The sequence below is a fragment of the Heptranchias perlo genome, unplaced genomic scaffold (assembly GCF_035084215.1).
Source record: "Heptranchias perlo isolate sHepPer1 unplaced genomic scaffold, sHepPer1.hap1 HAP1_SCAFFOLD_85, whole genome shotgun sequence".
Lineage (NCBI taxonomy): Eukaryota > Metazoa > Chordata > Chondrichthyes > Hexanchiformes > Hexanchidae > Heptranchias > Heptranchias perlo.
In genome coordinates, this window is record NW_027139887.1 from 517,038 (window position 1) to 589,126 (window position 72,089).

A 72,089-nucleotide genomic window follows, 5' to 3' on the forward strand; every position below is an offset into this window, starting at 1 on the left:
GAATGAACTTATTTCAGTCAGCTAGATGTTTCTTCTTCAAAGCAAAAAGATTTTATCTTCAAATAAAAGAACTTTTCGTGGTTTTGATGGTTTTCAGCAAATGAACATATTTCAGCGAGCTGGAAGTTTTTTCCTTAATACAGTAAGATTTTATCTTAAAATACAAGAACTTTTCGTGGTTCTTGTCATTTTTTGTTGGTTTTCATCGAATGAACTTATTTCAGTCAGCTAGATCTTTCTTCTTCAAAGCAAAAAGATTTTATCTTCAAATACAAGAACTTTTCGTGGTTTTGATGGTTTTCAGCAAATGAACATATTTCAGCGAGCTGGGAGTTTTTTCTTTAACAGCGTAAGATTTTATCTTAAAATGCAAGAACTTTTCGTGGTTCTTGTCAATTTTTGTTGGTTTTCATCCAATGAACTTATTTCAGTCAGCTAGATCTTTCTTCTTCAAAGCAAAAAGATTTTATCTTCAAATACAAGAACTTTTCGTGGTTTTGATGGTTTTCAGCAAATGAACATATTTCAGCGAGCTGGAAGTTTTTTCTTTAATCGCCTAAGATTTTATCTTAAAATACAAGAACTTTTCATGGTTCTTGTCAATTTTTGTTGGTTTTCATCTAATGAACTTATTTCAGTCAGCTAGATCTTTCTTCTTCAAAGCAAAAAGATTTTATCTTCAAATACATGAACTTTTCGTGGTTTTGATGGTTTTCAGCAAATGAACATAATTCAGCGAACTGGAAGTTTTTTCCTTAATAGAGTAAGATTTTATCTTAAAATACAAGAACTTTTCGTGGTTCTTGTCAATTTTTGTTGGTTTTCATCTAATGAACTTATTTCAGTCAGCTGGATCTTTCTTCTTCAAAGCAAAAAGATTTTATCTTCAAATGCAACAACTTTTCGTGGTTTTGATGGTTTTCAGCAAATGAACATATTTCAGCGAGCTGGAAGTTTTTTCCTTAATAGAGTAAGATTTTATCTTAAAATACAAGAACTTTTCGTGGTTCTTGTCAATTTTTGTTGGTTTTCATCCAATGAACTTATTTCAGTCAGCTAGATCTTTCTTCTTCAAAGCAAAAAGATTTTATCTTCAAATACAAGAACTTTTCGTGGTTTTGATGGTTTTCAGCAAATGAACATATTTCAGCGAGCTGGAAGTTTTTTCCTTAATAGAGTAAGATTTTATCTTAAAATACAAGAACTTTTTGTGGTTCTTGTCAATTTTTGTTGGTTTTCATCGAATGAACTTATTTCAGTCAGCTAGATCTTTCTTCTTCAAAGCAAAAAGATTTTATCTTCAAATTCAAGAACTTTTCGTGGTTTTGATGGTTTTCAGCAAATGAACATATTTCAGCTAGCTGGAAGTTTTTTCTTTAATAGCCTAAGATTTTATCTTAAAATACAAGAAGTTTTCGTGGTTCTTGTCAATTTTTGTTGGTTTTCATCTGATGAACTTATTTCAGTCAGCTAGATCTTTCTTCTTCAAAGCAAAAAGATTTTATCTTCAAATAGAAGAACTTTTCGTGGTTTTGATAGTTTTCAGCAAATGAACATATTTCAGCGAGCTGGAAGTTTTTTCCTTAATAGAGTAAGATTTTATCTTAAAATACAAGAACTTTTCGTGGTTCTTGTCAATTTTTGTTGGTTTCATCCAATGACCTTATTTCAGTCAGCTGGATCTTTCTTCTTCAAAGCAAAAAGATTTTATCTTCAAATACAAGAACTTTTCATGGTTTTGTTGGTTTACAGCAAATGAACATATTTCAGCGAGCCAGAAGTTTTTTCTTTAATAGCGTAAGATATTACCTTAAAATACAAGAAGTTTTCGTGGTTCTTGTCAAATTTTGTTGGATTTCATCTAATGAACTTATTTCAGTCAGCTAGATCTTTCTTCTTCAAAGCAAAAAGATTTTATCTTCAAATACAAGAACTTTTCGTGGTTTTGATGGTTTTCAGCAAATGAACATATTTCAGCGAACTGGAAGTTTTTTCCTTAATAGAGTCAGATTTTATCTTAAAATACAAGAACTTTTCGTGGTTCTTGTCAATTTTTGTTGGTTTTCATCTAATGAACTTATTTCAGTCAGCTAGATCTTTCTTCTTCAAAGCAAAAAGATTTTATCTTCAAATACAAGAACTTTTTGTGGTTTTGATGGTTTTCAGCAAATGAACATATTTCAGCGAGCTGGAAGTTTTTTCCTTAATAGAGTAAGATTTTATCTTAAAATACAAGAACTTTTCGTGGTTCTTGTCAATTTTTGTTGGTTTTCATCTAATGAACTTATTTCAGTCAGCCAGATCTTTCTTCTTCAAAGAAAAAAGATTTTATCTTCAAATACAAGAACTTTTCGTGGTTTTGTTGGTTTTCAGCAAATGAACATATTTCAGCGAGCTGGGAGTTTTTTCTTTAACAGCGTAAGATTTTATCTTAAAATATAAGAACTTTTCGTGGTTCTTGTCAATTTTTGTTGGTTTTCATCTAATGAACTTATTTCAGTCAGCTGGATCTTTCTTCTTCAAAGCAAAAAGATTTTATCTTCAAATACATGAACTTTTCGTGGTTTTGATGGTTTTCAGCAAATGAACATATTTCAGCGAGCTGGAAGTTTTTTCCTGAATAGAGTAAGATTTTATCTTAAAATACAAGAACTTTTCATGGTTCTTGTCAATTTTTGTTGGTTTTCATCTAATGAACTTATTTCAGTCAGCTAGATCTTTCTTCTTCAAAGCAAAAAGATTTTATCTTCAAATACAAGAACTTTTCGAGGTTTTGATGGTTTTCAGCAAATGAACATATTTCAGCGAGCTGGAAGTTTTTTCTTCAATAGCCTAAGATTTTATCTTAAAATACAAGAACTTTTCGTGGTTCTTGTCAATTTTTGTTGGTTTTCATCTAATGAACTTATTTCAGTCAGCTGGATCTTTCTTCTTCAAAGCAAAAAGATTTTATCTTCAAATACAAGAACTTTTCGTGGTTTTGATGGTTTTCAGCAAATGAACATATTTCAGCGAGCTGGAAGATTTTTCCTTAATCGAGTAAGATTTTATCTTAAAATACAAGAACTTTTCGTGGCTCTTGTCAATTTTTGTTGGTTTTCATCCAATGAACTTATTTCAGTCAGCTAGATCTTTCTTCTTCAAAGCAAAAAGATTTTATCTTCAAATACAAGAACTTTTCGTGGTTTTGATGGTTTTCAGCAAATGAACATATTTCAGCGAGCTGGAAGTTTTTTCCTTAATAGAGTAAGATTTTATCTTAAAATACAAGAACTTTTTGTGGTTCTTGTCAATTTTTGTTGGTTTTCATCTAATGAACTTATTTCAGTCAGCTAGATCTTTCTTCTTCAAAGCAAAAAGATTTTATCTTCAAATTCAAGAACTTTTCGTGGTTTTGATGGTTTTCAGCAAATGAACATATTTCAGCGAGCTGGAAGTTTTTCCTTAATAGAGTAAGATTTTATCTTAAAATACAAGAACTTTTCGTGGTTCTTGTCAATTTTTGTTGGTTTTCATCTCATGAACTTATTTCAGTCAGCTAGATCTTTCTTCTTCAAAGAAAAAAGATTTTATCTTCAAATACAAGAACTTTTCGTGGTTTTGTTGGTTTTCAGCAAATGAACATATTTCAGCGAGCTGGGAGTTTTTTCTTTCATAGCGTAAGATTTTATCTTAAAATACAAGAACTTTTCGTGGTTCTTGTCAATTTTTGTTGGTTTTCATCCAATGAACTTATTTCAGTCAGCTGGATCTTTCTTCTTCAAAGCAAAAAGATTTTATCTTCAAATACAAGAACTTTTCGCGGTTTTGTTGTTTTTCAGCAAATGAACATATTTCAGCGAGCTGGAAATTTTTTCCTTCATGGAGTAAGATTTTATCTTAAAATACAAGAACTGTTCGTGGTTCTTGTCAATTTTTGTTGGTTTTCATCTAATGAACTTATTTCAGTCAGCTGGATCTTTCTTCTTCAAAGCAAAAAGATTTTATCTTCAAATACAAGAACTTTTCGTGGTTTTGTTGGTTTTCAGCAAATGAACATATTTCAGCGAGCTGGGAGTTTTTTCTTTAACAGCGTAAGATTTTATCTTAAAATACAAGAACTTTTCGTGGTTCTTGTCAATTTTTGTTGGTTTTCATCTAATGAACTTATTTCAGTCAGCTGGATCTTTCCTCTTCAAAGCAAAAAGATTTTATCTTCAAATACAAGAACTTTTCGCGGTTTTGTTGTTTTTCAGCAAATGAACATATTTCAGCGAGCTGGGAGTTTTTTCTTTCATAGCGTAAGATTTTATCTTAAAATACAAGAACTTTTCATGGTTCTTGTCAATTTTTGTTGGTTTTCATCCAATGAACTTATTTCAGTCAGCTGGATCTTTCTTCTTCAAAGCAAAAAGATTTTATCTTCAAATACAAGAACTTTTCGTGGTTTTGATGGTTTTCAGCAAATGAACATATTTCAGCGAGCTGGAAGTTTTTTCCTTAATAGAGTAAGATTTTATCTTAAAATACAAGAACTTTTCGTGGTTCTTGTCAATTTTTGTTGGTTTTCATCCAATGAACTTATTTCAGTCAGCTAGATCTTTCTTCTTCAAAGCAAAAAGATTTTATCTTCAAATACAAGAACTTTTCGTGGTTTTGATGGTTTTCAGCAAATGAACAGATTTCAGCGAGCTGGAAGTTTTTTCCTTAATAGAGTAAGATTTTATCTTAAAATACAAGAACTTTTTGTGGTTCTTGTCAATTTTTGTTGGTTTTCATCTAATGAACTTATTTCAGTCAGCTAGATCTTTCTTCTTCAAAGCAAAAAGATTTTATCTTCAAATTCAAGAACTTTTCGTGGTTTTGATGGTTTTCAGCAAATGAACATATTTCAGCGAGCCGGAAATTTTTTCTTTAATAGCCTAAGATTTTATCTTAAAATACAAGAACTTTTCGTGGTTCTTGTCAATTTTTGTTGGTTTTCATCGAATGAACTTATTTCAGTCAGCTAGATCTTTCTTCTTCAAAGCAAAAAGATTTCATCTTCAAATACAAGAACTTTTCGAGGTTTTGATGGTTTTCAGCAAATGAACATATTTCAGCGAGCTGGAAGTTTTTTCCTTAATAGAGTAAGATTTTATCTTAAAATACAAGAACTTTTCGTGGTTCTTGTCAATTTGTGTTGGTTGTCATCTGATGAACTTATTTCAGTCAGCTAGATCTTTCTTCTTCAAAGCAAAAAGATTTTATCTTCAAATAGAAGAACTTTTCGTGGTTTTGATAGTTTTCAGCAAATGAACATATTTCAGCGAGCTGGAAGTTTTTTCCTTAATAGAGTAAGATTTTATCTTAAAATACAAGAACTTTTCGTGGTTCTTGTCAATTTTTGTTGGTTTCATCCAATGAACTTATTTCAGTCAGCTGGATCTTTCTTCTTCAAAGCAAAAAGATTTTATCTTCAAATACAAGAACTTTTCATGGTTTTGTTGGTTTACAGCAAATGAACATATTTCAGGGAGCCAGAAGTTTTTTCTTTAATAGCGTAAGATATTACCTTAAAATACAAGAAGTTTTCGTGGTTCTTGTCAAATTTTGTTGGTTTTCATCTCATGAACTTATTTCAGTCAGCTAGATCTTTCTTCTTCAAAGCAAAAAGATTTTATCTTCAAATACAAGAACTTTTCGTGGTTTTGATGGTTTTCAGCAAATGAACATATTTCAGCGAGCTGGAAGTTTTTTCCTTAATAGAGTAAGATTTCATCTTAAAATACAAGAACTTTTCGTGGTTCTTGTCAATTTTTGTTGGTTTTCATCTAATGAACTTATTTCAGTCAGCTAGATCTTTCTTCTTCAAAGCAAAAAGATTTTATCTTCAAATACAAGAACTTTTCGTGGTTTTGATGGTTTTCAGCAAATGAACATATTTCAGCGAGCTGGAAGTTTTTTCCTTAATCGAGTCAGATTTTATCTTAAAATACAAGAACTTTTCGTGGTTCTTGTCAATTTTTGTTGGTTTTCATCTTATGAACTTATTTCAGTCAGCCAGATCTTTCTTCTTCAAAGAAAAAAGATTTTATCTTCAAATACAAGAACTTTTCGTGGTTTTGTTGGTTTTCAGCAAATGAACATATTTCAGCGAGCTGGGAGTTTTTTCTTTAACAGCGTAAGATTTTATCTTAAAATACAAGAACTTTTCGTGGTTCTTGTCAATTTTTGTTGGTTTTCATCTAATGAACTTATTTCAGTCAGCTAGATCTTTCTTCTTCAAAGCAAAAAGATTTTATCTTCAAATACAAGAACTTTTCGTGGTTTTGATGGTTTTCAGCAAATGAACATATTTCAGCGAGCTGGAAGTTTTTTCCTTCATACAGTAAGATTTTATCTTAAAATACAAGAACTTTTCGTGGTTCTTGTCATTTTTTGTTGGTTTTCATCGAATGAACTTATTTCAGTCAGCTAGATCTTTCTTCTTCAAAGCAAAAAGATTTTATCTTCAAATACAAGAACTTTTCGTGGTTTTGATGGTTTTCAGCAAATGAACATATTTCAGCGAGCTGGGAGTTTTTTCTTTAACAGCCTAAGATTTTATCTTAAAATACAAGAACTTTTCGTGGTTCTTGTCAATTTTTGTTGGTTTTCATCCAATGAACTTATTTCAGTCAGCTAGATCTTTCTTCTTCAAAGCAAAAAGATTTTATCTTCAAATACAAGAACTTTTCGTGGTTTTGATGGTTTTCAGCAAATGAACATATTTCAGCGAGCTGGAAGTTTTTTCTTTAATAGCCTAAGATTTTATCTTAAAATACAAGAACTTTTCATGGTTCTTGTCAATTTTTGTTGGTTTTCATCTAATGAACTTATTTCAGTCAGCTAGATCTTTCTTCTTCAAAGCAAAAAGATTTTATCTTCAAATACAAGAACTTTTCGTGGTTTTGATGGTTTTCAGCAAATGAACATAATTCAGCGAACTGGAAGTTTTTTCCTTAATACAGTAAGATTTTATCTTAAAATACAAGAACTTTTCGTGGTTCTTGTCAATTTTTGTTGGTTTTCATCTAATGAACTTATTTCAGTCAGCTGGATCTTTCTTCTTCAAAGCAAAAAGATTTTATCTTCAAATACAACAACTTTTCGTGGTTTTGATGGTTTTCAGCAAATCAACATATTTCAGCGAGCTGGAAGTTTTTTCCTTAATAGAGTAAGATTTTATCTTAAAATACAAGAACTTTTCGTGGTTCTTGTCAATTTTTGTTGGTTTTCATCCAATGAACTTATTTCAGTCAGCTAGATCTTTCTCCGTCAAAGCAAAAAGATTTTATCTTCAAATACAAGAACTTTTCGTGGTTTTGATGGTTTTCAGCAAATGAACATATTTCAGCGAGCTGGAAGTTTTTTCCTTAATAGAGTAAGATTTTATCTTAAAATACAAGAACTTTTTGTGGTTCTTGTCAATTTTTGTTGGTTTTCATCTAATGAACTTATTTCAGTCAGCTGGATCTTTCTTCTTCAAAGCAAAAAGATTTTATCTTCAAATTCAAGAACTTTTCGTGGTTTTGATGGTTTTCAGCAAATGAACATATTTCAGCTAGCTGGAAGTTTTTTCTTTAATAGCCTAAGATTTTATCTTAAAATACAAGAACTTTTCGTGGTTCTTGTCAATTTTTGTTGGTTTTCATCGAATGAACTTATTTCAGTCAGCTAGATCTTTCTTCTTCAAAGCAAAAAGATTTTATCTTCAAATACAAGAACTTTTCGAGGTTTTGATGGTTTTCAGCAAATGAACATATTTCAGCGAGCTGGAAGTTTTTTCCTTAATAGAGTAAGATTTTATCTTAAAATACAAGAACTTTTCGTGGTTCTTGTCAATTTGTGTTGGTTGTCATCTGATGAACTTATTTCAGTCAGCTAGATCTTTCTTCTTCAAAGCAAATAGATTTTATCTTCAAATACAAGAACTTTTCGTGGTTTTGATGGTTTTCAGCAAATGAACATATTTCAGCGAGCTGGAAGTTTTTTCTTTAATAGCCTAAGATTTTATCTTAAAATACAAGAACTTTTCGTGGTTCTTGTCAATTTTTGTTGGTTTTCATCTAATGAACTTATTTCAGTCAGCTGGATCTTTCTTCTTCAAAGCAAAAAGATTTTATCTTCAAATACAAGAACTTTTCGTGGTTTTGTTGGTTTTTAGCAAATGAACATATTTCAGCGAGCCAGAAGTTTTTTCTATATTAGCGTAAGATATTACCTTAAAATACAAGAAGTTTTCGTGGTTATTGTCAAATTTTGTTGGTTTTCATCGAATGAACTTATTTCAGTCAGCTAGATGTTTCTTCTTCAAAGCAAAAAGATTTTATCTTCAAATACAAGAACTTTTCGTGGTTTTGATGGTTTTCAGCAAATGAACATATTTCAGCGAGCTGGAAGTTTTTTCCTTAATACAGTAAGATTTTATCTTAAAATACAAGAACTTTTCGTGGTTCTTGTCATTTTTTGTTGGTTTTCATCGAATGAACTTATTTCAGTCAGCTAGATCTTTCTTCTTCAAAGCAAAAAGATTTTATCTTCAAATACAAGAACTTTTCGTGGTTTTGATGGTTTTCAGCAAATGAACATATTTCAGCGAGCTGGGAGTTTTTTCTTTAACAGCGTAAGATTTTATCTTAAAATGCAAGAACTTTTCGTGGTTCTTGTCAATTTTTGTTGGTTTTCATCCAATGAACTTATTTCAGTCAGCTAGATCTTTCTTCTTCAAAGCAAAAAGATTTTATCTTCAAATACAAGAACTTTTCGTGGTTTTGATGGTTTTCAGCAAATGAACATATTTCAGCGAGCTGGAAGTTTTTTCTTTAATCGCCTAAGATTTTATCTTAAAATACAAGAACTTTTCATGGTTCTTGTCAATTTTTGTTGGTTTTCATCTAATGAACTTATTTCAGTCAGCTAGATCTTTCTTCTTCAAAGCAAAAAGATTTTATCTTCAAATACATGAACTTTTCGTGGTTTTGATGGTTTTCAGCAAATGAACATAATTCAGCGAACTGGAAGTTTTTTCCTTAATAGAGTAAGATTTTATCTTAAAATACAAGAACTTTTCGTGGTTCTTGTCAATTTTTGTTGGTTTTCATCTAATGAACTTATTTCAGTCAGCTGGATCTTTCTTCTTCAAAGCAAAAAGATTTTATCTTCAAATGCAACAACTTTTCGTGGTTTTGATGGTTTTCAGCAAATGAACATATTTCAGCGAGCTGGAAGTTTTTTCCTTAATAGAGTAAGATTTTATCTTAAAATACAAGAACTTTTCGTGGTTCTTGTCAATTTTTGTTGGTTTTCATCCAATGAACTTATTTCAGTCAGCTAGATCTTTCTTCTTCAAAGCAAAAAGATTTTATCTTCAAATACAAGAACTTTTCGTGGTTTTGATGGTTTTCAGCAAATGAACATATTTCAGCGAGCTGGAAGTTTTTTCCTTAATAGAGTAAGATTTTATCTTAAAATACAAGAACTTTTTGTGGTTCTTGTCAATTTTTGTTGGTTTTCATCGAATGAACTTATTTCAGTCAGCTAGATCTTTCTTCTTCAAAGCAAAAAGATTTTATCTTCAAATTCAAGAACTTTTCGTGGTTTTGATGGTTTTCAGCAAATGAACATATTTCAGCTAGCTGGAAGTTTTTTCTTTAATAGCCTAAGATTTTATCTTAAAATACAAGAAGTTTTCGTGGTTCTTGTCAATTTTTGTTGGTTTTCATCTGATGAACTTATTTCAGTCAGCTGGATCTTTCTTCTTCAAAGCAAAAAGATTTTATCTTCAAATAGAAGAACTTTTCGTGGTTTTGATAGTTTTCAGCAAATGAACATATTTCAGCGAGCTGGAAGTTTTTTCCTTAATAGAGTAAGATTTTATCTTAAAATACAAGAACTTTTCGTGGTTCTTGTCAATTTTTGTTGGTTTCATCCAATGACCTTATTTCAGTCAGCTGGATCTTTCTTCTTCAAAGCAAAAAGATTTTATCTTCAAATACAAGAACTTTTCATGGTTTTGTTGGTTTACAGCAAATGAACATATTTCAGCGAGCCAGAAGTTTTTTCTTTAATAGCGTAAGATATTACCTTAAAATACAAGAAGTTTTCGTGGTTCTTGTCAAATTTTGTTGGATTTCATCTAATGAACTTATTTCAGTCAGCTAGATCTTTCTTCTTCAAAGCAAAAAGATTTTATCTTCAAATACAAGAACTTTTCGTGGTTTTGATGGTTTTCAGCAAATGAACATATTTCAGCGAACTGGAAGTTTTTTCCTTAATAGAGTCAGATTTTATCTTAAAATACAAGAACTTTTCGTGGTTCTTGTCAATTTTTGTTGGTTTTCATCTAATGAACTTATTTCAGTCAGCTAGATCTTTCTTCTTCAAAGCAAAAAGATTTTATCTTCAAATACAAGAACTTTTTGTGGTTTTGATGGTTTTCAGCAAATGAACATATTTCAGCGAGCTGGAAGTTTTTTCCTTAATAGAGTAAGATTTTATCTTAAAATACAAGAACTTTTCGTGGTTCTTGTCAATTTTTGTTGGTTTTCATCTAATGAACTTATTTCAGTCAGCCAGATCTTTCTTCTTCAAAGAAAAAAGATTTTATCTTCAAATACAAGAACTTTTCGTGGTTTTGTTGGTTTTCAGCAAATGAACATATTTCAGCGAGCTGGGAGTTTTTTCTTTAACAGCGTAAGATTTTATCTTAAAATATAAGAACTTTTCGTGGTTCTTGTCAATTTTTGTTGGTTTTCATCTAATGAACTTATTTCAGTCAGCTGGATCTTCCTTCTTCAAAGCAAAAAGATTTTATCTTCAAATACATGAACTTTTCGTGGTTTTGATGGTTTTCAGCAAATGAACATATTTCAGCGAGCTGGAAGTTTTTTCCTGAATAGAGTAAGATTTTATCTTAAAATACAAGAACTTTTCATGGTTCTTGTCAATTTTTGTTGGTTTTCATCTAATGAACTTATTTCAGTCAGCTAGATCTTTCTTCTTCAAAGCAAAAAGATTTTATCTTCAAATACAAGAACTTTTCGAGGTTTTGATGGTTTTCAGCAAATGAACATATTTCAGCGAGCTGGAAGTTTTTTCTTCAATAGCCTAAGATTTTATCTTAAAATACAAGAACTTTTCGTGGTTATTGTCAATTTTTGTTGGTTTTCATCCAATGAACTTATTTCAGTCAGCTAGATCTTTCTTCTTCAAAGCAAAAAGATTTTATCTTCAAATACAAGAACTTTTCGTGGTTTTGATGGTTTTCAGCAAATGAACATATTTCAGCGAGCTGGAAGTTTTTTCCTTAATCGAGTCAGATTTTATCTTAAAATACAAGAACTTTTCGTGGTTCTTGTCAATTTTTGTTGGTTTTCATCCAATGAACTTATTTCAGTCAGCTAGATCTTTCTTCTTCAAAGCAAAAAGATTTTATCTTCAAATACAAGAACTTTTCGTGGTTTTGATGGTTTTCAGCAAATGAACATAATTCAGCGAACTGGAAGTTTTTTCCTTAATAGAGTAAGATTTTATCTTAAAATACAAGAACTTTTCGTGGTTCTTGTCAATTTTTGTTGGTTTTCATCTAATGGACTTATTTCAGTCAGCTGGATCTTTCTTCTTCAAAGCAAAAAGATTTTATCTTCAAATACAACAACTTTTCGTGGTTTTGATGGTTTTCAGCAAATGAACATATTTCAGCGAGCTGGAAGTTTTTTCCTTAATAGAGTAAGATTTTATCTTAAAATACAAGAACTTTTCGTGGTTCTTGTCAATTTTTGTTGGTTTTCATCCAATGAACTTATTTCAGTCAGCTAGATCTTTCTTCTTCAAAGCAAAAAGATTTTATCTTCAAATACAAGAACTTTTCGTGGTTTTGATGGTTTTCAGCAAATGAACATATTTCAGCGAGCTGGAAGTTTTTTCCTTAATAGAGTAAGATTTTATCTTAAAATACAAGAACTTTTTGTGGTTCTTGTCAATTTTTGTTGGTTTTCATCCAATGAACTTATTTCAGTCAGCTAGATCTTTCTTCTTCAAAGCAAAAAGATTTTATCTTCAAATTCAAGAACTTTTCGTGGTTTTGATGGTTTTCAGCAAATGAACATATTTCAGCGAGCTGGAAGTTTTTTCTTTAATAGCCTAAGATTTTATCTTAAAATACAAGAACTTTTCGTGGTTCTTGTCAATTTTTGTTGGTTTTCATCGAATGAACTTATTTCAGTCAGCTAGATCTTTCTTCTTCAAAGCAAAAAGATTTTATCTTCAAATACAAGAACTTTTCGAGGTTTTGATGGTTTTCAGCAAATGAACATATTTCAGCGAGCTGGAAGTTTTTTCCTGAATAGAGTAAGATTTTATCTTAAAATACAAGAACTTTTCGTGGTTCTTGTCAATTTTTGTTGGTTTTCATCGAATGAACTTATTTCAGTCAGCTGGATCTTTCTTCTTCAAAGCAAAAAGATTTTATCTTCAAATACAACAACTTTTCGTGGTTTTGATGGTTTTCAGCAAATGAACATATTTCAGCGAGCTGGAAGTTTTTTCCTTAATCGAGTAAGATTTTATCTTAAAATACAAGAACTTTTCGTGGTTCTTGTCAATTTTTGTTGGTTTTCATCCAATGAACTTATTTCAGTCAGCTAGATCTTTCTTCTTCAAAGCAAAAAGATTTTAGCTTCAAATACAAGAACTTTTCGTGGTTTTGATGGTTTTCAGCAAATGAACATATTTCAGCGAGCTGGAAGTTTTTTCCTTAATAGCCTAAGATTTTATCTTAAAATACAAGAACTTTTCGTGGTTCTTGTCAATTTTTGTTGGTTTTCATCGAATGAACTTATTTCAGTCAGCTAGATCTTTCTTGTTCAAAGCAAAAAGATTTTATCTTCAAATACAAGAACTTTTCGAGGTTTTGATGGTTTTCAGCAAATGAACATATTTCAGCGAGCTGGAAGTTTTTTCCTTAATAGAGTAAGATTTTATCTTAAAATACAAGAACTTTTCGTGGTTCTTGTCAATTTGTGTTGGTTGTCATCTGATGAACTTATTTCAGTCAGCTAGATCTTTCTTCTTCAAAGCAAATAGATTTTATCTTCAAATACAAGAACTTTTCGTGGTTTTGATGGTTTTCAGCAAATGAACATATTTCAGCGAGCTGGAAGTTTTTTCTTTAATAGCCTAAGATTTTATCTTAAAATACAAGAACTTTTCGTGGTTCTTGTCAATTTTTGTTGGTTTTCATCTGATGAACTTATTTCAGTCAGCTAGATCTTTCTTCTTCAAAGCAAAAAGATTTTATCTTCAAATAGAAGAACTTTTCGTGGTTTTGATAGTTTTCAGCAAATGAACATATTTCAGCGAGCTGGAAGTTTTTTCCTTAATAGAGTAAGATTTTATCTTAAAATACAAGAACTTTTCGTGGTTCTTGTCAATTTTTGTTGGTTTCATCCAATGAACTTATTTCAGTCAGCTGGATCTTTCTTCTTCAAAGCAAAAAGATTTTATCTTCAAATACAAGAACTTTTCATGGTTTTGTTGGTTTACAGCAAATGAACATATTTCAGCGAGCCAGAAGTTTTTTCTTTAATAGCGTAAGATATTACCTTAAAATACAAGAAGTTTTCGTGGTTCTTGTCAAATTTTGTTGGATTTCATCTAATGAACTTATTTCAGTCAGCTAGATCTTTCTTCTTCAAAGCAAAAAGATTTTATCTTCAAATACAAGAACTTTTCGTGGTTTTGATGGTTTTCAGCAAATGAACATATTTCAGCGAACTGGAAGTTTTTTCCTTAATAGAGTAAGATTTTATCTTAAAATACAAGAACTTTTCGTGGTTCTTGTCAATTTTTGTTGGTTTTCATCTCATGAACTTATTTCAGTCAGCTAGATCTTTCTTCTTCAAAGCAAAAAGATTTTATCTTCAAATACAAGAACTTTTTGTGGTTTTGATGGTTTTCAGCAAATGAACATATTTCAGCGAGCTGGAAGTTTTTTCCTTAATAGAGTAAGATTTTATCTTAAAATACAAGAACTTTTCGTGGTTCTTGTCAATTTTTGTTGGTTTTCATCTAATGAACTTATTTCAGTCAGCCAGATCTTTCTTCTTCAAAGAAAAAAGATTTTATCTTCAAATACAAGAACTTTTCGTGGTTTTGTTGGTTTTCAGCAAATGAACATATTTCAGCGAGCTGGGAGTTTTTTCTTTAACAGCGTAAGATTTTATCTTAAAATACAAGAACTTTTCGTGGTTCTTGTCAATTTTTGTTGGTTTTCATCTAATGAACTTATTTCAGTCAGCTGGATCTTTCTTCTTCAAAGCAAAAAGATTTTATCTTCAAATACAAGAACTTTTCGTGGTTTTGATGGTTTTCAGCAAATGAACATATTTCAGCGAGCTGGAAGTTTTTTCCTGAATAGAGTAAGATTTTATCTTAAAATACAAGAACTTTTCATGGTTCTTGTCAATTTTTGTTGGTTTTCATCTAATGAACTTATTTCAGTCAGCTAGATCTTTCTTCTTCAAAGCAAAAAGATTTTATCTTCAAATACAAGAACTTTTCGAGGTTTTGATGGTTTTCAGCAAATGAACATATTTCAGCGAGCTGGAAGTTTTTTCTTTAATAGCCTAAGATTTTATCTTAAAATACAAGAACTTTTCGTGGTTATTGTCAATTTTTGTTGGTTTTCATCCAATGAACTTATTTCAGTCAGCTAGATCTTTCTTCTTCAAAGCAAAAAGATTTTATCTTCAAATACAAGAACTTTTCGTGGTTTTGATGGTTTTCAGCAAATGAACATATTTCAGCGAGCTGGAAGTTTTTTCCTTAATCGAGTCAGATTTTATCTTAAAATACAAGAACTTTTCGTGGTTCTTGTCAATTTTTGTTGGTTTTCATCCAATGAACTTATTTCAGTCAGCTAGATCTTTCTTCTTCAAAGCAAAAAGGTTTTATCTTCAAATACAAGAACTTTTCGTGGTTTTGATGGTTTTCATCAAATGAACATAATTCAGCGAACTGGAAGTTTTTTCCTTAATAGAGTAAGATTTTATCTTAAAATACAAGAACTTTTCGTGGTTCTTGTCAATTTTTGTTGGTTTTCATCCAATGAACTTATTTCAGTCAGCTAGATCTTTCTTCTTCAAAGCAAAAAGATTTTATCTTCAAATACAAGAACTTTTCGTGGTTTTGATGGTTTGCAGCAAATGAACATATTTCAGCGAGCTGGAAGTTTTTTCTTTAATAGCCTAAGATTTTATCTTAAAATACAAGAACTTTTCGTGGTTCTTGTCAATTTTTGTTGGTTTTCATCTGATGAACTTATTTCAGTCAGCTAGATCTTTCTTCTTCAAAGCAAAAAGATTTTATCTTCAAATAGAAGAACTTTTCGTGGTTTTGATAGTTTTCAGCAAATGAACATATTTCAGCGAGCTGGAAGTTTTTTCTTTAATAGCGTAAGATATTACCTTAAAATACAAGAAGTTTTCGTGGTTCTTGTCAAATTTTGTTGGATTTCATCTCATGAACTTATTTCAGTCAGCTCGATCTTTCTTCTTCAAAGCAAAAAGATTTTATCTTCAAATACAAGAACTTTTCGTGGTTTTGATGGTTTTCAGCAAATGAACATATTTCAGCGAACTGGAAGTTTTTTCCTTAATAGAGTAAGATTTTATCTTAAAATACAAGAACTTTTCGTGGTTCTTGTCAATTTTTGTTGGTTTTCATCTAATGAACTTATTTCAGTCAGCTAGATCTTTCTTCTTCAAAGCAAAGAGATTTTATCTTCAAATACAAGAACTTTTTGTGGTTTTGATGGTTTTCAGCAAATGAACATATTTCAGCGAGCTGGAAGTTTTTTCCTTAATAGAGTAAGATTTTATCTTAAAATACAAGAACTTTTCGTGGTTCTTGTCAATTTTTGTTGGTTTTCATCTGATGAACTTATTTCAGTCAGCCAGATCTTTCTTCTTCAAAGAAAAAAGATTTTATCTTCAAATACAAGAACTTTTCGTGGTTTTGTTGGTTTTCAGCAAATGAACATATTTCAGCGAGCTGGAAGTTTTTTCTTTAACAGCGTAAGATTTTATCTTAAAATACAAGAACTTTTCGTGGTTCTTGTCAATTTTTGTTGGTTTTCATCGAATGAACTTATTTCAGTCAGCTGGATCTTTCTTCTTCAAAGCAAAAAGATTTTATCTTCAAATACAAGAACTTTTCGTGGTTTTGATGGTTTTCAGCAAATGAACATATTTCAGCGAGCTGGAAGTTTTTTCCTGAATAGAGTAAGATTTTATCTTAAAATACAAGAACTTTTCATGGTTCTTGTCAATTTTTGTTGGTTTTCATCTAATGAACTTATTTCAGTCAGCTAGATCTTTCTTCTTCAAAGCAAAAAGATTTTATCTTCAAATACAAGAACTTTTCGAGGTTTTGATGGTTTTCAGCAAATGAACATATTTCAGCGAGCTGGAAGTTTTTTCTTTAATAGCCTAAGATTTTATCTTAAAATACAAGAACTTTTCGTGGTTATTGTCAATTTTTGTTGGTTTTCATCCAATGAACTTATTTCAGTCAGCTAGATCTTTCTTCTTCAAAGCAAAAAGATTTTATCTTCAAATACAAGAACTTTTCGTGGTTTTGATGGTTTTCAGCAAATGAACATATTTCAGCGAGCTGGAAGTTTTTTCCTTAATCGAGTCAGATTTTATCTTAAAATACAAGAACTTTTCGTGGTTCTTGTCAATTTTTGTTGGTTTTCATCCAATGAACTTATTTCAGTCAGCTAGATCTTTCTTCTTCAAAGCAAAAAGATTTTATCTTCAAATACAAGAACTTTTCGTGGTTTTGATGGTTTTCAGCAAATGAACATAATTCAGCGAACTGGAAGTTTTTTCCTTAATAGAGTAAGATTTTATCTTAAAATACAAGAACTTTTCATGGTTCTTGTCAATTTTTGTTGGTTTTCATCTAATGAACTTATTTCACTCAGCTGGATCTTTCTTCTTCAAAGCAAAAAGATTTTATCTTCAAATACAACAACTTTTCGTGGTTTTGATGGTTTTCAGCAAATGAACATATTTCAGCGAGCTGGAAGTTTTTTCCTTAATAGAGTAAGATTTTATCTTAAAATACAAGAACTTTTCGTGGTTCTTGTCAATTTTTGTTGGTTTTCATCCAATGAACTTATTTCAGTCAGCTAGATCTTTCTTCTTCAAAGCAAAAAGATTTTATCTTCAAATACAACAACTTTTCGTGGTTTTGATGGTTTTCAGCAAATGAACATATTTCAGCGAGCTGGAAGTTTTTTCCTTAATAGAGTAAGATTTTATCTTAAAATACAAGAACTTTTTGTGGTTCTTGTCAATTTTTGTTGGTTTTCATCTAATGAACTTATTTCAGTCAGCTAGATCTTTCTTCTTCAAAGCAAAAAGATTTTATCTTCAAATTCAAGAACTTTTCGTGGTTTTGATGGTTTTCAGCAAATGAACATATTTCAGCGAGCTGGAAGTTTTTTCTTTAATAGCCTAAGATTTTATCTTAAAATATAAGAACTTTTCGTGGTTCTTGTCAATTTTTGTTGGTTTTCATCGAATGAACTTATTTCAGTCAGCTAGATCTTTCTTCTTCAAAGCAAAAAGATTTTATCTTCAAATACAAGAACTTTTCGAGGTTTTGATGGTTTTCAGCAAATGAACATATTTCAGCGAGCTGGAAGTTTTTTCCTTAATAGAGTAAGATTTTATCTTAAAATACAAGAACTTTTCGTGGTTCTTGTCAATTTGTGTTGGTTGTCATCTGATGAACTTATTTCAGTCAGCTAGATCTTTCTTCTTCAAAGCAAATAGATTTTATCTTCAAATACAAGAACTTTTCGTGGTTTTGATGGTTTTCAGCAAATGAACATATTTCAGCGAGCTGGAAGTTTTTTCTTTGATAGAGTAAGATTTTATCTTAAAATACAAGAACTTTTCGTGGTTCTTGTCAATTTTTGTTGGTTTTCATCTAATGAACTTATTTCAGTCAGCCAGATCTTTCTTCTTCAAAGAAAAAAGATTTTATCTTCAAATACAAGAACTTTTCGTGGTTTTGTTGGTTTTCAGCAAATGAACATATTTCAGCGAGCTGGGAGTTTTTTCTTTAACAGCGTAAGATTTTATCTTAAAATACAAGAACTTTTCGTGGTTCTTGTCAATTATTGTTGGTTTTCATCGAATGAACTTATTTCAGTCAGCTGGATCTTTCTTCTTCAAAGCAAAAAGATTTTATCTTCAAATACAAGAACTTTTCGTGGTTTTGATGGTTTTCAGCAAATGAACATATTTCAGCGAGCTGGAAGTTTTTTCCTTAATCGAGTCAGATTTTATCTTAAAATACAAGAACTTTTCGTGGTTCTTGTCAATTTTTGTTGGTTTTCATCTATTGAACTTATTTCAGTCAGCTAGATCTTTCTTCTTCAAAGCAAAAAGATTTTATCTTCAAATACAAGAACTTTTCGTGGTTTTGATGGTTTTCAGCAAATGAACATATTTCAGCGAGCTGGAAGTTTTTTCCTTAATAGAGTAAGATTTTATCTTAAAATACAAGAACTTTTCGTGGTTCTTGTCAATTTTTGTTGGTTTTCATCTAATGAACTTATTTCAGTCAGCTGGATCTTTCTTCTTCAAAGCAAAAAGATTTTATCTTCAAATACAAGAACTTTTCGTGGTTTTGATGGTTTTCAGCAAATGAACAGATTTCAGCGAGCTGGAAGTTTTTTCCTGAATAGAGTAAGATTTTATCTTAAAATACAAGAACTTTTCATGGTTCTTGTCAATTTTTGTTGGTTTTCATCGAATGAACTTATTTCAGTCAGCTAGATCTTTCTTCTTCAAAGCAAAAAGATTTTATCTTCAAATACAAGAACTTTTCGAGGTTTTGATGGTTTTCAGCAAATGAACATATTTCAGCGAGCTGGAAGTTTTTTCTTTAATAGCCTAAGATTTTATCTTAAAATACAAGAACTTTTCGTGGTTATTGTCAATTTTTGTTGGTTTTCATCCAATGAACTTATTTCAGTCAGCTAGATCTTTCTTCTTCAAAGCAAAAAGATTTTATCTTCAAATACAAGAACTTTTCGTGGTTTTGATGGTTTTCAGCAAATGAACATATTTCAGCGAGCTGGAAGTTTTTTCCTTAATCGAGTCAGATTTTATCTTAAAATACAAGAACTTTTCGTGGTTCTTGTCAATTTTTGTTGGTTTTCATCCAATGAACTTATTTCAGTCAGCTAGATCTTTCTTCTTCAAAGCAAAAAGATTTTATCTTCAAATACAAGAACTTTTCGTGGTTTTGATGGTTTTCAGCAAATGAACATAATTCAGCGAACTGGAAGTTTTTTCCTTAATAGAGTAAGATTTTATCTTAAAATACAAGAACTTTTCGTGGTTCTTGTCAATTTTTGTTGGTTTTCATCTAATGAACTTATTTCAGTCAGCTGGATCTTTCTTCTTCAAAGCAAAAAGATTTTATCTTCAAATACAACAACTTTTCGTGGTTTTGATGGTTTTCAGCAAATGAACATATTTCAGCGAGCTGGAAGTTTTTTCCTTAATAGAGTAAGATTTTATCTTAAAATACAAGAACTTTTCGTGGTTCTTGTCAATTTTTGTTGGTTTTCATCCAATGAACTTATTTCAGTCAGCTAGATCTTTCTTCTTCAAAGCAAAAAGATTTTATCTTCAAATACAACAACTTTTCGTGGTTTTGATGGTTTTCAGCAAATGAACATATTTCAGCGAGCTGGAAGTTTTTTCCTTAATAGAGTAAGATTTTATCTTAAAATACAAGAACTTTTTGTGGTTCTTGTCAATTTTTGTTGGTTTTCATCTAATGAACTTATTTCAGTCAGCTAGATCTTTCTTCTTCAAAGCAAAAAGATTTTATCTTCAAATTCAAGAACTTTTCGTGGTTTTGATGGTTTTCAGCAAATGAACATATTTCAGCGAGCTGGAAGTTTTTTCTTTAATAGCCTAAGATATTATCTTAAAATATAAGAACTTTTCGTGGTTCTTGTCAATTTTTGTTGGTTTTCATCGAATGAACTTATTTCAGTCAGCTAGATCTTTCTTCTTCAAAGCAAAAAGATTTTATCTTCAAATACAAGAACTTTTCGAGGTTTTGATGGTTTTCAGCAAATGAACATATTTCAGCGAGCTGGAAGTTTTTTCCTTAATAGAGTAAGATTTTATCTTAAAATACAAGAACTTTTCGTGGTTCTTGTCAATTTGTGTTGGTTGTCATCTGATGAACTTATTTCAGTCAGCTAGATCTTTCTTCTTCAAAGCAAATAGATTTTATCTTCAAATACAAGAACTTTTCGTGGTTTTGATGGTTTTCAGCAAATGAACATATTTCAGCGAGCTGGAAGTTTTTTCTTTGATAGAGTAAGATTTTATCTTAAAATACAAGAACTTTTCGTGGTTCTTGTCAATTTTTGTTGGTTTTCATCTAATGAACTTATTTCAGTCAGCCAGATCTTTCTTCTTCAAAGAAAAAAGATTTTATCTTCAAATACAAGAACTTTTCGTGGTTTTGTTGGTTTTCAGCAAATGAACATATTTCAGCGAGCTGGGAGTTTTTTCTTTAACAGCGTAAGATTTTATCTTAAAATACAAGAACTTTTCGTGGTTCTTGTCAATTTTTGTTGGTTTTCATCGAATGAACTTATTTCAGTCAGCTAGATCTTTCTTCTTCAAAGCAAAAAGATTTTATCTTCAAATACAAGAACTTTTCGTGGTTTTGATGGTTTTCAGCAAATGAACATATTTCAGCGAGCTGGAAGTTTTTTCCTTAATAGAGTAAGATTTTATCTTAAAATACAAGAACTTTTTGTGGTTCTTGTCAATTTTTGTTGGTTTTCATCTAATGAACTTATTTCAGTCAGCTAGATCTTTCTTCTTCAAAGCAAAAAGATTTTATCTTCAAATTCAAGAACTTTTCGTGGTTTTGATGGTTTTCAGCAATTAAACATAATTCAGCGAACTGGAAGTTTTTTCCTTAATAGAGTGAGATTTTATCTTAAAATACAAGAACTTTTCGTGGTTCTTGTCAATTTTTGTTGGTTTTCATCTAATGAACTTATTTCAGTCAGCTGGATCTTTCTTCTTCAAAGCAAAAAGATTTTATCTTCAAATACAAGAACTTTTCGTGGTTTTGATGGTTTTCAGTAAATGAACATATTTCAGCGAGCCAGAAGTTTTTTCTTTAATAGCGTAAGATATTATGTTAAAATACAAGAAGTTTTCGTGGTTCTTGTCAAATTTTGTTGGTTTTCATCCAATGAACTTATTTCAGTCAGCTAGATCTTTCTTCTTCAAAGCAAAAAGATTTTATCTTCAAATACAAGAACTTTTCGTGGTTTTGTTGGTTTTCAGCAAATGAACATATTTCAGCGAGCTGGGAGTTTTTTCTTTAATAGCGTAAGATTTTATCTTAAAATACAAGAACTTTTCGTGGTTCTTGTCAATTTTTGTTGGTTTTCATCCAATGAACTTATTTCAGTCAGCGAGATCTTTCTTCTTCAAAGCAAAAAGATTTTATCTTCAAATACAAGAACTTTTCGTGGTTTTGATGGTTTTCAGCAAATGAACATATTTCAGCGAGCTGGAAGTTTTTTCCTTAATCGAGCAAGATTTTATCTTAAAATACAAGAACTTTTCGTGGTTCTTGTCAATTTTTGTTGGTTTTCATCTAATGAACTTATTTCAGTCAGCTGGATCTTTCTTCTTCAAAGCAAAAAGATTTTATCTTCAAATACAAGAACATTTCGTGGTTTTGATGGTTTTCAGCAAATGAACATATTTCAGCGAGCTGGAAGTTTTTTCCTTAATAGAGTAAGATTTTATCTTAAAATACAAGAACTTTTCGTGGTTCTTGTCAATTTTTGTTGGTTTTCATCGAATGAACTTATTTCAGTCAGCTGGATCTTTCTTCTTCAAAGCAAAAAGATTTTATCTTCAAATACAAGAACTTTTCGTGGTTTTGTTGGTTTTCAGTAAATGAACATATTTCAGCGAGCCAGAAGTTTTTTCTTTAATAGCGTAAGATATTATGTTAAAATACAAGAAGTTTTCGTGGTTCTTGTCAAATTTTGTTGGTTTTCATCGAATGAACTTATTTCAGTCAGCTGGATCTTTCTTCTTCAAAGAAAAAAGATTTTATCTTCAAATACAAGAACTTTTCGTGGTTTTGATGGTTTTCAGCAAATGAACATATTTCAGCGAGCTGGAAGTTTTTTCCTTAATAGAGTAAGATTTTATCTTAAAATACAAGAACTTTTCGTGGTTCTTGTCAATTTTTGTTGGTTTTCATCTCATGAACTTATTTCAGTCAGCTGGATCTTTCTTCTTCAAAGCAAAAAGATTTTATCTTCAAATACAAGAACTTTTCGTGGTTTTGTTGGTTTTCAGCAAATGAACATATTTCAGCGAGCCAGAAGTTTTTTCTTTAATAGCGTAAGATATTACCTTAAAATACAAGAAGTTTTCGTGATTCTTGTCAAATTTTGTTGGTTTTCATCGAATGAACTTATTTCAGTCAGCTAGATCTTTCTTCTTCAAAGCAAAAAGATTTTATCTTCAAATACAAGAACTTTTCGTGGTTTTGATGGTTTTCAGCAAATGAACATATTTCAGCGAGCTGGAAGTTTTTTCCTTAATAGAGTAAGATTTTATCTTAAAATACAAGAACTTTTCGTGGTTCTTGTCATTTTTTGTTGGTTTTCATCTAATGAACTTATTTCAGTCAGCTAGATCTTTCTTCTTCAAAGCAAAAAGATTTTATCTTCAAATACAAGAACTTTTCGTGGTTTTGATGGTTTTCAGCAAATGAACATATTTCAGCGAGCTGGAAGTTTTTTCCTTAATAGAGTAAGATTTTATCTTAAAATACAAGAACTTTTCGTGGTTCTTGTCAATTTTTGTTGGTTTTCATCTAATGAACTTATTTCAGTCAGCTAGATCTTTCTTCTTCAAAGAAAAAAGATTTTATCTTCAAATACAAGAACTTTTCGTGGTTTTGTTGGTTTTCAGCAAATGAACATATTTCAGCGAGCTGGGAGTTTTTTCTTTAACAGCGTAAGATTTTATCTTAAAATACAAGAACTTTTCGTGGTTCTTGTCAATTTTTGTTGGTTTTCATCTGATGAACTTATTTCAGTCAGCTAGATCTTTCTTCTTCAAAGCAAAAAGATTTTATCTTCAAATACAAGAACTTTTCGTGGTTTTGATGGTTTTCAGCAAATGAACATATTTCAGCGAGCTGGAAGTTTTTTCCTGAATAGAGTAAGATTTTATCTTAAAATACAAGAACTTTTCATGGTTCTTGTCAATTTTTGTTGGTTTTCATCTAATGAACTTATTTCAGTCAGCTAGATCTTTCTTCTTCAAAGCAAAAAGATTTTATCTTCAAATACAAGAACTTTTCGTGGTTTTGATGGTTTTCAGTAAATGAACATATTTCAGCGAGCCAGAAGTTTTTTCTTTAATAGCGTAAGATATTATGTTAAAATACAAGAAGTTTTCGTGGTTCTTGTCAAATTTTGTTGGTTTTCATCTAATGAACTTATTTCAGTCAGCTAGATCTTTCTTCTTCAAAGCAAAAAGATTTTATCTTCAAATACAAGAACTTTTCGTGGTTTTGTTGGTTTTCAGCAAATGAACATATTTCAGCGAGCTGGGAGTTTTTTCTTTAATAGCGTAAGATTTTATCTTAAAATACAAGAACTTTTCGTGGTTCTTGTCAATTTTTGTTGGTTTTCATCCAATGAACTTATTTCAGTCAGCGAGATCTTTCTTCTTCAAAGCAAAAAGATTTTATCTTCAAATACAAGAACTTTTCGTGGTTTTGATGGTTTTCAGCAAATGAACATATTTCAGCGAGCTGGAAGTTTTTTCCTTAATCGAGCAAGATTTTATCTTAAAATACAAGAACTTTTCGTGGTTCTTGTCAATTTTTGTTGGTTTTCATCTAATGAACTTATTTCAGTCAGCTGGATCTTTCTTCTTCAAAGCAAAAAGATTTTATCTTCAAATACAAGAACATTTCGTGGTTTTGATGGTTTTCAGCAAATGAACATATTTCAGCGAGCTGGAAGTTTTTTCCTTAATAGAGTAAGATTTTATCTTAAAATACAAGAACTTTTCGTGGTTCTTGTCAATTTTTGTTGGTTTTCATCGAATGAACTTATTTCAGTCAGCTGGATCTTTCTTCTTCAAAGCAAAAAGATTTTATCTTCAAATACAAGAACTTTTCGTGGTTTTGTTGGTTTTCAGTAAATGAACATATTTCAGCGAGCCAGAAGTTTTTTCTTTAATAGCGTAAGATATTATGTTAAAATACAAGAAGTTTTCGTGGTTCTTGTCAAATTTTGTTGGTTTTCATCGAATGAACTTATTTCAGTCAGCTAGATCTTTCTTCTTCAAAGAAAAAAGATTTTATCTTCAAATACAAGAACTTTTCGTGGTTTTGATGGTTTTCAGCAAATGAACATATTTCAGCGAGCTGGAAGTTTTTTCCTTAATAGAGTAAGATTTTATCTTAAAATACAAGAACTTTTCGTGGTTCTTGTCAATTTTTGTTGGTTTTCATCTCATGAACTTATTTCAGTCAGCTGGATCTTTCTTCTTCAAAGCAAAAAGATTTTATCTTCAAATACAAGAACTTTTCGTGGTTTTGTTGGTTTTCAGCAAATGAACATATTTCAGCGAGCCAGAAGTTTTTTCTTTAATAGCGTAAGATATTACCTTAAAATACAAGAAGTTTTCGTGGTTCTTGTCAAATTTTGTTGGTTTTCATCGAATGAACTTATTTCAGTCAGCTAGATCTTTCTTCTTCAAAGCAAAAAGATTTTATCTTCAAATACAAGAACTTTTCGTGTTTTTGATGGTTTTCAGCAAATGAACATATTTCAGCGAGCTGGAAGTTTTTTCCTTAATAGAGTAAGATTTTATCTTAAAATACAAGAACTTTTCGTGGTTCTTGTCATTTTTTGTTGGTTTTCATCTAATGAACTTATTTCAGTCAGCTAGATCTTTCTTCTTCAAAGAAAAAAGATTTTATCTTCAAATACAAGAACTTTTCGTGGTTTTGTTGGTTTTCAGCAAATGAACATATTTCAGCGAGCTGGAAGTTTTTTCCTGAATAGAGTAAGATTTTATCTTAAAATACAAGAACTTTTCATGGTTCTTGTCAATTTTTGTTGGTTTTCATCTAATGAACTTATTTCAGTCAGCTAGATCTTTCTTCTTCAAAGCAAAAAGATTTTATCTTCAAATACAAGAACTTTTCGTGGTTTTGATGGTTTTCAGCAAATGAACATATTTCAGCGAGCTGGAAGTTTTTTCCTTAATAGACTAAGATTTTATCTTAAAATACAAGAACTTTTCGTGGTTCTTGTCAATTTTTGTTGGTTTTCATCTCATGAACTTATTTCAGTCAGCTGGATCTTTCTTCTTCAAAGCAAAAAGATTTTATCTTCAAATACAAGAACTTTTCGTGGTTTTGTTGGTTTTCAGCAAATGAACATATTTCAGCGAGCCAGAAGTTTTTTCTTTAATAGCGTAAGATATTACCTTAAAATACAAGAAGTTTTCGTGGTTCTTGTCAAATTTTGTTGGTTTTCATCGAATGAACTTATTTCAGTCAGCTAGATCTTTCTTCTTCAAAGCAAAAAGATTTTATCTTCAAATACAAGAACTTTTCGTGGTTTTGATGGTTTTCAGCAAATGAACATATTTCAGCGAGCTGGAAGTTTTTTCCTTAATAGAGTAAGATTTTATCTTAAAATACAAGAACTTTTCGTGGTTCTTGTCATTTTTTGTTGGTTTTCATCTAATGAACTTATTTCAGTCAGCTAGATCTTTCTTCTTCAAAGCAAAAAGATTTTATCTTCAAATACAAGAACTTTTCGTGGTTTTGATGGTTTTCAGCAAATGAACATATTTCAGCGAGCTGGAAGTTTTTTCCTGAATAGAGTAAGATTTTATCTTAAAATACAAGAACTTTTCGTGGTTCTTGTCAATTTTTGTTGGTTTTCATCTGATGAACTTATTTCAGTCAGCGAGATCTTTCTTCTTCAAAGAAAAAAGATTTTATCTTCAAATACAAGAACTTTTCGTGGTTTTGTTGGTTTTCAGCAAATGAACATATTTCAGCGAGCTGGGAGTTTTTTCTTTAACAGCGTAAGATTTTATCTTAAAATACAAGAACTTTTCGTGGTTCTTGTCAATTTTTGTTGGTTTTCATCTGATGAACTTATTTCAGTCAGCTAGATCTTTCTTCTTCAAAGTAAAAAGATTTTATCTTCAAATACAAGAACTTTTCGTGGTTTTGATGGTTTTCAGCAAATGAACATATTTCAGCGAGCTGGAAGTTTTTTCCTTAATAGAGTAAGATTTTATCTTAAAATACAAGAACTTTTTGTGGTTCTTGTCAATTTTTGTTGGTTTTCATCTAATGAACTTATTTCAGTCAGCTAGATCTTTCTTCTTCAAAGCAAAAAGATTTTATCTTCAAATTCAAGAACTTTTCGTGGTTTTGATGGTTTTCAGCAAATAAACATAATTCAGCGAACTGGAAGTTTTTTCCTTAATAGAGTGAGATTTTATCTTAAAATACAAGAACTTTTCGTGGTTCTTGTCAATTTTTGTTGGTTTTCATCTAATGAACTTATTTCAGTCAGCTGGATCTTTCTTCTTCAAAGCAAAAAGATTTTATCTTCAAATACAAGAACTTTTCGTGGTTTTGATGGTTTTCAGCAAATGAACATATTTCAGCGAGCTGGAAGATTTTTCCTTAATAGAGTAAGATTTTATCTTAAAATACAAGAACTTTTCGTGGCTCTTGTCAATTTTTGTTGGTTTTCATCCAATGAACTTATTTCAGTCAGCTAGATCTTTCTTCTTCAAAGCAAAAAGATTTTATCTTCAAATACAAGAACTTTTCGTGGTTTTGATGGTTTTCAGCAAATGAACATATTTCAGCGAGCTGGAAGTTTTTTCCTTAATAGAGTAAGATTTTATCTTAAAATACAATAACTTTTTGTGGTTCTTGTCAATTTTTGTTGGTTTTCATCCAATGAACTTATTTCAGTCAGCTAGATCTTTCTTCTTCAAAGCAAAAAGATTTTATCTTCAAATTCAAGAACTTTTCGTGGTTTTGATGGTTTTCAGCAAATGAACATATTTCAGCGAGCTGGAAGTTTTTTCTTCAATAGCCTAAGATTTTATCTTAAAATACAAGAACTTTTCGTGGTTCTTGTCAATTTTTGTTGGTTTTCATCGAATGAACTTATTTCAGTCAGCTAGATCTTTCTTCTTCAAAGCAAAAAGATTTTATCTTCAAATACAAGAACTTTTCGAGGTTTTGATGGTTTTCAGCAAATGAACATATTTCAGCGAGCTGGAAGTTTTTTCCTTAATAGAGTAAGATTTTATCTTAAAATACAAGAACTTTTCGTGGTTCTTGTCAATTTGTGTTGGTTGTCATCTGATGAACTTATTTCAGTCAGCTAGATCTTTCTTCTTCAAAGCAAATAGATTTTATCTTCAAATACAAGAACTTTTCGTGGTTTTGATGGTTTTCAGCAAATGAACATATTTCAGCGAGCTGGAAGTTTTTTCTTTAATAGCCTAAGATTTTATCTTAAAATACAAGAACTTTTCGTGGTTCTTGTCAATTTTTGTTGGTTTCATCCAATGAACTTATTTCAGTCAGCTGGCTCTTTCTTCTTCAAAGCAAAAAGAATTTATCTTCAAATACAAGAACTTTTCATGGTTTTGTTGGTTTACAGCAAATGAACATATTTCAGCGAGCCAGAAGTTTTTTCTTTAATAGCGTAAGATATTACCTTAAAATACAAGAAGTTTTCGTGGTTCTTGTCAAATTTTGTTGGTTTTCATCCAATGAACTTATTTCAGTCAGCTAGATCTTTCTTCTTCAAAGCAAAAAGATTTTATCTTCAAATACAAGAACTTTTCGTGGTTTTGATGGTTTTCAGCAAATGAACATATTTCAGCGAGCTGGAAGTTTTTTCCTTAATAGAGTAAGATTTTATCTTAAAATACAAGAACTTTTCGTGGTTCTTGTCAATTTTTGTTGGTTTTCATCTCATGAACTTATTTCTGTCAGCTAGATCTTTCTTCTTCAAAGCAAAAAGATTTTATCTTCAAATACAAGAACTTTTCGTGGTTTTGATGGTTTTCAGCAAATGAACATATTTCAGCGAGCTGGAAGTTTTTTCCTGAATAGAGTAAGATTTTATCTTAAAATACAAGAACTTTTCATGGTTCTTGTCAATTTTTGTTGGTTTTCATCGAATGAACTTATTTCAGTCAGCTAGATCTTTCTTCTTCAAAGCAAAAAGATTTTATCTTCAAATACAAGAACTTTCGAGGTTTTGATGGCTTTCAGCAAATGAACATATTTCAGCGAGCTGGAAGTTTTTTCTTTAATAGCCTAAGATTTTATCTTAAAATACAAACACTTTTCATGGTTCTTGTCAATTTTTGTTGGTTTTCATCTCATGAACTTATTTCAGTCAGCTAGATCTTTCTTCTTCAAAGCAAAAAGATTTTATCTTCAAATACAAGAACTTTTCGTGGTTTTGATGGTTTTCAGCAAATAAACATAATTCAGCGAACTGGAAGTTTTTTCCTTAATAGAGTAAGATTTTATCTTAAAATACAAGAACTTTTCGTGGTTCTTGTCAATTTTTGTTGGTTTTCATCTAATGAACTTATTTCAGTCAGCTGGATCTTTCTTCTTCAAAGCAAAAAGATTTTATCTTCAAATACAAGAACTTTTCGTGGTTTTGATGGTTTTCAGCAAATGAACATATTTCAGCGAGCTGGAAGATTTTTCCTCAATAGAGTAAGATTTTATCTTAAAATACAAGAACTTTTCGTGGTTCTTGTCAATTTTTGTTGGTTTTCATCCAATGGACTTATTTCAGTCAGCTAGATCTTTCTTCTTCAAAGCAAAAAGATTTTATCTTCAAATACAAGAACTTTTCGTGGTTTTGATGGTTTTCAGCAAATGAACATATTTCAGCGAGCTGGAAGTTTTTTCCTGAATAGAGTAAGATTTTATCTTAAAATACAAGAACTTTTCATGGTTCTTGTCAATTTTTGTTGGTTTTCATCTAATGAACTTATTTCAGTCAGCTAGATCTTTCTTCTTCAAAGCAAAAAGATTTTATCTTCAAATACAAGAACTTTTCGAGGTTTTGATGGTTTTCAGCAAATGAACATATTTCAGCGAGCTGGAAGCTTTTCTTTAATAGCCTAAGATTTTATCTTAAAATACAAGAACTTTTCGTGGTTATTGTCAATTTTTGTTGGTTTTCATCGAATGAACTTATTTCAGTCAGCTAGATCTTTCTCCGTCAAAGCAAAACGATTTTATCTTCAAATACAAGAACTTTTGGTGGTTTTGTTGGTTTTCAGCAAATGAACAGATTTCAGCGAGCTGGAAGTTTTTTCCTTAATAGAGTAAGATTTTATCTTAAAACACAAGAACTTTTCGTGGTTCTTGTCAATTTTTGTTGGTTTTCATCTAATGAACTTACTTCAGTCAGCTGGATCTTTCTTCTTCAAAGCAAAAAGATTTTATCTTCAAATACAAGAACTTTTCGTGGTTTTGATGGTTTTCAGCAAATGAACAGATTTCAGCGAGCTGGAAGTTTTTTCCTTAATAGAGTAAGATTTTATCTTAAAATACAAGAACTTTTCGTGGTTCTTGTCAATTTTTGTTTTTTTTCATCCAATGAACTTATTTCAGTCAGCTAGATCTTTCTTCTTCAAAGCAAAAAGATTTTATCTTCAAATACAAGAACTTTTCGTGGTTTTGATGGTTTTCAGCAAATGAACATATTTCAGCGAGCTGGAAGTTTTTTCCTGAATAGAGTAAGATTTTATCTTAAAATACAAGAACTTTTCATGGTTCTTGTCAATTTTTGTTGGTTTTCATCTAATGAACTTATTTCAGTCAGCTAGATCTTTCTTCTTCAAAGCAAAAAGATTTTATCTTCAAATACAAGAACTTTTTGAGGTTTTGATGGTTTTCAGCAAATGAACATATTTCAGCGAGCTGGAAGTTTTTCTTTAATAGCCTAAGATTTTATCTTAAAATACAAGAACTTTTCGTGGTTATTGTCAATTTTTGTTGGTTTTCATCGAATGAACTTATTTCAGTCAGCTAGATCTTTCTCCGTCAAAGCAAAAAGATTTTATCTTCAAATACAAGAACTTTTGGTGGTTTTGTTGGTTTTCAGCAAATGAACAGATTTCAGCGAGCTGGAAGTTTTTTCCTTAATAGAGTAAGATTTTATCTTAAAATACAAGAACTTTTCGTGGTTCTTGTCAATTTTTGTTGGTTTTCATCTAATGAACTTACTTCAGTCAGCTGGATCTTTCTTCTTCAAAGCAAAAAGATTTTATCTTCAAATACAAGAACTTTTCGTGGTTTTGATGGTTTTCAGCAAATGAACAGATTTCAGCGAGCTGGAAGTTTTTTCCTTAATAGAGTAAGATTTTATCTTAAAATACAAGAACTTTTCGTGGTTCTTGTCAATTTTTGTTGGTTTTCATCAAATGAACTTATTTCAGTCAGCTAGATCTTTCTTCTTCAAAGCAAAAAGATTTTATCTTCAAACACAAGAACTTTTCGTGGTTTTGATGGTTTTCAGCAAATGAACATATTTCAGCGAGCTGGAAGTTTTTTCCTTAATAGAGTAAGATTTTATCTTAAAATACAAGAACTTTTTGTGGTTCTTGTCAATTTTTGTTGGTTTTCATCTAATGAACTTATTTCAGTCAGCTAGATCTTTCTTCTTCAAAGCAAAAAGATTTTATCTTCAAATTCAAGAACTTTTCGTGGTTTTGATGGTTTTCAGCAAATGAACATATTTCAGCGAGCTGGAAGTTTTTCCTTAATAGAGTAAGATTTTGTCTTAAAATACAAGAACTTTTCGTGGTTCTTGTCAATTTTTGTTGGTTTTCATCTCATGAACTTATTTCAGTCAGCTAGATCTTTCTTCTTCAAAGAAAAAAGATTTTATCTTCAAATACAAGAACTTTTCGTGGTTTTGTTGGTTTTCAGCAAATGAACATATTTCAGCGAGCTGGGAGTTTTTTCTTTAATAGCGTAAGATTTTATCTTAAAATACAAGAACTTTTCGTGGTTCTTGTCAATTTTTGTTGGTTTTCATCCAATGAACTTATTTCAGTCAGCGAGATCTTTCTTCTTCAAAGCAAAAAGATTTTATCTTCAAATACAAGAACTTTTCGTGGTTTTGATGGTTTTCAGCAAATGAACATATTTCAGCGAGCTGGAAGTTTTTACCTTAATCGAGCAAGATTTTATCTTAAAATACAAGAACTTTTCGTGGTTCTTGTCAATTTTTGTTGGTTTTCATCTAATGAACTTATTTCAGTCAGCTAGATCTTTCTTCTTCAAAGCAAAAAGATTTTATCTTCAAATACAAGAACATTTCGTGGTTTTGATGGTTTTCAGCAAATGAACATATTTCAGCGAGCTGGAAGTTTTTTCCTTAATAGAGTAAGATTTTATCTTAAAATACAAGAACTTTTCGTGGTTCTTGTCAATTTTTGTTGGTTTTCATCCAATGAACTTATTTCAGTCAGCTGGATCTTTCTTCTTCAAAGCAAAAAGATTTTATCTTCAAATACAAGAACTTTTCGTGGTTTTGTTGGTTTTCAGTAAATGAACATATTTCAGCGAGCCAGAAGTTTTTTCTTTAATAGCGTAAGATATTATGTTAAAATACAAGAAGTTTTCGTGGTTCTTGTCAAATTTTGTTGGTTTTCATCGAATGAACTTATTTCAGTCAGCTAGATCTTTCTTCTTCAAAGCAAAAAGATTTTATCTTCAAATACAAGAACTTTTCGTGGTTTTGATGGTTTTCAGCAAATGAACATATTTCAGCGAGCTGGAAGTTTTTTCCTTAATAGAGTAAGATTTTATCTTAAAATACAAGAACTTTTCGTGGTTCTTGTCAATTTTTGTTGGTTTTCATCTCATGAACTTATTTCAGTCAGCTGGATCTTTCTTCTTCAAAGCAAAAAGATTTTATCTTCAAATACAAGAACTTTTCGTGGTTTTGTTGGTTTTCAGCAAATGAACATATTTCAGCGAGCCAGAAGTTTTTTCTTTAATAGCGTAAGATATTACCTTAAAATACAAGAAGTTTTCGTGGTTCTTGTCAAATTTTGTTGGTTTTCATCGAATGAACTTATTTCAGTCAGCTAGATCTTTCTTCTTCAAAGCAAAAAGATTTTATCTTCAAATACAAGAACTTTTCGTGGTTTTGATGGTTTTCAGCAAATGAACATATTTCAGCGAGCTGGAAGTTTTTTCCTTAATAGAGTAAGATTTTATCTTAAAATACAAGAACTTTTCGTGGTTCTTGTCATTTTTTGTTGGTTTTCATCTAATGAACTTATTTCAGTCAGCTAGATCTTTCTTCTTCAAAGCAAAAAGATTTTATCTTCAAATACAAGAACTTTTCGTGGTTTTGTTGGTTTTCAGCAAATGAACATATTTCAGCGAGCTGGGAGTTTTTTCTTTAACAGCGTAAGATTTTATCTTAAAATACAAGAACTTTTCGTGGTTCTTGTCAATTTTTGTTGGTTTTCATCTAATGAACTTATTTCAGTCAGCTAGATCTTTCTTCTTCAAAGCAAAAAGATTTTATCTTCAAATACAAGAACTTTTCGTGGTTTTGATGGTTTTCAGCAAATGAACATATTTCAGCGAGCTGGAAGTTTTTTCCTTAATAGAGTAAGATTTTATCTTAAAATACAAGAACTTTTCGTGGTTCTTGTCAATTTTTGTTGGTTTTCATCTCATGAACTTATTTCAGTCAACTGGATCTTTCTTCTTCAAAGCAAAAAGATTTTATCTTCAAATACAAGAACTTTTCGTGGTTTTGTTGGTTTTCAGCAAATGAACATATTTCAGCGAGCCAGAAGTTTTTTCTTTAATAGCGTAAGATATTACCTTAAAATACAAGAAGTTTTCGTGGTTCTTGTCAAATTTTGTTGGTTTTCATCGAATGAACTTATTTCAGTCAGCTAGATCTTTCTTCTTCAAAGCAAAAAGATTTCATCTTCAAATACAAGAACTTTTCGTGGTTTTGATGGTTTTCAGCAAATGAACATATTTCAGCGAGCTGGAAGTTTTTTCCTTAATAGAGTAAGATTTTATCTTAAAATACAAGAACTTTTCGTGGTTCTTGTCATTTTTTGTTGGTTTTCATTGAATGAACTTATTTCAGTCAGCTAGATCTTTCTTCTTCAAAGCAAAAAGATTTTATCTTCAAATACAAGAACTTTTCGTGGTTTTGATGGTTTTCAGCAAATGAACATATTTCAGCGAGCTGGAAGTTTTTTCCTTCATCGAGTAAGATTTTATCTTAAAACACAAGAACTTTTCGTGGTTCTTGTCAATTTTTGTTGGTTTTCATCCAATGAACTTATTTCAGTCAGCTAGATCTTTCTTCTTCAAAGAAAAAAGATTTTATCTTCAAATACAAGAACTTTTCGTGGTTTTGTTGGTTTTCAGCAAATGAACATATTTCAGCGAGCTGGGAGTTTTTTCTTTAACAGCGTAAGATTTTATCTTAAAATACAAGAACTTTTCGTGGTTCTTGTCAATTTTTGTTGGTTTTCATCTGATGAACTTATTTCAGTCAGCTAGATCTTTCTTCTTCAAAGCAAAAAGATTTTATCTTCAAATACAAGAACTTTTCGTGGTTTTGATGGTTTTCAGCAAATGAACATATTTCAGCGAGCTGGAAGTTTTTTCCTGAATAGAGTAAGATTTTATCTTAAAATACAAGAACTTTTCATGGTTCTTGTCAATTTTTGTTGGTTTTCATCTAATGAACTTATTTCAGTCAGCTAGATCTTTCTTCTTCAAAGCAAAAAGATTTTATCTTCAAATACAAGAACTTTTCGTGGTTTTGATGGTTTTCAGCAAATGAACATATATATTGTATAAATGCGTAGGCTTCAAGGAGATCTTGAAACATTTGCCTGAGGAAGGAGAAAATCTCCGAAAGCTTGTGAATTTAAAATAAAATTGCTGGACTATAACTTGGTGTTGTAAAATTGTTTACAATTGTCAACCCCAGTCCATCACCGGCATCTCCACATCAGAACTTATTTCAGTCAGCTAGATCTTTCTTCTTCAAAGAAAAAAGATTTTATCTTCAAATACAAGAACTTTTCGTGGTTTTGTTGGTTTTCAGCAAATGAACATATTTCAGCGAGCTGGGAGTTTTTTCTTTAACAGCGTAAGATTTTATCTTAAAATACAAGAACTTTTCGTGGTTCTTGTCAATTTTTGTTGGTTTTCATCTGATGAACTTATTTCAGTCAGCTAGATCTTTCTTCTTCAAAGCAAAAAGATTTTATCTTCAAATACAAGAACTTTTCGTGGTTTTGATGGTTTTCAGCAAATGAACATATTTCAGCGAGCTGGAAGTTTTTTCCTTAATAGAGCAAGATTTTATCTTAAAATACAAGAACTTTTTGTGGTTCTTGTCAATTTTTGTTGGTTTTCATCTAATGAACTTATTTCAGTCAGCTAGATCTTTCTTCTTCAAAGCAAAAAGATTTTATCTTCAAATCCAAGAACTTTTCGTGGTTTTGATGGTTTTCAGCAAAAAAACATAATTCAGCGAACTGGAAGTTTTCTCCTTAATAGAGTAAGATTTTATCTTAAAATACAAGAACTTTTCGTGGTTCTTGTCAATTTTTGTTGGTTTTCATCTAATGAACTTATTTCAGTCAGCTGGATCTTTCTTCTTCAAAGCAAAAAGATTTTATCTTCAAATACAAGAACTTTTCGTGGTTTTGATGGTTTTCAGCAAATGAACATATTTCAGCGAGCTGGAAGATTTTTCCTTAATCGAGTAAGATTTTATCTTAAAATACAAGAACTTTTTGTGGTTCTTGTCAATTTTTGTTGGTTTTCATCTAATGAACTTATTTCAGTCAGCTAGATCTTTCTTCTTCAAAGCAAAAAGATTTTATCTTCAAATTCAAGAACTTTTCGTGGTTTTGATGGTTTTCAGCAAATGAACATATTTCAGCGAGCTGGAAGTTTTTTCTTCAATAGCCTAAGATTTTATCTTAAAATACAAGAACTTTTCGTGGTTCTTGTCAATTTTTGTTGGTTTTCATCGAATGAACTTATTTCAGTCAGCTAGATCTTTCTTCTTCAAAGCAAAAAGATTTTATCTTCAAATACAAGAACTTTTCGAGGTTTTGATGGTTTTCAGCAAATGAACATATTTCAGCGAGCTGGAAGTTTTTTCCTTAATAGAGTAAGATTTTATCTTAAAATACAAGAACTTTTCGTGGTTCTTGTCAATTTGTGTTGGTTGTCATCTGATGAACTTATTTCAGTCAGCGAGATCTTTCTTCTTCAAAGCAAATAGATTTTATCTTCAAATACAAGAACTTTTCGTGGTTTTGATGGTTTTCAGCAAATGAACATATTTCAGCGAGCTGGAAGTTTTTTCTTTAATAGCCTAAGATTTTATCTTAAAATACAAGAACTTTTCGTGGTTCTTGTCAATTTTTGTTGGTTTTCATCTGATGAACTTATTTCAGTCAGCTAGATCTTTCTTCTTCAAAGCAAAAAGATTTTATCTTCAAATAGAAGAACTTTTCGTGGTTTTGATAGTTTTCAGCAAATGAACATATTTCAGCGAGCTGGAAGTTTTTTCCTTAATAGAGTAAGATTTTATCTTAAAATACAAGAACTTTTCGTGGTTCTTGTCAATTTTTGTTGGTTTTCATCTGATGAACTTATTTCAGTCAGCTAGATCTTTCTTCTTCAAAGCAAAAAGATTTTATCTTCAAATACAAGAACTTTTCGTGGTTTTGATGGTTTTCAGCAAATGAACATATTTCAGCGAGCTGGAAGTTTTTTCCTGAATAGAGTAAGATTTTATCTTAAAATACAAGAACTTTTCATGGTTCTTGTCAATTTTTGTTGGTTTTCATCTAATGAACTTATTTCAGTCAGCTAGATCTTTCTTCTTCAAAGCAAAAAGATTTTATCTTCAAATACAAGAACTTTTCGTGGTTTTGATGGTTTTCAGCAAATGAACATATTTCAGCGAGCTGGAAGTTTTTTCCTTAATAGAGTAAGATTTTATCTTAAAATACAAGAACTTTTCGTGGTTCTTGTCAATTTTTGTTGGTTTTCATCTAATGAACTTATTTCAGTCAGCTAGATCTTTCTTCTTCAAAGCAAAAAGATTTTATCTTCAAATTCAAGAACTTTTCGTGGTTTTGATGGTTTTCAGCAAATAAACATAATTCAGCGAACTGGAAGTTTTTTCCTTAATAGAGTAAGATTTTATCTTAAAATACAAGAACTTTTCGTGGTTCTTGTCAATTTTTGTTGGTTTTCATCTAATGAACTTATTTCAGTCAGCTGGATCTTTCTTCTTCAAAGCAAAAAGATTTTATCTTCAAATACAAGAACTTTTCGTGGTTTTGATGGTTTTCAGCAAATGAACATATTTCAGCGAGCTGGAAGATTTTTCCTTAATCGAGTAAGATTTTATCTTAAAATACAAGAACTTTTCGTGGCTCTTGTCAATTTTTGTTGGTTTTCATCCAATGAACTTATTTCAGTCAGCTAGATCTTTCTTCTTCAAAGCAAAAAGATTTTATCTTCAAATACAAGAACTTTTCGTGGTTTTGATGGTTTTCAGCAAATGAACATATTTCAGCGAGCTGGAAGTTTTTTCCTTAATAGAGTAAGATTTTATCTTAAAATACAAGAACTTTTTGTGGTTCTTGTCAATTTTTGTTGGTTTTCATCTAATGAACTTATTTCAGTCAGCTAGATCTTTCTTCTTCAAAGCAAAAAGATTTTATCTTCAAATTCAAGAACTTTTCGTGGTTTTGATGGTTTTCAGCAAATGAACATATTTCAGCGAGCTGGAAGTTTTTTCTTCAATAGCCTAAGATTTTATCTTAAAATACAAGAACTTTTCGTGGTTCTTGTCAATTTTTGTTGGTTTTCATCGAATGAACTTATTTCAGTCAGCTAGATCTTTCTTCTTCAAAGCAAAAAGATTTTATCTTCAAATACAAGAACTTTTCGAGGTTTTGATGGTTTTCAGCAAATGAACATATTTCAGCGAGCTGGAAGTTTTTTCCTTAATAGAGTAAGATTTTATCTTAAAATACAAGAACTTTTCGTGGTTCTTGTCAATTTGTGTTGGTTGTCATCTGATGAACTTATTTCAGTCAGCTAGATCTTTCTTCTTCAAAGCAAATAGATTTTATCTTCAAATACAAGAACTTTTCGTGGTTTTGATGGTTTTCAGCAAATGAACATATTTCAGCGAGCTGGAAGTTTTTTCTTTAATAGCCTAAGATTTTATCTTAAAATACAAGAACTTTTCGTGGTTCTTGTCAATTTTTGTTGGTTTTCATCTGATGAACTTATTTCAGTCAGCTAGATCTTTCTTCTTCAAAGCAAAAAGATTTTATCTTCAAATAGAAGAACTTTTCGTGGTTTTGATAGTTTTCAGCAAATGAACATATTTCAGCGAGCTGGAAGTTTTTTCCTTAATAGAGTAAGATTTTATCTTAAAATACAAGAACTTTTCGTGGTTCTTGTCAATTTTTGTTGGTTTCATCCAATGAACTTATTTCAGTCAGCTGGATCTTTCTTCTTCAAAGCAAAAAGAATTTATCTTCAAATACAAGAACTTTTCATGGTTTTGTTGGTTTACAGCAAATGAACATATTTCAGCGAGCCAGAAGTTTTTTCTTTAATAGCGTAAGATATTACCTTAAAATACAAGAAGTTTTCGTGGTTCTTGTCAAATTTTGTTGGTTTTCATCCAATGAACTTATTTCAGTCAGCTAGATCTTTCTTCTTCAAAGCAAAAAGATTTTATCTTCAAATACAAGAACTTTTCGTGGTTTTGATGGTTTTCAGCAAATGAACATATTTCAGCGAGCTGGAAGTTTTTTCCTTAATAGAGTAAGATTTTATCTTAAAATACAAGAACTTTTCGTGGTTCTTGTCAATTTTTGTTGGTTTTCATCTCATGAACTTATTTCAGTCAGCTAGATCTTTCTTCTTCAAAGCAAAAAGATTTTATCTTCAAATACAAGAACTTTTCGTGGTTTTGATGGTTTTCAGCAAATGAACATATTTCAGCGAGCTGGAAGTTTTTTCCTGAATAGAGTAAGATTTTATCTTAAAATACAAGAACTTTTCATGGTTCTTGTCAATTTTTGTTGGTTTTCATCTAATGAACTTATTTCAGGCAGCTAGATCTTTCTTCTTCAAAGCAAAAAGATTTTATCTTCAAATACAAGAACTTTTCGAGGTTTTGATGGTTTTCAGCAAATGAACATATTTCAGCGAGCTGGAAGTTTTTTCTTTAATAGCCTAAGATTTTATCTTAAAATACAAGAACTTTTCGTGGTTATTGTCAATTTTTGTTGGTTTTCATCGAATGAACTTATTTCAGTCAGCTAGATCTTTCTCCGTCAAAGCAAAAAGATTTTATCTTCAAATACAAGAACTTTTGGTGGTTTTGTTGGTTTTCAGCAAATGAACAGATTTCAGCGAGCTGGAAGTTTTTTCCTTAATAAAGTAAGATTTTATCTTAAAATACAAGAACCTTTCGTGCTTCTTGTCAATTTTTGTTGGTTTTCATCTAATGAACTTATTTCAGTCAGCTAGATCTTTCTTCTTCAAAGCAAAAAGATTTTATCTTCAAATACAAGAAATTTTCGTGGTTTTGATGGTTTTCAGCAAATGAACATAATTCAGCGAACTGGAAGTTTTTTCCTTAATAGAGTAAGATTTTATCTTAAAATACAAGAACTTTTCGTGGTTCTTGTCAATTTTTGTTGGTTTTCATCTCATGAACTTATTTCAGTCAGCTGGATCTTTCTTCTTCAAAGCAAAAAGATTTTATCTTCAAATACAAGAACTTTTCGTGGTTTTGATGGTTTTCAGCAAATGAACATATTTCAGCGAGCTGGAAGTTTTTTCCTTAATAGAGTAAGATTTTATCTTAAAATACAAGAACTTTTCGTGGTTCTTGTCAATTTTTGTTGGTTTTCATCTAATGAACTTATTTCAGTCAGCTGGATCTTTCTTCTTCAAAGCAAAAAGATTTTATCTTCAAATACAAGAACTTTTCGTGGTTTTGTTGGTTTTCAGCAAATGAACATATTTCAGCGAGCCAGAAGTTTTTTCTTTAATAGCGTAAGATATTACCTTAAAATACAAGAAGTTTTCGTGGTTCTTGTCAAATTTTGTTGGTTTTCATCGAATGAACTTATTTCAGTCAGCTAGATCTTTCTTCTTCAAAGCAAAAAGATTTTATCTTCAAATACAAGAACTTTTCGTGGTTTTGATGGTTTTCAGCAAATGAACATATTTCAGCGAGCTGGAAGTTTTTTCCTTAATAGAGTAAGATTTTATCTTAAAATACAAGAACTTTTCGTGGTTCTTGTCATTTTTTGTTGGTTTTCATCTAATGAACTTATTTCAGTCAGCTAGATCTTTCTTCTTCAAAGCAAAAAGATTTTATCTTCAAATACAAGAACTTTTCGTGGTTTTGTTGGTTTTCAGCAAATGAACATATTTCAGCGAGCTGGGAGTTTTTTCTTTAACAGCGTAAGATTTTATCTTAAAATACAAGAACTTTTCGTGGTTCTTGTCAATTTTTGTTGGTTTTCATCTAATGAACTTATTTCAGTCAGCTAGATCTTTCTTCTTCAAAGCAAAAAGATTTTATCTTCAAATACAAGAACTTTTCGTGGTTTTGATGGTTTTCAGCAAATGAACATATTTCAGCGAGCTGGAAGTTTTTTCCTTAATAGAGTAAGATTTTATCTTAAAATACAAGAACTTTTCGTGGTTCTTGTCAATTTTTGTTGGTTTTCATCTCATGAACTTATTTCAGTCAACTGGATCTTTCTTCTTCAAAGCAAAAAGATTTTATCTTCAAATACAAGAACTTTTCGTGGTTTTGTTGGTTTTCAGCAAATGAACATATTTCAGCGAGCCAGAAGTTTTTTCTTTAATAGCGTAAGATATTACCTTAAAATACAAGAAGTTTTCGTGGTTCTTGTCAAATTTTGTTGGTTTTCATCGAATGAACTTATTTCAGTCAGCTAGATCTTTCTTCTTCAAAGCAAAAAGATTTCATCTTCAAATACAAGAACTTTTCGTGGTTTTGATGGTTTTCAGCAAATGAACATATTTCAGCGAGCTGGAAGTTTTTTCCTTAATAGAGTAAGATTTTATCTTAAAATACAAGAACTTTTCGTGGTTCTTGTCATTTTTTGTTGGTTTTCATTGAATGAACTTATTTCAGTCAGCTAGATCTTTCTTCTTCAAAGCAAAAAGATTTTATCTTCAAATACAAGAACTTTTCGTGGTTTTGATGGTTTTCAGCAAATGAACATATTTCAGCGAGCTGGAAGTTTTTTCCTTAATAGAGTAAGATTTTATCTTAAAATACAAGAACTTTTCGTGGTTCTTGTCAATTTTTGTTGGTTTTCATCCAATGAACTTATTTCAGTCAGCTAGATCTTTCTTCTTCAAAGAAAAAAGATTTTATCTTCAAATACAAGAACTTTTCGTGGTTTTGTTGGTTTTCAGCAAATGAACATATTTCAGCGAGCTGGGAGTTTTTTCTTTAACAGCGTAAGATTTTATCTTAAAATACAAGAACTTTTCGTGGTTCTTGTCAATTTTTGTTGGTTTTCATCTGATGAACTTATTTCAGTCAACTGGATCTTTCTTCTTCAAAGCAAAAAGATTTTATCTTCAAATACAAGAACTTTTCGTGGTTTTGTTGGTTTTCAGCAAATGAACATATTTCAGCGAGCCAGAAGTTTTTTCTTTAATAGCGTAAGATATTACCTTAAAATACAAGAAGTTTTCGTGGTTCTTGTCAAATTTTGTTGGTTTTCATCGAATGAACTTATTTCAGTCAGCTAGATCTTTCTTCTTCAAAGCAAAAAGATTTCATCTTCAAATACAAGAACTTTTCGTGGTTTTGATGGTTTTCAGCAAATGAACATATTTCAGCGAGCTGGAAGTTTTTTCCTTAATAGAGTAAGATTTTATCTTAAAATACAAGAACTTTTCGTGGTTCTTGTCATTTTTTGTTGGTTTTCATTGAATGAACTTATTTCAGTCAGCTAGATCTTTCTTCTTCAAAGCAAAAAGATTTTATCTTCAAATACAAGAACTTTTCGTGGTTTTGATGGTTTTCAGCAAATGAACATATTTCAGCGAGCTGGAAGTTTTTTCCTTAATAGAGTAAGATTTTATCTTAAAATACAAGAACTTTTCGTGGTTCTTGTCAATTTTTGTTGGTTTTCATCCAATGAACTTATTTCAGTCAGCTAGATCTTTCTTCTTCAAAGAAAAAAGATTTTATCTTCAAATACAAGAACTTTTCGTGGTTTTGTTGGTTTTCAGCAAATGAACATATTTCAGCGAGCTGGGAGTTTTTTCTTTAACAGCGTAAGATTTTATCTTAAAATACAAGAACTTTTCGTGGTTCTTGTCAATTTTTGTTGGTTTTCATCTGATGAACTTATTTCAGTCAGCTAGATCTTTCTTCTTCAAAGCAAAAAGATTTTATCTTCAAATACAAGAACTTTTCGTGGTTTTGATGGTTTTCAGCAAATGAACATATTTCAGCGAGCTGGAAGTTTTTTCCTGAATAGAGTAAGATTTTATCTTAAAATACAAGAACTTTTCATGGTTCTTGTCAATTTTTGTTGGTTTTCATCTAATGAACTTATTTCAGTCAGCTAGATCTTTCTTCTTCAAAGCAAAAAGATTTTATCTTCAAATACAAGAACTTTTCGTGGTTTTGATGGTTTTCAGCAAATGAACATATTTCAGCGAGCTGGAAGTTTTTTCCTTAATAGAGTAAGATTTTATCTTAAAATACAAGAACTTTTCGTGGTTCTTGTCAATTTTTGTTGGTTTTCATCTGATGAACTTATTTCAGTCAGCTAGATCTTTCTTCTTCAAAGAAAAAAGATTTTATCTTCAAATACAAGAACTTTTCGTGGTTTTGTTGGTTTTCAGCAAATGAACATATTTCAGCGAGCTGGGAGTTTTTTCTTTAACAGCGTAAGATTTTATCTTAAAATACAAGAACTTTTCGTGGTTCTTGTCAATTTTTGTTGGTTTTCATCTGATGAACTTATTTCAGTCAGCTAGATCTTTCTTCTTCAAAGCAAAAAGATTTTATCTTCAAATACAAGAACTTTTCGTGGTTTTGATGGTTTTCAGCAAATGAACATATTTCAGCGAGCTGGAAGTTTTTTCCTTAATAGAGCAAGATTTTATCTTAAAATACAAGAACTTTTTGTGGTTCTTGTCAATTTTTGTTGGTTTTCATCTAATGAACTTATTTCAGTCAGCTAGATCTTTCTTCTTCAAAGCAAAAAGATTTTATCTTCAAATCCAAGAACTTTTCGTGGTTTTGATGGTTTTCAGCAAAAAAACATAATTCAGCGAACTGGAAGTTTTCTCCTTAATAGAGTAAGATTTTATCTTAAAATACAAGAACTTTTTGTGGTTCTTGTCAATTTTTGTTGGTTTTCATCTAATGAACTTATTTCAGTCAGCTAGATCTTTCTTCTTCAAAGCAAAAAGATTTTATCTTCAAATTCAAGAACTTTTCGTGGTTTTGATGGTTTTCAGCAAATGAACATATTTCAGCGAGCTGGAAGTTTTTTCTTCAATAGCCTAAGATTTTATCTTAAAATACAAGAACTTTTCGTGGTTCTTGTCAATTTTTGTTGGTTTTCATCGAATGAACTTATTTCAGTCAGCTAGATCTTTCTTCTTCAAAGCAAAAAGATTTTATCTTCAAATACAAGAACTTTTCGAGGTTTTGATGGTTTTCAGCAAATGAACATATTTCAGCGAGCTGGAAGTTTTTTCCTTAATAGAGTAAGATTTTATCTTAAAATACAAGAACTTTTCGTGGTTCTTGTCAATTTGTGTTGGTTGTCATCTGATGAACTTATTTCAGTCAGCGAGATCTTTCTTCTTCAAAGCAAATAGATTTTATCTTCAAATACAAGAACTTTTCGTGGTTTTGATGGTTTTCAGCAAATGAACATATTTCAGCGAGCTGGAAGTTTTTTCTTTAATAGCCTAAGATTTTATCTTAAAATACAAGAACTTTTCGTGGTTCTTGTCAATTTTTGTTGGTTTTCATCTGATGAACTTATTTCAGTCAGCTAGATCTTTCTTCTTCAAAGCAAAAAGATTTTATCTTCAAATAGAAGAACTTTTCGTGGTTTTGATAGTTTTCAGCAAATGAACATATTTCAGCGAGCTGGAAGTTTTTTCCTTAATAGAGTAAGATTTTATCTTAAAATACAAGAACTTTTCGTGGTTCTTGTCAATTTTTGTTGGTTTTCATCTGATGAACTTATTTCAGTCAGCTAGATCTTTCTTCTTCAAAGCAAAAAGATTTTATCTTCAAATACAAGAACTTTTCGTGGTTTTGATGGTTTTCAGCAAATGAACATATTTCAGCGAGCTGGAAGTTTTTTCCTGAATAGAGTAAGATTTTATCTTAAAATACAAGAACTTTTCATGGTTCTTGTCAATTTTTGTTGGTTTTCATCTAATGAACTTATTTCAGTCAGCTAGATCTTTCTTCTTCAAAGCAAAAAGATTTTATCTTCAAATACAAGAACTTTTCGTGGTTTTGATGGTTTTCAGCAAATGAACATATTTCAGCGAGCTGGAAGTTTTTTCCTTAATAGAGTAAGATTTTATCTTAAAATACAAGAACTTTTCGTGGTTCTTGTCAATTTTTGTTGGTTTTCATCTAATGAACTTATTTCAGTCAGCTAGATCTTTCTTCTTCAAAGCAAAAAGATTTTATCTTCAAATTCAAGAACTTTTCGTGGTTTTGATGGTTTTCAGCAAATAAACATAATTCAGCGAACTGGAAGTTTTTTCCTTAATAGAGTAAGATTTTATCTTAAAATACAAGAACTTTTCGTGGTTCTTGTCAATTTTTGTTGGTTTTCATCTAATGAACTTATTTCAGTCAGCTGGATCTTTCTTCTTCAAAGCAAAAAGATTTTATCTTCAAATACAAGAACTTTTCGTGGTTTTGATGGTTTTCAGCAAATGAACATATTTCAGCGAGCTGGAAGATTTTTCCTTAATCGAGTAAGATTTTATCTTAAAATACAAGAACTTTTCGTGGCTCTTGTCAATTTTTGTTGGTTTTCATCCAATGAACTTATTTCAGTCAGCTAGATCTTTCTTCTTCAAAGCAAAAAGATTTTATCTTCAAATACAAGAACTTTTCGTGGTTTTGATGGTTTTCAGCAAATGAACATATTTCAGCGAGCTGGAAGTTTTTTCCTTAATAGAGTAAGATTTTATCTTAAAATACAAGAACTTTTTGTGGTTCTTGTCAATTTTTGTTGGTTTTCATCTAATGAACTTATTTCAGTCAGCTAGATCTTTCTTCTTCAAAGCAAAAAGATTTTATCTTCAAATTCAAGAACTTTTCGTGGTTTTGATGGTTTTCAGCAAATGAACATATTTCAGCGAGCTGGAAGTTTTTTCTTCAATAGCCTAAGATTTTATCTTAAAATACAAGAACTTTTCGTGGTTCTTGTCAATTTTTGTTGGTTTTCATCGAATGAACTTATTTCAGTCAGCTAGATCTTTCTTCTTCAAAGCAAAAAGATTTTATCTTCAAATACAAGAACTTTTCGAGGTTTTGATGGTTTTCAGCAAATGAACATATTTCAGCGAGCTGGAAGTTTTTTCCTTAATAGAGTAAGATTTTATCTTAAAATACAAGAACTTTTCGTGGTTCTTGTCAATTTGTGTTGGTTGTCATCTGATGAACTTATTTCAGTCAGCTAGATCTTTCTTCTTCAAAGCAAATAGATTTTATCTTCAAATACAAGAACTTTTCGTGGTTTTGATGGTTTTCAGCAAATGAACATATTTCAGCGAGCTGGAAGTTTTTTCTTTAATAGCCTAAGATTTTATCTTAAAATACAAGAACTTTTCGTGGTTCTTGTCAATTTTTGTTGGTTTTCATCTGATGAACTTATTTCAGTCAGCTAGATCTTTCTTCTTCAAAGCAAAAAGATTTTATCTTCAAATAGAAGAACTTTTCGTGGTTTTGATAGTTTTCAGCAAATGAACATATTTCAGCGAGCTGGAAGTTTTTTCCTTAATAGAGTAAGATTTTATCTTAAAATACAAGAACTTTTCGTGGTTCTTGTCAATTTTTGTTGGTTTCATCCAATGAACTTATTTCAGTCAGCTGGATCTTTCTTCTTCAAAGCAAAAAGAATTTATCTTCAAATACAAGAACTTTTCATGGTTTTGTTGGTTTACAGCAAATGAACATATTTCAGCGAGCCAGAAGTTTTTTCTTTAATAGCGTAAGATATTACCTTAAAATACAAGAAGTTTTCGTGGTTCTTGTCAAATTTTGTTGGTTTTCATCCAATGAACTTATTTCAGTCAGCTAGATCTTTCTTCTTCAAAGCAAAAAGATTTTATCTTCAAATACAAGAACTTTTCGTGGTTTTGATGGTTTTCAGCAAATGAACATATTTCAGCGAGCTGGAAGTTTTTTCCTTAATAGAGTAAGATTTTATCTTAAAATACAAGAACTTTTCGTGGTTCTTGTCAATTTTTGTTGGTTTTCATCTCATGAACTTATTTCAGTCAGCTAGATCTTTCTTCTTCAAAGCAAAAAGATTTTATCTTCAAATACAAGAACTTTTCGTGGTTTTGATGGTTTTCAGCAAATGAACATATTTCAGCGAGCTGGAAGTTTTTTCCTGAATAGAGTAAGATTTTATCTTAAAATACAAGAACTTTTCATGGTTCTTGTCAATTTTTGTTGGTTTTCATCTAATGAACTTATTTCAGGCAGCTAGATCTTTCTTCTTCAAAGCAAAAAGATTTTATCTTCAAATACAAGAACTTTTCGAGGTTTTGATGGTTTTCAGCAAATGAACATATTTCAGCGAGCTGGAAGTTTTTTCTTTAATAGCCTAAGATTTTATCTTAAAATACAAGAACTTTTCGTGGTTATTGTCAAATTTTGTTGGTTTTCATCGAATGAACTTATTTCAGTCAGCTCGATCTTTCTCCGTCAAAGCAAAAAGATTTTATCTTCAAATACAAGAACTTTTGGTGGTTTTGTTGGTTTTCAGCAAATGAACAGATTTCAGCGAGCTGGAAGTTTTTTCCTTAATAAAGTAAGATTTTATCTTAAAATACAAGAACTTTTCGTGCTTCTTGTCAATTTTTGTTGGTTTTCATCTAATGAACTTATTTCAGTCAGCTAGATCTTTCTTCTTCCAAGCAAAAAGATTTTATCTTCAAATACAAGAAATTTTCGTGGTTTTGATGGTTTTCAGCAAATGAACATAATTCAGCGAACTGGAAGTTTTTTCCTTAATAGAGTAAGATTTTATCTTAAAATACAAGAACTTTTCGTGGTTCTTGTCAATTTTTGTTGGTTTTCATCTCATGAACTTATTTCAGTCAGCTGGATCTTTCTTCTTCAAAGCAAAAAGATTTTATCTTCAAATACAAGAACTTTTCGTGGTTTTGATGGTTTTCAGCAAATGAACATATTTCAGCGAGCTGGAAGTTTTTTCCTTAATAGAGTAAGATTTTATCTTAAAATACAAGAACTTTTCGTGGTTCTTGTCAATTTTTGTTGGTTTTCATCCAATGAACTTATTTCAGTCAGCTAGATCTTTCTTCTTCAAAGCAAAAAGATTTTATCTTCAAATACAAGAACTTTTCGTGGTTTTGATGGTTTTCAGCAAATGAACATATTTCAGCGAGCTGGAAGTTTTTTCCTTAATAGAGTAAGATTTTATCTTAAAATACAAGAACTTTTCGTGGTTCTTGTCAATTTTTGTTGGTTTTCATCTATTGAACTTATTTCAGTCAGCTGGATCTTTCTTCTTCAAAGCAAAAAGATTTTATCTTCAAATACAAGAACTTTTCGTGGTTTTGATGGTTTTCAGCAAATGAACATATTTCAGCGAGCTGGAAGTTTTTTCCTTAATAGAGTAAGATTTTATCTTAAAATACAAGAACTTTTTGTGGTTCTTGTCAATTTTTGTTGGTTTTCATCTAATGAACTTATTTCAGTCAGCTAGATCTTTCTTCTTCAAAGCAAAATGATTTTATCTTCAAATTCAAGAACTTTTCGTGGTTTTGATGGTTTTCAGCAAATGAACATATTTCAGCGAGCTGGAAGTTTTTTCTTTAATAGCCTAAGATTTTATCTTAAAATACAAGAACTTTTCGTGGTTCTTGTCAATTTTTGTTGGTTTTCATCTGATGAACTTATTTCAGTCAGCTAGATCTTTCTTCTTCAAAGCAAAAAGATTTTATCTTCAAATAGAAGAACTTTTCGTGGTTTTGATAGTTTTCAGCAAATGAACATATTTCAGCGAGCTGGAAGTTTTTTCCTTAATAGAGTAAGATTTTATCTTAAAATACAAGAACTTTTCGTGGTTCTTGTCAATTTTTGTTGGTTTCATCCAATGAACTTATTTCAGTCAGCTGGATCTTTCTTCTTCAAAGCAAAAAGATTTTATCTTCAAATACAAGAACTTTTCATGGTTTTGTTGGTTTACAGCAAATGAACATATTTCAGCGAGCCAGAAGTTTTTTCTTTAATAGCGTAAGATATTACCTTAAAATACAAGAAGTTTTCGTGGTTCTTGTCAAATTTTGTTGGTTTTCATCCAATGAACTTATTTCAGTCAGCTAGATCTTTCTTCTTCAAAGCAAAAAGATTTTATCTTCAAATACAAGAACTTTTCGTGGTTTTGATGGTTTTCAGCAAATGAACATATTTCAGCGAGCTGGAAGTTTTTTCCTCAATAGAGTAAGATTTTATCTTAAAATACAAGAACTTTTCGTGGTTCTTGTCAATTTTTGTTGGTTTTCATCTAATGAACTTATTTCAGTCAGCTAGATCTTTCTTCTTCAAAGCAAAAAGATTTTATCTTCAAATACAAGAACTTTTTGTGGTTTTGATGGTATTCAGCAAATGAACATATTTCAGCGAGCTGGAAGTTTTTTCCTTAATAGAGTAAGATTTTATCTTAAAATACAAGAACTTTTCGTGGTTCTTGTCAATTTTTGTTGGTATTCATCTAATGAACTTATTTCAGTCAGCCAGATCTTTCTTCTTCAAAGAAAAAAGATTTTATCTTCAAATACAAGAACTTGTCGTGGTTTTGTTGGTTTTCAGCAAATGAACATATTTCAGCGAGCTGGGAGTTTTTTCTTTAACAGCGTAAGATTTTATCATAAAATACAAGAACTTTTCGTGGTTCTTGTCAATTTTTGTTGGTTTTCATCTCATGAACTTATTTCAGTCAGCTAGATCTTTCTTCTTCAAAGCAAAAAGATTTTATCTTCAAATACAAGAACTTTTCGTGGTTTTGATGGTTTTCAGCAAATGAACATATTTCAGCGAGCTGGAAGTTTTTTCCTGAATAGAGTAAGATTTTATCTTAAAATACAAGAACTTTTCATGGTTCTTGTCAATTTTTGTTGGTTTTCATCTAATGAACTTATTTCAGTCAGCTAGATCTTTCTTCTTCAAAGCAAAAAGATTTTATCTTCAAATACAAGAAATTTTCGTGGTTTTGATGGTTTTCAGCAAATGAACATAATTCAGCGAACTGGAAGTTTTTTCCTCAATAGAGTAAGATTTTATCTTAAAATACAAGAACTTTTCGTGGTTCTTGTCAATTTTTGTTGGTTTTCATCTAATGAACTTATTTCAGTCAGCTGGATCTTTCTTCTTCAAAGCAAAAAGATTTTATCTTCAAATACAAGAACTTTTCGTGGTTTTGATGGTTTTCAGCAAATGAACATATTTCAGCGAGCTGGAAGTTTTTTCCTTAATAGAGTAAGATTTTATCTTAAAATACAAGAACTTTTCGTGGTTCTTGTCAATTTTTGTTGGTTTTCATCCAATGAACTTATTTCAGTCAGCTAGATCTTTCTTCTTCAAAGCAAAAAGATTTTATCTTCAAATACAAGAACTTTTCGTGGTTTTGATGGTTTTCAGCAAATGAACATATTTCAGCGAGCTGGAAGTTTTTTCCTGAATAGAGTAAGATTTTATCTTAAAATACAAGAACTTTTCGTGGTTCTTGTCAATTTTTGTTGGTTTTCATCTGATGAACTTATTTCAGTCAGCTAGATCTTTCTTCTTCAAAGCAAAAAGATTTTATCTTCAAATTCAAGAACTTTTCGTGGTTTTGATGGTTTTCAGCAAATGAACATATTTCAGCGAGCTGGAAGTTTTTTCTTTAATAGCCTAAGATTTTATCTTAAAATACAAGAACTTTTCGTGGTTCTTGTCAATTTTTGTTGGTTTTCATCTGATGAACTTATTTCAGTCAGCTAGATCTTTCTTCTTCAAAGCAAAAAGATTTTATCTTCAAATAGAAGAACTTTTCGTGGTTTTGATAGTTTTCAGCAAATGAACATATTTCAGCGAGCTGGAAGTTTTTTCCTTAATAGAGTAAGATTTTATCTTAAAATACAAGAACTTTTCGTGGTTCTTGTCAATTTTTGTTGGTTTCATCCAATGAACTTATTTCAGTCAGCTGGATCTTTCTTCTTCAAAGCAAAAAGATTTTATCTTCAAATACAAGAACTTTTCATGGTTTTGTTGGTTTACAGCAAATGAACATATTTCAGCGAGCCAGAAGTTTTTTCTTTAATAGCGTAAGATATTACCTTAAAATACAAGAAGTTTTCGTGGTTCTTGTCAAATTTTGTTGGTTTTCATCCAATGAACTTATTTCAGTCAGCTAGATCTTTCTTCTTCAAAGCAAAAAGATTTTATCTTCAAATACAAGAACTTTTCGTGGTTTTGATGGTTTTCAGCAAATGAACATATTTCAGCGAGCTGGAAGTTTTTTCCTTAATAGAGTAAGATTTTATCTTAAAATACAAGAACTTTTCGTGGTTCTTGTCAATTTTTGTTGGTTTTCATCTAATGAACTTATTTCAGTCAGCTAGATCTTTCTTCTTCAAAGCAAAAAGATTTTATCTTCAAATACAAGAACTTTTTGTGGTTTTGATGGTATTCAGCAAATGAACATATTTCAGCGAGCTGGAAGTTTTTTCCTTAATAGAGTAAGATTTTATCTTAAAATACAAGAACTTTTCGTGGTTCTTGTCAATTTTTGTTGGTATTCATCTAATGAACTTATTTCAGTCAGCCAGATCTTTCTTCTTCAAAGAAAAAAGATTTTATCTTCAAATACAAGAACTTGTCGTGGTTTTGTTGGTTTTCAGCAAATGAACATATTTCAGCGAGCTGGGAGTTTTTTCTTTAACAGCGTAAGATTTTATCTTAAAATACAAGAACTTTTCATGGTTCTTGTCAATTTTTGTTGGTTTTCATCTAATGAACTTATTTCAGTCAGCTAGATCTTTCTTCTTCAAAGCAAAAAGATTTTATCTTCAAATACAAGAACTTTTCGAGGTTTTGATGGTTTTCAGCAAATGAACATATTTCATCGAGCTGGAAGTTTTTTCTTTAACAGCCTAAGATTTTATCTTAAAATACAAGAACTTTTCGTGGTTATTGTCAATTTTTGTTGGTTTTCATCGAATGAACTTATTTCAGTCAGCTAGATCTTTCTCCGTCAAAGCAAAAAGATTTTATCTTCAAATACAAGAACTTTTGGTGGTTTTGTTGGTTTTCAGCAAATGAACAGATTTCAGCGAGCTGGAAGTTTTTTCCTTAATAGAGTAAGATTTTATCTTAAAATACAAGAACTTTTCGTGGTTCTTGTCAATTTTTGTTGGTTTTCATCCAATGAACTTATTTCAGTCAGCTAGATCTTTCTTCTTCAAAGCAAAAAGATTTTATCTTCAAATACAAGAAATTTTCGTGGTTTTGATGGTTTTCAGCAAATGAACATAATTCAGCGAACTGGAAGTTTTTTCCTTAATAGAGTAAGATTTTATCTTAAAATACAAGAACTTTTCGTGGTTCTTGTCAATTTTTGTTGGTTTTCATCTAATGAACTTATTTCAGTCAGCTGGATCTTTCTTCTTCAAAGCAAAAAGATTTTATCTTCAAATACAAGAACTTTTCGTGGTTTTGATGGTTTTCAGCAAATGAAAATATTTCAGCGAGCTGGAAGTTTTTTCCTTAATAGAGTAAGATTTTATCTTAAAATACAAGAACTTTTCGTGGTTCTTGTCAATTTTTGTTGGTTTTCATCCAATGAACTTATTTCAGTCAGCTAGATCTTTCTTCTTCAAAGCAAAAAGATTTTATCTTCAAATACAAGAACTTTTCGTGGTTTTGATGGTTTTCAGCAAATGAACATATTTCAGCGAGCTGGAAGTTTTTTCGTTAATAGAGTAAGATTTTATCTTAAAATACAATAACTTTTTGTGGTTCTTGTCAATTTTTGTTGGTTTTCATCTAATGAACTTATTTCAGTCAGCTAGATCTTTCTTCTTCAAAGCAAAAAGATTTTATCTTCAAATTCAAGAACTTTTCGTGGTTTTGATGGTTTTCAGCAAATGAACATATTTCAGCGAGCTGGAAGTTTTTTCTTTAATAGCCTAAGATTTTATCTTAAAATACAAGAACTTTTCGTGGTTCTTGTCAATTTTTGTTGGTTTTCATCCAATGAACTGATTTCAGTCAGCTAGATCTTTCTTCTTCAAAGCAAAAAGATTTTATCTTCAAATACAAGAACTTTTCGTGGTTTTGATGGTTTTCAGCAAATGAACATATTTCAGCGAGCTGGAAGTTTTTTCCTTAATAGAGTAAGATTTTATCTTAAAATACAAGAACTTTTCGTGGTTCTTGTCAATTTTTGTTGGTTTTCATCTATTGAACTTATTTCAGTCAGCTGGATCTTTCTTCTTCAAAGCAAAAAGATTTTATCTTCAAATACAAGAACTTTTCGTGGTTTTGATGGTTTTCAGCAAATGAACATATTTCAGCGAGCTGGAAGTTTTTTCCTTAATAGAGTAAGATTTTATCTTAAAATACAAGAACTTTTTGTGGTTCTTGTCAATTTTTGTTGGTTTTCATCTAATGAACTTATTTCAGTCAGCTAGATCTTTCTTCTTCAAAGCAAAAAGATTTTATCTTCAAATTCAAGAACTTTTCGTGGTTTTGATGGTTTTCAGCAAATGAACATATTTCAGCGAGCTGGAAGTTTTTTCTTTAATAGCCTAAGATTTTATCTTAAAATACAAGAACTTTTCGTGGTTCTTGTCAATTTTTGTTGGTTTTCATCTGATGAACTTATTTCAGTCAGCTAGATCTTTCTTCTTCAAAGCAAAAAGATTTTATCTTCAAATAGAAGAACTTTTCGTGGTTTTGATAGTTTTCAGCAAATGAACATATTTCAGCGAGCTGGAAGTTTTTTCCTTAATAGAGTAAGATTTTATCTTAAAATACAAGAACTTTTCGTGGTTCTTGTCAATTTTTGTTGGTTTCATCCAATGAACTTATTTCAGTCAGCTGGATCTTTCTTCTTCAAAGCAAAAAGATTTTATCTTCAAATACAAGAACTTTTCATGGTTTTGTTGGTTTACAGCAAATGAACATATTTCAGCGAGCCAGAAGTTTTTTCTTCAATAGCGTAAGATATTACCTTAAAATACAAGAAGTTTTCGTGGTTCTTGTCAAATTTTGTTGGTTTTCATCCAATGAACTTATTTCAGTCAGCTAGATCTTTCTTCTTCAAAGCAAAAAGATTTTATCTTCAAATACAAGAACTTTTCGTGGTTTTGATGGTTTTCAGCAAATGAACATATTTCAGCGAGCTGGAAGTTTTTTCCTTAATAGAGTAAGATTTTATCTTAAAATACAAGAACTTTTCGTGGTTCTTGTCAATTTTTGTTGGTTTTCATCGAATGAACTTATTTCAGTCAGCTAGATCTTTCTTCTTCAAAGCAAAAAGATTTTATCTTCAAATACAAGAACTTTTTGTGGTTTTGATGGTATTCAGCAAATGAACATATTTCAGCGAGCTGGAAGTTTTTTCCTTAATAGAGTAAGATTTTATCTTAAAATACAAGAACTTTTCGTGGTTCTTGTCAATTTTTGTTGGTATTCATCTAATGAACTTATTTCAGTCAGCCAGATCTTTCTTCTTCAAAGAAAAAAGATTTTATCTTCAAATACAAGAACTTTTCGTGGTTTTGTTGGTTTTCAGCAAATGAACATATTTCAGCGAGCTGGGAGTTTTTTCTTTAACAGCGTAAGATTTTATCTTAAAATACAAGAACTTTTCGTGGTTCTTGTCAATTTTTGTTGGTTTTCATCTCATGAACTTATTTCAGTCAGCTAGATCTTTCTTCTTCAAAGCAAAAAGATTTTATCTTCAAATACAAGAACTTTTCGTGGTTTTGATGGTTTTCAGCAAATGAACATATTTCAGCGAGCTGGAAGTTTTTTCCTGAATGGAGTAAGATTTTATCTTAAAATACAAGAACTTTTCATGGTTCTTGTCAATTTTTGTTGGTTTTCATCTAATGAACTTATTTCAGTCAGCTAGATCTTTCTTCTTCAAAGCAAAAAGATTTTATCTTCAAATACAAGAACTTTTCGAGGTTTTGATGGTTTTCAGCAAATGAACATATTTCAGCGAGCTGGAAGTTTTTTCTTTAATAGCCTAAGATTTTATCTTAAAATACAAGAACTTTTCGTGGTTATTGTCAATTTTTGTTGGTTTTCATCGAATGAACTTATTTCAGTCAGCTAGATCTTTCTCCGTCAAAGCAAAAAGATTTTATCTTCAAATACAAGAACTTTTGGTGGTTTTGTTGGTTTTCAGCAAATGAACAGATTTCAGCGAGCTGGAAGTTTTTTCCTTAATAGAGTAAGATTTTATCTTAAAATACAAGAACTTTTCGTGGTTCTTGTCAATTTTTGTTGGTTTTCATCTAATGAACTTATTTCAGTCAGCTAGATCTTTCTTCTTCAAAGCAAAAAGATTTTATCTTCAAATACAAGAAATTTTTGTGGTTTTGATGGTTTTCAGCAAATGAACATAATTCAGCGAACTGGAAGTTTTTTCCTTAATAGAGTAAGATTTTATCTTAAAATACAAGAACTTTTCGTGGTTCTTGTCAATTTTTGTTGGTTTTCATCTAATGAACTTATTTCAGTCAGCTGGATCTTTCTTCTTCAAAGCAAAAAGATTTTATCTTCAAATACAAGAACTTTTCGTGGTTTTGATGGTTTTCAGCAAATGAACATATTTCAGCGAGCTGGAAGTTTTTTCCTTAATAGAGTAAGATTTTATCTTAAAATACAAGAACTTTTCGTGGTTCTTGTCAATTTTTGTTGGTTTTCATCCAATGAACTTATTTCAGTCAGCTCGATCTTTCTTCTTCAAAGCAAAAAGATTTTATCTTCAAATACAAGAACTTTTCGTGGTTTTGATGGTTTTCAGCAAATGAACATATTTCAGCGAGCTGGAAGTTTTTTCCTCAATAGAGTAAGATTTTATCTTAAAATACAAGAACTTTTCGTGGTTCTTGTCAATTTTTGTTGGTTTTCATCTATTGAACTTATTTCAGTCAGCTGGATCTTTCTTCTTCAAAGCAAAAAGATTTTATCTTCAAATACAAGAACTTTTCGTGGTTTTGATGGTTTTCAGCAAATGAACATATTTCAGCGAGCTGGAAGTTTTTTCCTTAATAGAGTAAGATTTTATCTTAAAATACAAGAACTTTTTGTGGTTCTTGTCAATTTTTGTTGGTTTTCATCTAATGAACTTATTTCAGTCAGCTAGATCTTTCTTCTTCAAAGCAAAAAGATTTTATCTTCAAATTCAAGAACTTTTCGTGGTTTTGATGGTTTTCAGCAAATGAACATATTTCAGCGAGCTGGAAGTTTTTCCTTAATAGAGTAAGATTTTATCTTAAAATACAAGAACTTTTCGTGGTTCTTGTCAATTTTTGTTGGTTTTCATCTCATGAACTTATTTCAGTCAGCTAGATCTTTCTTCTTCAAAGAAAAAAGATTTTATCTTCAAATACAAGAACTTTTCGTGGTTTTGTTGGTTTTCAACAAATGAACATATTTCAGCGAGCTGGGAGTTTTTTCTTCAATAGCGTAAGATTTTATCTTAAAATACAAGAACTTTTCGTGGTTCTTGTCAATTTTTGTTGGTTTTCATCCAATGAACTTATTTCAGTCAGCTAGATCTTTCTTCTTCAAAGCAAAAAGATTTTATCTTCAAATACAAGAACTTTTCGCGGTTTTGTTGTTTTTCAGCAAATGAACATATTTCAGCGAGCTGGAAGTTTTTTCCTTCATAGAGTAAGATTTTATCTTAAAATACAAGAACTGTTCGTGGTTCTTGTCAATTTTTGTTGGTTTTCATCTAATGAACTTATTTCAGTCAGCTAGATCTTTCTTCTTCAAAGCAAAAAGATTTTATCTTCAAATACAAGAGCTTTTCTTGGTTTTGATGGTTTTCAGCAAATGAACATATTTCAGCGAGCTGGAAGTTTTTTCTTTAATAGCCTAAGATTTTATCTTAAAATACAAGAACTTTTCGTGGTTCTTGTCAATTTTTGTTGGTTTTCATCCAATGAACTTATTTCAGTCAGCTGGATCTTTCTTCTTCAAAGCAAAAAGATTTTATCTTCAAATACAAGAACTTTTCGTGGTTTTGATGGTTTTCAGCAAATGAACATATTTCAGCGAGCTGGAAGTTTTTTCCTTAATAGAGTAAGATTTTATCTTAAAATACAAGAACTTTTCGTGGCTCTTGTCAATTTTTGTTGGTTTTCATCTAATGAACTTATTTCAGTCAGCTGGATCTTTGTTCTTCAAATCAAAAAGATTTTATCTTCAAATACAAGAACTTTTCGTGGTTTTGTTGGTTTTGAGTAAATGAACATATTTCAGCGCGCCAAAAGTTTTTTCTTTAATAGCGTAAGATATTATCTTAAAATACAAGAACTTTTCGTGGTTCTTGTCAATTTTTGTTGGTTTTCATCTAATGAACTTATTTCAGTCAGCTGGATCTTTCTTCTTCAAAGCAAAAAGATTTTATCTTCAAATACAAGAACTTTTCGTGGTTTTGATGGTTTTCAGCAAATGAACAGATTTCAGCGAGCTGGAAGTTTTTTCTTTAATAGCCTAAGATTTTATCTTAAAATACAAGAACTTTTCGTGGTTCTTGTCAATTTTTGTTGGTTTTCATCTAATGAACTTATTTCAGTCAGCTAGATCTTTCTTCTTCAAAGCAAAAAGATTTTATCTTCAAATACAAGAACTTTTCGTGGTTTTGTTGGTTTTCAGCAAATGAACAGATTTCAGCGAGCTGGAAGTTTTTTCTTTCATAGCCTAAGATTTTATCTTAAAATACAAGAAGTTTTCGTGGTTCTTGTCAATTTTTGTTGGTTTTCATCTAATGAACTTATTTCAGTCAGCTGGATCTTTCTTCTTCAAAGCAAAAAGATTTTATCTTCAAATACAAGAACTTTTCGTGGTTTTGATGGTTTTCAGCAAATGAACATATTTCAGCGAGCTGGAAGTTTTTTCCTTAATAGAGTAAGATTTTATCTTAAAATACAAGAACTTTTCGTGGCTCTTGTCAATTTTTGTTGGTTTTCATCTAATGAACTTATTTCAGTCAGCTGGATCTTTCTTCTTCAAAGCAAAAAGATTTTATCTTCAAATACAAGAACTTTTCGTGGTTTTGTTGGTTTTGAGTAAATGAACATATTTCAGCGCGCCAGAAGTTTTTTCTTTAATAGCGTAAGATATTATCTTAAAATACAAGAACTTTTCGTGGTTCTTGTCAATTTTTGTTGGTTTTCATCTAATGAACTTATTTCAGTCAACTAGATCTTTCTTCTTCAAAGCAAAAAGATTTTATCTTCAAATACAAGAACTTTTCGTGGTTTTGATGGTTTTCAGCAAATGAACAGATTTCAGCGAGCTGGAAGATTTTTCTTGAATAGCCTAAGATTTTATCTTAAAATACAAGAACTTTTCGTGGTTCTTGTCAATTTTTGTTGGTTTTCATCGAATGAACTTATTTCAGTCAGCTAGATCTTTCTTCGTCAAAGCAAAAAGATTTTATCTTCAAATACAAGAACTTTTCGTGGTTTTGTTGGTTTTCAGCAAATGAACAGATTTCAGCGAGCTGGAAGTTTTTTCCTTAATAGAGTAAGATTTTATCTTAAAATACAAGAACTTTTCGTGGTTCTTGTCAATTTTTGTTGGTTGTCATCTGATGAACTTATTTCAGTCAGCTAGATCTTTCTTCTTCAAAGCAAATAGATTTTATCTTCAAATACAAGAACTTTTCGTGGTTTTGATGGTTTTCAGCAAATGAACATATTTCAGCGAGCTGGAAGTTTTTTCTTTAATAGCATAAGATTTTATCTTAAAATACAAGAACTTTTCGTGGTTCTTGTCAATTTTTGTTGGTTTTCATCTGATGAACTTATTTCAGTCAGCTAGATCTTTCTTCTTCAAAGCAAAAAGATTTTATCTTCAAATAGAAGAACTTTTCGTGGTTTTGATAGTTTTCAGCAAATGAACATATTTCAGCGAGCTGGAAGTTTTTTCCTTAATAGAGTAAGATTTTATCTTAAAATACAAGAACTTTTCGTGGTTCTTGTCAATTTTTGTTGGTTTTCATCCAATGAACTTACTTCAGTCAGCTGGATCTTTCTTCTTCAAAGCAAAAAGGTTTTATCTTCAAATACAAGAACTTTTCGTGGTTTTGTTGGTTTTCAGCAAATGAACATATTTCAGCGAGCCAGAAGTTTTTTCTTTAGTAGCGTAAGATATTACCTTAAAATACAAGAAGTTTTCGTGGTTCTTGTCAAATTTTGTTGGTTTTCACCCAATGAACTTATTTCAGTCAGCTAGATCTTTCTTCTTCAAAGCAAAAAGATTTTATCTTCAAATACAAGAACTTTTCGTGGTTTTGATGGTTTTCAGCAAATGAACATTTTTCAGCGAGCTGGAAGTTTTTTCCTTAATAGAGTAAGATTTTATCTTAAAATACAAGAACTTTTCGTGGTTCTTGTCAATTTTTGTTGGTTTTCATCTAATGAACTTATTTCAGTCAGCTAGATCTTTCTTCTTCAAAGCAAAAAGATTTTATCTTCAAATACAAGAACTTTTCGTGGTTTTGATGGTTTTCAGCAAATGAACATATTTCAGCGAGCTCGAAGTTTTTTCCTTAATAGAGTAAGATTTTATCTTAAAATACAAGAACTTTTCGTGGTTCTTGTCAATTTTTGTTGGTTTTCATCTAATGAACTTATTTCAGTCAGCTAGATCTTTCTTCTTCAAAGAAAAAAGATTTTATCTTCAAATACAAGAACTTTTCGTGGCTTTGTTGGTTTTCAGCAAATGAACATATTTCAGCGAGCTGGGAGTTTTTTCTTTAACAGCGTAAGATTTTATCTTAAAATACAAGAACTTTTCGTGGTTCTTGTCAATTTTTGTTGGTTTTCATCTAATGAACTTATTTCAGTCAGCTAGATCTTTCTTCTTCAAAGCAAAAAGATTTTATCTTCAAATACAAGAACTTTTCGTGGTTTTGATGGTTTTCAGCAAATGAACATATTTCAGCGAGCTGGAAGTTTTTTCCTCAATAGAGTAAGATTTTATCTTAAAATACAAGAACTTTTCATGGTTCTTGTCAATTTTTGTTGGTTTTCATCTAATGAACTTATTTCAGTCAGCTGGATCTTTCTTCTTCAAAGCAAAAAGATTTTATCTTCAAATACAAGAACTTTTCGTGGTTTTGATGGTTTTCAGCAAATGAACATATTTCAGCGAGCTGGAAGTTTTTTCCTCAATAGAGTAAGATTTTATCTTAAAATACAAGAACTTTTCGTGGCTCTTGTCAATTTTTGTTGGTTTTCATCTAATGAACTTATTTCAGTCAGCTGGATCTTTCTTCTTCAAAGCAAAAAGATTTTATCTTCAAATACAAGAACTTTTCGTGGTTTTGTTGGTTTTGAGTAAATGAACATATTTCAGCGCGCCAGAAGTTTTTTCTTTAATAGCGTAAGATATTATCTTAAAATACAAGAACTTTTCGTGGTTCTTGTCAATTTTTGTTGGTTTTCATCTAATGAACTTATTTCAGTCAACTAGATCTTTCTTCTTCAAAGCAAAAAGATTTTATCTTCAAATACAAGAACTTTTCGTGGTTTTGATGGTTTTCAGCAAATGAACAGATTTCAGCGAGCTGGAAGATTTTTCTTGAATAGCCTAAGATTTTATCTTAAAATACAAGAACTTTTCGTGGTTCTTGTCAATTTTTGTTGGTTTTCATCGAATGAACTTATTTCAGTCAGCTAGATCTTTCTTCGTCAAAGCAAAAAGATTTTATCTTCAAATACAAGAACTTTTCGTGGTTTTGTTGGTTTTCAGCAAATGAACAGATTTCAGCGAGCTGGAAGTTTTTTCCTTAATAGAGTAAGATTTTATCTTAAAATACAAGAACTTTTCGTGGTTCTTGTCAATTTTTGTTGGTTGTCATCTGATGAACTTATTTCAGTCAGCTAGATCTTTCTTCTTCAAAGCAAATAGATTTTATCTTCAAATACAAGAACTTTTCGTGGTTTTGATGGTTTTCAGCAAATGAACATATTTCAGCGAGCTGGAAGTTTTTTCTTTAATAGCATAAGATTTTATCTTAAAATACAAGAACTTTTCGTGGTTCTTGTCAATTTTTGTTGGTTTTCATCTGACGAACTTATTTCAGTCAGCTAGATCTTTCTTCTTCAAAGCAAAAAGATTTTATCTTCAAATACAAGAACTTTTCGTGGTTTTGATGGTTTTCAGCAAATGAACAGATTTCAGCGAGCTGGAAGTTTTTTCCTGAATAGAGTAAGATTTTATCTTAAAATACAAGAACTTTTCATGGTTCTTGTCAATTTTTGTTGGTTTTCATCTAATGAACTTATTTCAGTCAGCTCGATCTTTCTTCTTCAAAGCAAAAAGATTTTATCTTCAAATACAAGAACTTTTCGAGGTTTTGATGGTTTTCAGCAAATGAACATATTTCAGCGAGCTGGAAGTTTTTTCTTTAATAGCCTAAGATTTTATCTTAAAATACAAGAACTTTTCGTGGTTCTTGTCAATTTTTGTTGGTTTTCATCGAATGAACTTATTTCAGTCAGCTAGATCTTTCTCCGTCAAAGCAAAAAGATTTTAACTTCAAATACAAGAACTTTTGGTGGTTTTGTTGGTTTTCAGCAAATGAACAGATTTCAGCGAGCTGGAAGTTTTTTCCTTAATAGAGTAAGATTTTATCTTAAAATACAAGAACTTTTTGTGGTTCTTGTCAATTTTTGTTGGTTTTCATCTGATGAACTTATTTCAGTCAGCTAGATCTTTCTTCTTGAAAGAAAAAAGATTTTATCTTCAAATACAAGAACTTTTCGTGGTTTTGTTGGTTTTCAGCAAATGAACATATTTCAGCGAGCTGGGAGTTTTTTCTTTAACAGCGTAAGATTTTATCTTAAAATACAAGAACTTTTCGTGGTTCTTGTCAATTTTTGTTGGTTTTCATCTAATGAACTTATTTCAGTCAGCTAGATCTTTCTTCTTCAAAGCAAAAATATTTTATCTTCAAATACAAGAACTTTTCGTGGTTTTGATGGTTTTCAGCAAATGAACATATTTCAGCGAGCTGGAAGTTTTTTCCTGAATAGAGGAAGATTTTATCTTAAAATACAAGAACTTTTCATGGTTCTTGTCAATTTTTGTTGGTTTTCATCTAATGAACTTATTTCAGTCAGCTACATCTTTCTTCTTCAAAGCAAAAAGATTTTATCTTCAAATACAAGAACTTTTCGTGGTTTTGATGGTTTTCAGCAAATGAACATATTTCAGCGAGCTCGAAGTTTTTTCCTTAATAGAGTAAGATTTTATCTTAAAATACAAGAACTTTTCGTGGTTCTTGTCAATTTTTGTTGGTTTTCATCTAATGAACTTATTTCAGTCAGCTAGATCTTTCTTCTTCAAAGAAAAAAGATTTTATCTTCAAATACAAGAACTTTTCGTGGCTTTGTTGGTTTTCAGCAAATGAACATATTTCAGCGAGCTGGGAGTTTTTTCTTTAACAGCGTAAGATTTTATCTTAAAATACAAGAACTTTTCGTGGTTCTTGTCAATTTTTGTTGGTTTTCATCTAATGAACTTATTTCAGTCAGCTAGATCTTTCTTCTTCAAAGCAAAAAGATTTTATCTTCAAATACAAGAACTTTTCGTGGTTTTGATGGTTTTCAGCAAATGAACATATTTCAGCGAGCTGGAAGTTTTTTCCTCAATAGAGTAAGATTTTATCTTAAAATACAAGAACTTTTCATGGTTCTTGTCAATTTTTGTTGGTTTTCATCCAATGAACTTATTTCAGTCAGCTAGATCTTTCTTCTTCAAAGCAAAAAGATTTTATCTTCAAATACAAGAACTTTTCGTGGTTTTGATGGTTTTCAGCAAATGAACAGATTTCAGCGAGCTGGGAGTTTTTTCTTTCACAGCGCAAGATTTTATCTTAAAATACAAGAACTTTTCGTGGTTCTTGTCAATTTTTGTTGGTTTTCATCTGACGAACTTATTTCAGTCAGCTAGATCTTTCTTCTTCAAAGCAAAAAGATTTTATCTTCAAATACAAGAACTTTTCGTGGTTTTGATGGTTTTCAGCAAATGAACAGATTTCAGCGAGCTGGAAGTTTTTTCCTGAATAGAGTAAGATTTTATCTTAAAATACAAGAACTTTTCATGGTTCTTGTCAATTTTTGTTGGTTTTCATCTAATGAACTTATTTCAGTCAGCTAGATCTTTCTCCGTCAAAGCAAAAAGATTTTAACTTCAAATACAAGAACTTTTGGTGGTTTTGTTGGTTTTCAGCAAATGAACAGATTTCAGCGAGCTGGAAGTTTTTTCCTTAATAGAGTAAGATTTTATCTTAAAATACAAGAACTTTTTGTGGTTCTTGTCAATTTTTGTTGGTTTTCATCTCATGAACTTATTTCAGTCAGCTAGATCTTTCTTCTTCAAAGAAAAAAGATTTTATCTTCAAATACAAGAACTTTTCGTGGTTTTGTTGGTTTTCAGCAAATGAACATATTTCAGCGAGCTGGGAGTTTTTTCTTTAACAGCGTAAGATTTTATCTTAAAATACAAGAACTTTTCGTGGTTCTTGTCAATTTTTGTTGGTTTTCATCTAATGAACTTATTTCAGTCAGCTAGATCTTTCTTCTTCAAAGCAAAAATATTTTATCTTCAAATACAAGAACTTTTCGTGGTTTTGATGGTTTTCAGCAAATGAACATATTTCAGCGAGCTGGAAGTTTTTTCCTGAATAGAGGAAGATTTTATCTTAAAATACAAGAACTTTTCATGGTTCTTGTCAATTTTTGTTGGTTTTCATCTAATGAACTTATTTCAGTCAGCTACATCTTTCTTCTTCAAAGCAAAAAGATTTTATCTTCAAATACAAGAACTTTTCGTGGTTTTGATGGTTTTCAGCAAATGAACATATTTCAGCGAGCTGGGAGTTTTTTCTTTAACAGCGTAAGATTTTATCTTAAAATACAAGAACTTTTCGTGGTTCTTGTCAATTTTTGTTGGTTTTCATCTAATGAACTTATTTCAGTCAGCTAGATCTTTCTTCTTCAAAGCAAAAAGATTTTATCTTCAAATACAAGAACTTTTCGTGGTTTTGATGGTTTTCAGCAAATGAACATATTTCAGCGAGCTGGAAGTTTTTTCCTGAATAGAGTAAGATTTTATCTTAAAATACAAGAACTTTTCATGGTTCTTGTCAATTTTTGTTGGTTTTCATCGAATGAACTTATTTCAGTCAGCTGGATCTTTCTTCTTCAAATCAAAAAGATTTTATCTTCAAATACAAGAACTTTTCGAGGCTTTGATGGTTTTCAGCAAATGAACATATTTCAGCGAGCTGGAAGTTTTTTCTTTAATAGCCTAAGATTTTATCTTAAAATACAAGAACTTTTCATGGTTATTGTCAATTTTTGTTGGTTTTCATCGAATGAACTTATTTCAGTCAGCTAGATCTTTCTCCGTCAAAGCAAAAAGATTTTATCTTCAAATACAAGAACTTTTGGTGGTTTTGTTGGTTTTCAGCAAATGAACAGATTTCAGCGAGCAGGAAGTTTTTTCCTTAATAGAGTAAGATTTTATCTTAAAATACAAGAACTTTTTGTGGTTCTTGTCAATTTTTGTTGGTTTTCATCTAATGAACTTATTTCAGTCAGCTAGATCTTTCTTCTTCAAAGCAAAAAGATTTTATCTTCAAATACAAGAAATTTTCGTGGTTTTGATGGTTTTCAGCAAATGAACATAATTCAGCGAACTGGAAGTTTTTTCCTTAATAGAGTAAGATTTTATCTTAAAATACAAGAACTTTTCGTGGTTCTTGTCAATTTTTGTTGGTTTTCATCAAATGAACTTATTTCAGTCAGCTGGATCTTTCTTCTTCAAAGCAAAAAGATTTTATCTTCAAATACAAGAACTTTTCGTGGTTTTGATGGTTTTCAGCAAATGAACATATTTCAGCGAGCTGGAAGTTTTTTCCTTAATAGAGTAAGATTTTATCTTAAAATACAAGAACTTTTCGTGGTTCTTGTCAATTTTTGTTGGTTTTCATCCAATGAACTTATTTCAGTCAGCTAGATCTTTCTTCTTCAAAGCAAAAAGATTTTATCTTCAAATACAAGAACTTTTCGTGGTTTTGATGGTTTTCAGCAAATGAACATATTTCAGCGAGCTGGAAGTTTTTTCCTTAATCGAGTAAGATTTTATCTTAAAATACAAGAACTTTTCGTGGTTCTTGTCAATTTTTGTTGGTTTTCATCTAATGAACTTATTTCAGTCAGCTAGATCTTTCTTCTTCAAAGCAAAAAGATTTTATCTTCAAATTCAAGAACTTTTCGTGGTTTTGATGGTTTTCAGCAAATGAACATATTTCAGCGAGCTGGAAGTTTTTCCTTAATAGAGTAAGATTTTATCTTAAAATACAAGAACTTTTCGTGGTTCTTGTCAATTTTTGTTGGTTTTCATCTGATGAACTTATTTCAGTCAGCTAGATCTTTCTTCTTCAAAGAAAAAAGATTTTATCTTCAAATACAAGAACTTTTCGTGGTTTTGTTGGTTTTCAGCAAATGAACATATTTCAGCGAGCTGGGAGTTTTTTCTTCAATAGCGTAAGATTTTATCTTAAAATACAAGAACTTTTCGTGGTTCTTGTCAATTTTTGTTGGTTTTCATCCAATGAACTTATTTCAGTCAGCTGGATCTTTCTTCTTCAAAGCAAAAAGATTTTATCTTCAAATGCAAGAACTTTTCGCGGTTTTGTTGTTTTTCAGCAAATTAACATATTTCAGCGAGCTGGGAGTTTTTTCTTTAACAGAGTAAGATTTTATCTTAAAATACAAGAACTGTTCGTGGTTCTTGTCAATTTTTGTTGGTTTTCATCTAATGAACTTATTTCAGTCAGCTAGATCTTTCTTCTTCAAAGCAAAAAGATTTTATCTTCAAATACAAGAACTTTTCGTGGTTTTGATGGTTTTCAGCAAATGAACATATTTCAGCGAGCTGGAAGTTTTTTCCTTAATAGAGTAAGATTTTATCTTAAAATACAAGAACTTTTCGTGGTTCTTGTCAATTTTTGTTGGTTTTCATCGAATGAACTTATTTCAGTCAGCTAGATCTTTCTTCTTCAAAGCAAAAAGATTTTATCTTCAAATACAAGAACTTTTCGTGGTTTTGATGGTTTTCAGCAAATGAACATATTTCAGCGAGCTGGAAGTTTTTTCCTTAATAGAGTAAGATTTTATCTTAAAATACAAGAACTTTTTGTGGTTCTTGTCAATTTTTGTTGGTTTTCATCGAATGAACTTATTTCAGTCAGCTAGATCTTTCTTCTTCAAAGCAAAAAGATTTTATCTTCAAATTCAAGAACTTTTCGTGGTTTTGATGGTTTTCAGCAAATGAACATATTTCAGCGAGCTGGGAGTTTTTTCTTTAATAGCGTAAGATTTTATCTTAAAATACAAGAACTTTTCGTGGTTCTTGTCAATTTTTGTTGGTTTTCATCCAATGAACTTATTTCAGTCAGCGAGATCTTTCTTCTTCAAAGCAAAAAGATTTTATCTTCAAATACAAGAACTTTTCGCGGTTTTGTTGTTTTTCAGCAAATTAACATATTTCAGCGAGCTGGGAGTTTTTTCTTTAACAGAGTAAGATTTTATCTTAAAATACAAGAACTTTTCGTGGTTCTTGTCAATTTTTGTTGGTTTTCATCTGATGAACTTATTTCAGTCAGCTAGATCTTTCTTCTTCAAAGCAAAAAGATTTTATCTTCAAATACAAGAACTTTTCGTGGTTTTGATGGTTTTCAGCAAATGAACATATTTCAGCGAGCTGGAAGTTTTTTCCTTAATAGAGTAAGATTTTATCTTAAAATACAAGAACTTTTCGTGGTTCTTGTCAATTTTTGTTGGTTTTCATCTGATGAACTTATTTCAGTCAGCTAGATCTTTCTTCTTCAAAGAAAAAAGATTTTATCTTCAAATACAAGAACTTTTCGTGGTTTTGATGGTTTTCAGCAAATGAACAGATTTCAGCGAGCTGGAAGTTTTTTCTTTAACAGCCTAAGATTTTATCTTAAAATACAAGAACTTTTCGTGGTTCTTGTCAATTTTTGTTGGTTTTCATCTAATGAACTTATTTCAGTCAGCTAGATCTTTCTTCGTCAAAGCAAAAAGATTTTATCTTCAAATACAAGAACTTTTCGTGGTTTTGATGGTTTTCAGCAAATGAACATATTTCAGCCAGCTGGAAGTTTTTTCTTTAATAGAGTAAGATTTTATCTTAAAATACAAGAACTTTTCGTGGTTCTTGTCAATTTTTGTTGGTTTTCATCCAATGAACTTATTTCAGTCAGCTAGATCTTTCTTCTTCAAAGCAAAAAGATTTTATCTTCAAATACAAGAACTTTTCGTGGTTTTGATGGTTTTCAGCAAATGAACATATTTCAGCGAGCTGGAAGTTTCTTCCTTAATAGAGTAAGATTTTATCTTAAAATACAAGAACTTTTCGTGGTTCTTGTCAATTTTTGTTGGTTTTCATCTAATGAACTTATTTCAGTCAGCTAGATCTTTCTTCTTCAAAGAGAAAAGATTTTATCTTCAAATACAAGAACTTTTCGTGGTTTTGTTGGTTTTCAGCAAATGAACATATTTCAGCGAGCTGGGAGTTTTTTCTTTAACAGCGTAAGATTTTATCTTAAAATACAAGAACTTTTCGTGGTTCTTGTCAATTTTTGTTGGTTTTCATCTAATGAACTTATTTCAGTCAGCTAGATCTTTCTTCTTCAAAGCAAAAAGATTTTATCTTCAAATACAAGAACTTTTCGTGGTTTTGATGGTTTTCAGCAAATGAACATATTTCAGCGAGCTGGAAGTTTTTTCCTGAATAGAGTAAGATTTTATCTTAAAATACAAGAACTTTTCATGGTTCTTGTCAATTTTTGTTGGTTTTCATCCAATGAACTTATTTCAGTCAGCTAGATCTTTCTTCTTCAAAGCAAAAAGATTTTATCTTCAAATACAAGAACTTTTCGAGGTTTTGATGGTTTTCAGCAAATGAACATATTTCAGCGAGCTGGAAGTTTTTTCTTTAATAGCCTAAGATTTTATCTTAAAATACAAGAACTTTTCGTGGTTCTTGTCAATTTTTGTTGGTATTCATCTAATGAACTTATTTCAGTCAGCCAGATCTTTCTTCTTCAAAGAAAAAAGATTTTATCTTCAAATACAAGAACTTTTCGTGGTTTTGTTGGTTTTCAGCAAATGAACATATTTCAGCGAGCTGGGAGTTTTTTCTGTAACAGCGTAAGATTTTATCTTAAAATACAAGAACTTTTCGTGGTTCTTGTCAATTTTTGTTGGTTTTCATCTCATGAACTTATTTCAGTCAGCTAGATCTTTCTTCTTCAAAGCAAAAAGATTTTATCTTCAAATACAAGAACTTTTCGTGGTTTTGATGGTTTTCAGCAAATGAACATATTTCAGCGAGCTGGAAGTTTTTTCCTGAATGGAGTAAGATTTTATCTTAAAATACAAGAACTTTTCATGGTTCTTGTCAATTTTTGTTGGTTTTCATCTAATGAACTTATTTCAGTCAGCTAGATCTTTCTTCTTCAAAGCAAAAAGATTTTATCTTCAAATACAAGAACTTTTCGAGGTTTTGATGGTTTTCAGCAAATGAACATATTTCAGCGAGCTGGAAGTTTTTTCTTTAATAGCCTAAGATTTTATCTTAAAATACAAGAACTTTTCGTGGTTATTGTCAATTTTTGTTGGTTTTCATCGAATGAACTTATTTCAGTCAGCTAGATCTTTCTCCGTCAAAGCAAAAAGATTTTATCTTCAAATACAAGAACTTTTGGTGGTTTTGTTGGTTTTCAGCAAATGAACAGATTTCAGCGAGCTGGAAGTTTTTTCCTTAATAGAGTAAGATTTTATCTTAAAATACAAGAACTTTTCGTGGTTCTTGTCAATTTTTGTTGGTTTTCATCTAATGAACTTATTTCAGTCAGCTAGATCTTTCTTCTTCAAAGCAAAAAGATTTTATCTTCAAATACAAGAAATTTTCGTGGTTTTGATGGTTTTCAGCAAATGAACATAATTCAGCGAACTGGAAGTTTTTTCCTTAATAGAGTAAGATTTTATCTTAAAATACAAGAACTTTTCGTGGTTCTTGTCAATTTTTGTTGGTTTTCATCTAATGAACTTATTTCAGTCAGCTGGATCTTTCTTCTTCAAAGCAAAAAGATTTTATCTTCAAATACAAGAACTTTTCGTGGTTTTGATGGTTTTCAGCAAATGAACATATTTCAGCGAGCTGGAAGTTTTTTCCTTAATAGAGTAAGATTTTATCTTAAAATACAAGAACTTTTCGTGGTTCTTGTCAATTTTTGTTGGTTTTCATCCAATGAACTTATTTCAGTCAGCTCGATCTTTCTTCTTCAAAGCAAAAAGATTTTATCTTCAAATACAAGAACTTTTCGTGGTTTTGATGGTTTTCAGCAAATGAACATATTTCAGCGAGCTGGAAGTTTTTTCCTCAATAGAGTAAGATTTTATCTTAAAATACAAGAACTTTTCGTGGTTCTTGTCAATTTTTGTTGGTTTTCATCTATTGAACTTATTTCAGTCAGCTGGATCTTTCTTCTTCAAAGCAAAAAGATTTTATCTTCAAATACAAGAACTTTTCGTGGTTTTGATGGTTTTCAGCAAATGAACATATTTCAGCGAGCTGGAAGTTTTTTCCTTAATAGAGTAAGATTTTATCTTAAAATACAAGAACTTTTTGTGGTTCTTGTCAATTTTTGTTGGTTTTCATCTAATGAACTTATTTCAGTCAGCTAGATCTTTCTTCTTCAAAGCAAAAAGATTTTATCTTCAAATTCAAGAACTTTTCGTGGTTTTGATGGTTTTCAGCAAATGAACATATTTCAGCGAGCTGGAAGTTTTTCCTTAATAGAGTAAGATTTTATCTTAAAATACAAGAACTTTTCGTGGTTCTTGTCAATTTTTGTTGGTTTTCATCTCATGAACTTATTTCAGTCAGCTAGATCTTTCTTCTTCAAAGAAAAAAGATTTTATCTTCAAATACAAGAACTTTTCGTGGTTTTGTTGGTTTTCAACAAATGAACATATTTCAGCGAGCTGGGAGTTTTTTCTTCAATAGCGTAAGATTTTATCTTAAAATACAAGAACTTTTCGTGGTTCTTGTCAATTTTTGTTGGTTTTCATCCAATGAACTTATTTCAGTCAGCTCGATCTTTCTTCTTCAAAGCAAAAAGATTTTATCTTCAAATACAAGAACTTTTCGCGGTTTTGTTGTTTTTCAGCAAATGAACATATTTCAGCGAGCTGGAAGTTTTTTCCTTCATAGAGTAAGATTTTATCTTAAAATACAAGAACTGTTCGTGGTTCTTGTCAATTTTTGTTGGTTTTCATCTAATGAACTTATTTCAGTCAGCTAGATCTTTCTTCTTCAAAGCAAAAAGATTTTATCTTCAAATACAAGAGCTTTTCTTGGTTTTGATGGTTTTCAGCAAATGAACATATTTCAGCGAGCTGGAAGTTTTTTCTTTAATAGCCTCAGATTTTATCTTAAAATACAAGAACTTTTCGTGGTTCTTGTCAATTTTTGTTGGTTTTCATCCAATGAACTTATTTCAGTCAGCTGGATCTTTCTTCTTCAAAGCAAAAAGATTTTATCTTCAAATACAAGAACTTTTCGTGGTTTTGATGGTTTTCAGCAAATGAACATATTTCAGCGAGCTGGAAGTTTTTTCCTTAATAGAGTAAGATTTTATCTTAAAATACAAGAACTTTTCGTGGCTCTTGTCAATTTTTGTTGGTTTTCATCTAATGAACTTATTTCAGTCAGCTGGATCTTTGTTCTTCAAATCAAAAAGATTTTATCTTCAAATACAAGAACTTTTCGTGGTTTTGTTGGTTTTGAGTAAATGAACATATTTCAGCGCGCCAAAAGTTTTTTCTTTAATAGCGTAAGATATTATCTTAAAATACAAGAACTTTTCGTGGTTCTTGTCAATTTTTGTTGGTTTTCATCTAATGAACTTATTTCAGTCAGCTGGATCTTTCTTCTTCAAAGCAAAAAGATTTTATCTTCAAATACAAGAACTTTTCGTGGTTTTGATGGTTTTCAGCAAATGAACAGATTTCAGCGAGCTGGAAGTTTTTTCTTTAATAGCCTAAGATTTTATCTTAAAATACAAGAACTTTTCGTGGTTCTTGTCAATTTTTGTTGGTTTTCATCTAATGAACTTATTTCAGTCAGCTAGATCTTTCTTCTTCAAAGCAAAAAGATTTTATCTTCAAATACAAGAACTTTTCGTGGTTTTGTTGGTTTTCAGCAAATGAACAGATTTCAGCGAGCTGGAAGTTTTTTCTTTCATAGCCTAAGATTTTATCTTAAAATACAAGAAGTTTTCGTGGTTCTTGTCAATTTTTGTTGGTTTTCATCGAATGAACTTATTTCAGTCAGCTAGATCTTTCTTCTTCAAAGCAAAAAGATTTTATCTTCAAATACAAGAACTTTTCGTGGTTTTGATGGTTTTCAGCAAATGAACATATTTCAGCGAGCTGGAAGTTTTTTCCTTAATAGAGTAAGATTTTATCTTAAAATACAAGAACTTTTCGTGGCTCTTGTCAATTTTTGTTGGTTTTCATCTAATGAACTTATTTCAGTCAGCTGGATCTTTCTTCTTCAAAGCAAAAAGATTTTATCTTCAAATACAAGAACTTTTCGTGGTTTTGTTGGTTTTGAGTAAATGAACATATTTCAGCGCGCCAGAAGTTTTTTCTTTAATAGCGTAAGATATTATCTTAAAATACAAGAACTTTTCGTGGTTCTTGTCAATTTTTGTTGGTTTTCATCTAATGAACTTATTTCAGTCAACTAGATCTTTCTTCTTCAAAGCAAAAAGATTTTATCTTCAAATACAAGAACTTTTCGTGGTTTTGATGGTTTTCAGCAAATGAACAGATTTCAGCGAGCTGGAAGATTTTTCTTGAATAGCCTAAGATTTTATCTTAAAATACAAGAACTTTTCGTGGTTCTTGTCAATTTTTGTTGGTTTTCATCGAATGAACTTATTTCAGTCAGCTAGATCTTTCTTCGTCAAAGCAAAAAGATTTTATCTTCAAATACAAGAACTTTTCGTGGTTTTGTTGGTTTTCAGCAAATGAACAGATTTCAGCGAGCTGGAAGTTTTTTCCTTAATAGAGTAAGATTTTATCTTAAAATACAAGAACTTTTCGTGGTTCTTGTCAATTTTTGTTGGTTGTCATCTGATGAACTTATTTCAGTCAGCTAGATCTTTCTTCTTCAAAGCAAATAGATTTTATCTTCAAATACAAGAACTTTTCGTGGTTTTGATGGTTTTCAGCAAATGAACATATTTCAGCGAGCTGGAAGTTTTTTCTTTGATAGCATAAGATTTTATCTTAAAATACAAGAACTTTTCGTGGTTCTTGTCAATTTTTGTTGGTTTTCATCTGATGAACTTATTTCAGTCAGCTAGATCTTTCTTCTTCAAAGCAAAAAGATTTTATCTTCAAATATTAGAACTTTTCGTGGTTTTGATAGTTTTCAGCAAATGAACATATTTCAGCGAGCTGGAAGTTTTTTCCTTAATAGAGTAAGATTTTATCTTAAAATACAAGAACTTTTCGTGGTTCTTGTCAATTTTTGTTGGTTTTCATCCAATGAACTTACTTCAGTCAGCTGGATCTTTCTTCTTCAAAGCAAAAAGATTTTATCTTCAAATACAAGAACTTTTCGTGGTTTTGTTGGTTTTCAGCAAATGAACATATTTCAGCGAGCCAGAAGTTTTTTCTTTAGTAGCGTAAGATATTACCTTAAAATACAAGAAGTTTTCGTGGTTCTTGTCAAATTTTGTTGGTTTTCACCCAATGAACTTATTTCAGTCAGCTAGATCTTTCTTCTTCAAAGCAAAAAGATTTTATCTTCAAATACAAGAACTTTTCGTGGTTTTGATGGTTTTCAGCAAATGAACATTTTTCAGCGAGCTGGAAGTTTTTTCCTTAATAGAGTAAGATTTTATCTTAAAATACAAGAACTTTTCGTGGTTCTTGTCAATTTTTGTTGGTTGTCATCTGATGAACTTATTTCAGTCAGCTGGATCTTTCTTCTTCAAAGCAAATAGATTTTATCTTCAAATACAAGAACTTTTCGTGGTTTTGATGGTTTTCAGCAAATGAACATATTTCAGCGAGCTGGAAGTTTTTTCTTTAATAGCATAAGATTTTATCTTAAAATACAAGAACTTTTCGTGGTTCTTGTCAATTTTTGTTGGTTTTCATCTGAT